Source organism: Stenella coeruleoalba (genome assembly GCF_951394435.1).
Source record: "Stenella coeruleoalba genome assembly, chromosome: Y".
Lineage (NCBI taxonomy): Eukaryota > Metazoa > Chordata > Mammalia > Artiodactyla > Delphinidae > Stenella > Stenella coeruleoalba.
In genome coordinates this window covers 392,481-464,569 of record NC_137168.1, presented here as the reverse complement: position 1 = coordinate 464,569, position 72,089 = coordinate 392,481, and the positions used below count along the sequence as shown (strand labels likewise).

General features: G+C 37.4%; 1 pseudogene across 1 annotated transcript; it reads left to right on the top strand.

Annotated features, from left to right (window-relative positions):
* Nucleotides 1–14,268: 14,268 nt before the first annotated feature.
* On the top strand, nucleotides 14,269–38,976 carry LOC307181070 (protein SSXT-like; annotated as a pseudogene). The gene is made up of 7 exons: nucleotides 14,269–14,326; nucleotides 18,001–18,168; nucleotides 18,832–18,936; nucleotides 22,752–22,844; nucleotides 23,565–23,687; nucleotides 25,993–26,126; nucleotides 38,950–38,976. The product of its transcript is annotated as a protein SSXT-like (transcript).
* The last annotated feature ends 33,113 nt before the right edge of the window (nucleotides 38,977–72,089 follow it).

Here is a 72,089-nt window from a genome sequence, read left to right as displayed (position 1 = left end):
AAACATCTGGAATGAACAAACTACCCTGGCACCTAAAGCAATTAGAGAAAGAAGGACAAAAATACTCCAAAGTTAGCAGAAGAAAAGAAATCATAAAAACAGATTAGAAATAAATGAAAAAGAAATGAAGGAAATGATAGCAAAGATCAACAAATCTAAAACCTGGTTCTTTGAGAAGATAAACAACATAGATAACCCATTAGCCAGAATCATCAAGAAAAAAAGGGAGGAGACTCAAATCAATAGAATTAGAAATGAAAAAGGAGAGGTAACAACTGACACTGCAGAAATAAAGAAGATCATGAGAGATTACTACAAGCAACTCTATGCCAATAACATGGACAACATGGAAGAAATGGACAAATTCTTAGAAACGCAAAAGGTGCCAAGACTGAATCAGGAAGAAACAGAAAATATGAAAAGACCAATCACAAGCACGATAATTGAAACTGTGATTAAAAATCTTCCAACAAACAAAAACCCAGGACCAGATGGCTTCACAGGCGAATCCTATCAAACATTTAGAGAAGAGCTAACACCTATCCTTCTCAAACTTTTCCAAAATATAGCAGAGGGAGGAACACTCTCAAACTCATTCTACGAGGCCACCATCACCTTGATACCAAAACAAGACAAGGATGTCACAAAGAAAGAAAACTACAGGCCAATATCACTGATGAACATAGATGCAAAAATCCTCAACAAAATTCTGGCAAAGAGAATCCAACAGCACATTAAAAGTATCATACACCCTGAACAAGTGGGGTTTATCCAGGAATGTAAGGATTCTTCAATATATGCAAATCAATCAACGTGATACACCATATTAACAACTTGAAGGAGAAAAACCATATGATCATCTCAATAGATGCAGAGAAAGCTTTTGACAAAATTCAACACCAATTTATGATAAAAACCCTGCAGAAAGAAGGCATAGAGGGAACTTTCCTCAACATAATAAATGCCATATATGACAAACCCACAGCTAACATCATCCTCAATGGTGAAAAACTGAAAGCATTTCCACTAAGATCAGGAACAAGACAAGGTTGCCCACTGTCACCACTCTTATTCAACATAGTTTTGGAAGTTTTAACCACAGCAATCAGAGAAGAAAAGGAAATAAAAGGAATCTAAATCAGAAAAGAAGAAGTAAAGCTGTCACTGTTTGCAGATGACATGATCCTATACATAGAGAATCCTAAAGATGCTACCGGAAAACTACTAGAGCTAATCAGTGAATTTGATAAAGTGGCAGGATACAAAATTAATGCACAGAACTCTGGCATTCCTATACACTAATGATGAAAAATCTGAAAGTGAAATCAAGAAAACACTCCCATTTACCATTGCAACAAAAAGATTAAAATATCTAGGATAAACATACCTAAGGAGACAAAAGACCTGTATGCAGAAAATTATACGACACTGATTAAAGAAATTAAAGATGATACAAATAGATGGAGAGATATACCGTGTTCTTGGATTGGAAGAATCAACATTGTGAAAATGACTCTAATACCCCAAAATCTACAGATTCAATGCAATCCCTATCAAACTACCACTGACATTTTTCACAGAACTAGAACAAAAAATTTCACAATTTGTATGGAAACACAAAAGACCCCAAATAGCCAAAGCAATCTTGAGAACAAAAAACGTAGCTGGAGGAATCAGGCTCCCTGACTTCAGACTATACTACAAAGCTACAGTAATAATGACAGTATAGTACTGGCACAAAAACAGAAAGACAGATCAAGGGAACAGGATAGAAAGCCCAGAGATAAACTCACACACATATGGTCACCTTATCTTTGATAAAGGAGGCAGGAATGTACAGTGGATAAAGGACAGCCTCTTCAACAAGTGATGCTGGGGAAACTGGACAGGTACATGTAAAATTATGAGATTAGTTCTCTCCCTAACACCATACACAAAAATAAGCTCAAAATGGATTAAACACCTAAATGTAAGGCCAGAAACTATCAAACTCTTAGAGGAAAACATAGGCAGCACACTCTATGACATAAATCACAGCAAGATCCTTTTTGACCCATCTCCTAGAGAAATGGAAATAAAAACAAAAATAAACAAATGAGACCTAATGAAACTTCAAAGCTTTTATACAGCAAAGGAAACCATGAAGCAGACGAAAAGACAACCTCAGAATGGGAGAAAATATTTGCCAGTGAAGCAGCTGACAAAGGATTAATTTCCAAAACTTACAAGCAGCTCATGCAGCTCAATAACAAAATAACAAAAATCCCAATCCAAAAATGGGCAGAAGACCTAAATAGACATTTCTCCAAAGAAGATATACAGACTACCAACAAACACATGAAAGAATGCTCAACATCACTAATCATTAGAGAAATGCAAATCAAAACTTCAATGGTATCACCTCACACCAGTCAGAATGGCCATCATAAAAAATCTAGAAACAATAAGTGCTGGAAAAGATGTGGAGTAAAGGGAACACTCTTGCACTGCTGGTGGGAATGTGAATTGGTATAGCCACTATGGAGAACAGTATGGAGGTCCCTTAGAAAACTACAAATAGAAGTACCATATGACCCAGCAATCCCACTACTGGGCATATACCCTGATATAATTCAAAAAGAGTCATGTACCAAAATGTTCGTTGCAGCTCTATTTACAATAGCTCAGAGATGGAAACAACCTAAGTGCCCATCATCAGATGAATGGATAAAGAAGATGTGGCACATATATACAATGGAATATTACTCAGCCATAAAAAGAAACGAAATTGAGCTATCTGTAATGAGGTGGATAGACCTAGAGTCTGTCATACAGAGTGAAGTAAGTCAGAAAGAAAAAGACAAATACCGTATGCTAACACATATATATGGAATTTAAGGGAAAAAATGTCATGAAGAACCTAGGGGTAAAGCAGGAATAAAGACGCAGACCTCCTAGAGAACGGACCTGAGGTTATGGGGAGGGAGAAGGGTGAGCTGTGACAGGTCGAGAGAGAGTCATGGGCATATACAAACTAACAAACGTAGTAAGGTAGATAGCTAGTGGGAAGCAGCCGCATGGCACAGGGATATTGGCTTGGTGCTTTGTGACAGCCTGGAGGGGTGGGATGGGGAGGGTGGGAGGGAGGGAGACGCAAGAGGGAAGACATATGGGAACATATGTTTATGTATGACTGATTCACTTTGTTATAAAGCAGAAACTAACACACCATTGTAAAGCAATTATACCCCAATAAAGATGTTAAAAAAAAAAAAAAGAAATGAAATTGTGCTATTTGTAATGAGGTGGATAGACCTAGAGTCTGTCATACAGAGTGAAGTAAGTCAGAAAGAGAAAGACAAATACCATATGCTAACACATATATGTGGAATTTAAGAAAAAAAATGTCATGAAGAACGTAGGGATAAGACAGGAATAAAGACACAGACCTATTAGAGAACAGACTTGAGGATATGGCAAGGGAGAAGTGTGAGCTGTGACAAAGCGAGAGAGAGGCATGGACATATATACACTACCAAACGTAAGGTAGATAGCTAGTGGGAAGCAGCCTCATAGCACAGGGACCACCTGGAGGGTTGGGTTAGGGAGGGTGGGAGGGAGGGAGACGCAAGAGGGAAGAGATATGGGAACATATGTATATGTATAACTGATTCACTTTGTTATAAAGCAGATATACTCCAATAAAGATGTTAATAAAAAATCTGGCCAGAAATGAATGAAATACAGACTAGAAATAATAGCAAGATCAATGAAACTAAAAGCCAGTTGTTTCAGAAAATTAACAAAATCAATAAATATTTTGTCATCCTCATCAAGAAGTAAAGGAAGGGGATTCAAACCAATATAATTAGAAATAAAAAAATGAGATTTGGAACTGAAAACAAAGAATTACAACGTATCATAAGAGACTTCCTAAAATAGGTAAATGCCAATACAATGGACAACATGGAAAGATGGACTGAACCAGAGACAAATAGAAAATGTGACATGACCAGTCACAAGTAATGAACTAGAAAATATGACTTAACATCTTCCAAGATAAAAAAGTCCAGGTGGATGGCTTCACAGGAAAATTCATTCCAACATTTAGGGAAGAGCTAACATCCATTCTTCTCAAACTCTTCCCAAAAATTTCAGAAGGAGAAACACTCCCAAATTCACTCTAACAGGTGACCATCATGCTGATACCAAAAACGGACAAAGATATCACAAAAAAGAAAATTACAGTCCGGTATCACTGATGAACACAGATGCAAGAATCCTCAACCAAAAAATAGCAGACAAAAATGAACAAAACTTAAAAGGATCATACACCAAGATCAAGTGAGGGATGCAAGGGTTCTTTAATAAACATACATCAATCCATCTGATACACCCTATAAACCAATTGAAGGATAAAAACAATATGATAATCTGATTAGATGCATAAAATATTTTGACACAATTCTACACCACTTTATGATGAAAAAAAAAACCCCAACACTCCAGAAAGTAGACATAGAGGGAACCTACTCAACAGAATAAAGGTCATGTATGACAAACCCATAGCCAACATCATTCTCAAGGGTGAAAAACTGAAACCATTTCCTCTAAGATCAGGAACAAGACAAGGTTTCACACTCTCACCAATATTAATCAACATACATTTGGAAATTTTAGCCTCGTCAATCAGAGAAGAAAAAGAAATGAAAAGAAGCCACATTAGAAAGGAAGAATTAAAATTCTCACAGTTTAAAGATGACATGATACTATACATAAAGAATCCAAAAGAGGCTACCAAAAATCTACAACAGCTAATCAATGAATTTTCTAAAATAGCATGATACAAAATGAATGCACAAAAATATCTTGCATTTCTATATCTGAAAGATGAAAAATATGACAGAGAAACTAAGGAAACACTCCATTTACCATTGCAAAAAAAAAAGAATAAAATACCTAAGGAGAAACTAATCTACAGAGACAAAAACCTGTATGCAGAAAACAATAAGACACTGATGAGAGAAATTACAGACCATACAATCAGAGAGCGAGATATACAATGTTCTTGGATGGGAAGAATCAACATTGTGAAAAGGAATATAAAACCCATAGCAATGTATACATTCAGTGCAATCCCTAACAAACTACCAATGGAAATTTTCAAAGATCTAGAACAAAAATATTCACAATTTGTATTCAAACACAAAAGACCCTGAACAGTAAGAGCAAACTTGAGAAAGAAAAATTCAGCTGGAAGAATCAGGCTCCCTGCCTCCAGAATATACTCCAAAGTTACAGTAATCAAGATAGTATGGTACTTACACAAACACAGATATATACATGAAGGGAACAGGAGGGATAACCGTGAGATTGGCTCAGACACATATTGTGACCTTGTCTTGGAAAAAGGAGGCAAGAATATACAATGGAGAAAAGACAGCCTCTTGAATAAGTGGTGCTGGGGAAACTGGATGGCTACATGTAAAAGAGTCAAATTGTAACACTTCCTAACACCGTAAAAAAAAAAATAGACTCAAAATGGATTACAGACATAAATGGAGGGCCAGACAATTTAAAACTCTTAGAGGAAACCCTAGGCAGAACACTCTATGACATAAATCATAGCACGTTCCGTTTGAACAATACCCTAGACAAAGGGAAATGAAAACAAAAATAAACAAATGGGACCAAATGAAACTTAAAAGCTTTGGCCAGCAAAGGAAACCATTAAAAAGACAAAAAGAAAACCCTCAGTAGGGAGAAAATATTTTCCAAAGCAACTGACAAAGGATTACTCTCCTTTGTAAGAGTAATATATAAAAATATATAAGGAGCTCATGAAACTCAGTATCTAAAAAGGCAAAAAACTGAATCCAAAAACTGGCAGAACAGCTAAATAAATGTTTCCCTGAAGAAGATATACAGATTGAAAAGAAACAAAGGAAATGTTGCTCAACATCACGAATCATAAGAGAAATGGAAATCAAAACTAAAAGAGGTATCCCTGAACACTGCTCGGATTAGCCATCCTCAAAAAAATGTATAAACCATAAATGCTGGAGAGGGTGTGGAGAAAAGAGAACACTCTTGCACTCTGTGTGGAAATGTAAATCGATACAGCCACTATGGAGTACATTATGGAGTTTCCTGCAAAACTCACTACAAACGTATGACTCAGACTGTCCCAATAGAGGGCATATACCCTGAGAAATCCATAATTCAAAAAGAGTGAAGTACAAGCCTGAACTTTACAGCAGTGTATACAATAGCTAGGATATGGAAGCCACGTAACTGTTCATTGATGCATGAATGGATAAAGAGGTTATGGCACATATATACACTAGAATATTACTCAGCCATATTAGAAAACAAAATTGAGTTATCTATAGTGATGTGGATGAATCTAGAGTCTGTAGCACACACTGAATAAGTCAAAGGAAGAAAAACAAAAACTGTATGCTAGCACATATATAGTAATCTAAAAAAAGAAAACAGAAATATGGTTTGAATGAACCTAAGTTCAAAACAGAAATAAAGATATAGACGTAGAGAATGGGGTTGAGAACATGAAGTGAAAGTGTAACACTGACATATGTACACTATACAATGTAAAATAGACAGCTAATGGGAAGCAGCTGCATAGCACAGGGATATCCACTCAGTGATTTGTGACAACCAGAGGGCTGGGGTAGGGAGTTTGGGAGGAAGAATAAAATGTGGTGGCATTTTGGGGATATAGGTATATCTGATTCCCTTTGTTATAGAGCAGAAATTTACACAGCATTGTAAAGCAAGTATACTCCAATAAAGATGTTAATTTTAAAAATGCCAGAGTTTCTCTTGGAAGATGGCGGAAGAGTAAGACGTGGAGATCACCTTCCTCCCCACAGATACACCAGAAATACATCCACACGTGGAACAACTCCTACAGAACTCCTACTGAGCGCTGGCAGAAGACCTCAGACCTCCCAAAAGGCAAGAAACTCCCCACGTACCTAGGTAGGGCAAAAGAAAAAAGAATAAACAGAGACAAACGGATAGGGATGGGACCTGCACCAGTGGGAGGGAGCTGTGAAGGAGGAAAGGTTCCCACACACTAAGAAGCCCCTTCGCGGGCGGAGACTGCAGGTGGCGGAGGGGGAAAACTTTGGAGCCACGGAGGAGAGCGCAGCCACAGGCGTGCGGAGGGTAAAGCGGAGAGATTCCCACACAGAGGATTGGTGCCGACCGGCACTCACCAGCCCGAGAGGCTTGTCTGCTCACCCGCTGGGGCGGGCGGGGCTGGGAGCTGAGGCTCCGGCTTCGGTCGGAGCGCAGGGAGAGGACTGGGGTTGGCTGCGTGAACACAGCCTGCAGGGGTTAGTGCACCACGGCTAGCCAGGAGGGAGTCCGGGGAAAAGTCTGGAGCTGCCGAAGAGGCAAGAGACTTTTTCTTCCCTCTTTGTTTCCTGGCGCGCGAGGAGAGGGGATTAAAGAGCTCTGCTAAAAGGAGTTCCAGAGACGGGTGCGAGCCGCGGCTAAAACCACGGACCCCAGAAACGTGCATGAGACGCTAAGGCTGCTGCTGCTGCCATCAAGAAGCCTGTGTGTGAGCACAGGTCACTCTCCACAACCCCCTTCCGGGGAGCCTGTGCAGCCCGCCACTGCCAGGGTCCCAGGATTCAGGGGCAACTTCCCCGGGAGAACGTACGGCGCACCTCAGGCTGGTGTAATGTTACACCAGCCTCTGCGGCCGCAGGCCCGCCCCGCAGTCCGTGCTCCTCCCTCCCCCCAGCCAGAGTGAGCCAGAGCCCCCGAATCAGCGGCTCCTTTAACCCCGTCGTGTCTGAGCGAAAAACAGACGCCCTACGGCGACCTACACGCAGGGGCAGGGCCAAATCCAAAGCTGAGCCCCGGGACCTGTGACAACAAAGAAGAGAAAGGGAAATCTCTCCCAGCAGCCTCAGAAGCAGGGGATTAAATCTCCACAATCAACTTGATGTACGCTGCATCTGTGGAATACCTGAATAGACAACGAATCATCCCAAATTGAGGAGGTGGACTTTGAGAGCAAGATTTATGATTTTTCCCCTTTTCCTCTTTTTGTGAGTGTGTATGTGTATGCTTCTGTATGAGATTTTGTCTGTATAGCTTTGCTTCCACCATATGTCCTAGGGTTCTAACCGTCTACTTTTTAAAAAAAAATTTTTTTCTTAATAATTACTTTTTATTTTAATAACTTTATTTTATTTTACTTTATCTTCTTTCTTTTTTCTTCCTTCACTCCTTCCTTCCTTCCTCCCTTCCTCACTCACTCATTTCTTCCATCTCTCCCTCCTTTCTTTCTTTCTTCCTTCCTTTCTTTCTTTCTTTCTTTCTTCCTGTCTTTCTTCTTCTACTAATTCTTTCTATTTTTCTCCCTTTTATCCTGAGCCATGTGAATGAAAGGCTCTTGTTGCTGCAGCCAGGAGTCACTGTTGTGCCTCTGAGCTGGGAGAACCAACTTCAGGACACTAGTCCACAAGAGACCTCCAAGCTCCACATAATAACAAACGATGATAATCTCCCAGAGATCTCCATCTCAACACAAGCACCCAGCTTCACTCAACGACCAGCAAGCTACAGTGCTGGACACCCTATGCCAAACAAGTAGCAAGGCAGGAACACAACCTCACCCATTAGCAGAGAGACTGCCTAAAATCATAATAAGCCCACAAACACCCCAAAACACACAACCAGACGTGGACTTGCCCACCAGAAAGACAAGATCCAGCCTCATCCACCGGAACACAGGCAATAGTCCCCTCCACCAGGAAGCCTACACAACCCACTGAACCAACCTTAGCCACTGGGGACAGACACCAAAAACAACGGGAACTACGAACCTGCAGCCTGCAAAAAGGAGACCCCAAACACAGTAAGATAAGCAAAATGAGAAGACAGAAAAACACACAGCAGATGAAGTAGCAAGATAAACATCCACCAGACCTAACAATGAAGAGGAAATAGGCAGTCTACCTGAAAAAGAATTCAGAATAATGATAGTAAAGATGATCCAAAATCTTGGAAATAGAATAGACAAAATGAAAGAAACATTTAACAAGGACCTAGAAGAGCTAAAGATGAAACAAACAACAATGAACAACACAATAAATGAAATGAAAAATACTCTAGATGGGATCAATAGCAGAATAACTGAGGCAGAAGAACGGATAAGTGACCTGGAAGATAAAAGAGTGGAAATAGCTACTGCAGAGCAGAATAAGGAAAAAAGAATGAAAAGAATGAGGACAGTCTCAGAGACCTCTGGGACAACATTAAATGTACCAACGTTTGAATTACAGGGGTTCCAGAAGAAGAAGAGAAAAAGAAAGAGACTGAGAAAGTATTTGAAGAGATTATAGTTGAAAACTTCCCTAATATGGGAAAGGAAATAGTTAATCAAGTCCAGGAAGCACAGAGAGTCCCATGCAGGATAAGTCAAAGGAGAAATATGCCAAGACACATATTAATCAAACTGTCAAAAATTAAATACAAAGAAAGCATATTAAAAGCAGCAAGGGAAAAACAACAAATAACACACAAGGGAATCTCCATAATGTTAACAGCTGATCTTTCAGCAGAAACTCTGCAAGCCAGAAGGGACTGGCAGGACATATTTAAAGTGATGAAGGAGAAAAACCTGCAACCAAGATTACTCTACACAACAAGGATCTCATTCAGATTTGTTGGAGAAATCAAAAGCTTTACAGACTAGCAAAAGCTGAGAGAGTTCAGCACCATGAAACCACCTTTACAACAAATGCTAAAGAAAATTCTCTAGGCAAGAAACACAAGAGAAGGAAAAGACCTACAATAACTAACCTAAAACAATTAAGAAAACGGGAATAGGGACATACATATCAATAATTACCTTAAATGTAAATGGACTAAATATTCCCACCAAAAGACACAGATTGACTGAATGGATACAAAAACAAGATCCATATATATGCTGTCTACAAGAGACCCACTTCAGACCTAGAGACACATGTAGACTGAAAGTAAGGGGATGGAAAAAGATATTCTATGCAAATGGAAACCAAAAGAAAGCGGAAGTAGCAATTCTTATATCAGATAAAATAGACTTTAAAATAAAGACTATTAGAAGAGACAAAGAAGGACACTACATAATGATCAAGGGATCAATCCAAGAAGAAGATATAACAATTGTAAATATGCTCTCAACATAGGAGCACCTCAATACATAAGGCAAATACTAACAGCCATAAAAGGGGAAATCGACAGTAACACATTCATAGTAGGGGACTTAAACACCCCACTTTCACCCATGGACAGATCATCCAGAATGAAAATAAATAAGGAAACACAAACTTTAAATGATACATTAAACAAAATGGACTTAATTGATATTTATAGGACACTCCATCCAAAACAACAGAATACACATTTTTCTCAAGTGTTAATGGAACATTCTCCAGGATAGATCATAACTTGGGTCACAAATCAATCCTTGGTAATTTTAAGAAATTTGAAATTGTATCAAGTGTCTTTTCCGACCACAATGCTATGAGACTAGATTTCAATTACAGGAAAAAAATCTGTAAAAAATACAAACACATGGAGGCTAAACAATACACTACTTAATAACGAAGTGATCATTGAAGAAATCAAAGAGGAAACAAAATAATTACCTAGGAACAAATGACAATGGAGACAAAACGACCCAAAACCTATGGGATGCAGCAAAAACAGTTCTAAGAGGGAAGTTTATAGCAATACAATACTACCTTAAGAAACAGGAAACATCTTGAATAAACAACCTAACCTTACACCTAACGCAATTAGAGAAAGAAGAACAAAAATCCCCCAAAGCTAGCAGAAGGAAAGAAATCATAAAAAACAGATCAGAAATAAATGAAAAAGAAATGAAGGAAACGATAGTGAAGATCAATATAACTAGAAGCTTGTTCTTGGAGAAGATAAACAAAATTGATAAACCATTAGCCAGACTCATCAAGAAAAAAGGAGAGGATTCAACTCAATAGAATTAGAAATGAAAAAGGAGAAGTAACAACTGACACTGCACAAATACAAAAGATCATGAGAGATTACTACCAACAACTCTATGCCAATAAAATGGACAACCTAGAAGAAATGGACAAATTCTTAAAAATGCACAACCTGCCAAGACTGAATCAGGAAGAAACAGAAAATATGAACAGACCAATCACAAGCACTGAAATTGAAACTGTGATTAAAAATCTTCCAACATACAAAAGCTCAGGACCAGATGGCTTCACAGGCGAATCCTATCGAACATTTAGAGAAGAGCTAACACCTATCCTTCTCAAACTCTTCCAAAATATAGCAGAGGGAGGAACACTCCCAAACTCATTCTACGAGGCCATCATCACCTTGATACCAAAACCAGACAAGGATGTCACAAAGAAAGAAAACTACAGGCCAATATCACTGATGAACATAGATGCAAAAATCCTCAACAAAATACAAGCAAAGAGAATCAAACAACACATTAAAAGGATCATACACCCTGATCAAGTGGTGTTTATCCCAGGAATGCATGGATTCTTCAATATACACAAATTAATCAATGTGATACACCATATTAACAAATTGAAGGAGAAAAACCATATGATCATCTCAACAGATGCAGAGAAAGTTTTGACACAATTCAACACCCATTTACGATAAAAACCCTACAGAAAGTAGGCATAGAGGGAACTTTCCTCAACGTAATAAAGCCCATATATGACAAACCCACAGCCAACATCGTCCTCAATGGTGAAAAACTGAAAGCATTTCCACTAAGATCAGGAACAAGACAAGGTTGCCCATCTCGGGCTTCTCTGGTGGCGCAGTGGTTGACAGTCCGCCTGCCGATGCAGGGGACACGGGTTCGTGCCCCAGTCGGGAAAGATCCCACATGCCTCGAAAGATCCCACATGCCGTGGAGCGGCTCGGTCCGTGAGCTATGGCCTCTGAATCTGTGCGTCCGGAGCCTGTGCTCCTCAACTGGAGAGGCCACAACAGTGAGAGGCCCGTGTATGGGGAAAGAAAATAATAAATTGATAAATCAACATTGGTAATATTGCAAGTTTCTTTTTGTTACAGTTTAGGTATACACAGCCATTACATTGTAGTTCAGACTAGATTCTTTGTTTAAACATTTGATCATTATTCCTATATTAGATGGGTTTTTCAAGATTGTAATCTTTCCCCCACTGATGACGTTTTTCTGGTTATAAAATATTCAATATGAAAAATTTGGAAAAGAAGGAAAATCATAGAGCATAAAATAAAATCACCTATATAATCTTGCATATAAGTTTTAAATTACTCCACAGACAGGGTACATTCCACTTATAGATAGTAAGTAACCTGTACTTAGGCTCTTTGTAGCAACAGTTTGAGTACCTGTAATTACATAATTATTTGTAAATATCTGTTTAATTATTTTTCACTAGACTCTTTAAGTTCTATGAATTCAGGAACTGTGTCATCTTTTGTTTACTATTTTATCCTATTTGTTAACTGATAGATTGGCTAGATTTCCTGCTACTGTAACAAATTAGAAAACTAGCATCCTTGTCTGTTGTATTATCATCCATTGGCTGTCATTCCATGAATGAACCAAAGAAGGAACCTGTCAGGTACTGTCAGAGAAAACAGATAATTGTCAGTTATACCCAAACATTTCAGGTTTGGGAGACAGAATCTAGATGAATTTCTATTGAACAGATTATAAACTTAGTTTCATTACGACTCATTTTTAAATATTTTTTTATTTTGAAATAATTATAGGTTTACAGGAAGTTGCAGAGGTAATATAGAGAGATCCTGTGTATCCTCCTTGCAATCATCTTTAAGCCCTGGCAACCACTGTTGCTCTTCTCTCCATTTCTATTATTTTGTCATTTTCAGAATGCAACTAAATGGTATCATGCAGTGTGCAGCCTTTTGAGATTGGCTTTTTTTACTCAGCATGATTAATATTTATTCAACTTGTTACATGTACAGATTGTCACTTGTGTCCCATAAATCTAGAGCTTTTGGAATCCCTTTCATTCTACAATAGATGTTTAACAGTGACTTTGTTTTTGAATTAATTTTGTATAGTACAGTTGAAACTATTAAGAGAAGTTGTCTAAGAGATTGCCTAGATTTTTACTTTGCTGGATTTATTAAGCCACAACACATCCCTTTTCCAATTTTCAATCACCAGAAAACTGAATACATAATCTAATTCTCAGACTAGTTTGTAGAGATGCCTGTGATTTAGAATCATGCCCTTGAGAATCCAGGACTTCTTAACTCAGCACTATTGACATTTTGAGCTGCATAATTCCTTGTTGTTGGAGCCTGTCCTGTGCATTGTGAGATATTTAGCAGTATTTATGTCCTGTACCCACTAGGTGACAGTAGCAACCCCCCACACCAGTTGTGATGACGAAAAATGGCTCCAAACTTTACTGAATGTCCCCTGGGGACAAAATCACCCACAGTTGAAAATCACAGCCTTAAGAAGTAATTACTGTAAGGAAGTACCTGTAAGGATTGTCTGTGCTACTGAAGAAACTAACAATAACAGAAGTAATTGATTGATACTATTATCTTTCAGTACTTTTTAATACTTTCATGAGATTTCTCTAAAAACTTCATGTTATGAAAAGTTTGTATCGCTTAATGAACTGTTCTTTTTACTAGATAAAATCTATCATGGTTCTATTTCTTCATTGGTTTCTAGGAAATTCAGCTAAGTTTGTACTAGTTAACAGTGACTTTACTAAGCTGCTGGGATTTTCTTAGTTAGTTGACTCATGTTCCTTTATCCTTGGTGTTATATCTGAATGCCTTATTATGAACTGCTTAAAACTCTTGATGAGGACAGATGTACATTTTTGGTAAGTAAAGAATCCTATTTGCTTTAAGTGGCTATTTAATAGGTGGGTGAGCTAAGTGAATTTACTGGAATACAGAGATTTTATTTCTTGCAAATAAACCATTAATAATACATTCAAATGAGAGCTGTAAGTGGTCTAGTTTGAGACTGAATGGTTAAGGAACAAGTAGTAAAATGTGAGCAGTAGATGATGAAATATGAACAAGAAAATAGGCTTATCTATGTGGTTTTGTGGTCACTATAACAGAGATGATAGATGAAGTGAAGAAACTTCTTGAATTCTAGGATTTTATTATTAGAGTGATGATGTTACATAGAACTGTTTTCCTGGGAGATATTACAAGGGAGAAGTATGATTTGACTTCAAAGAAGAGGTACACATAATGGTTAACAGCATGTCTTTAGAGTTCTCACCGCCATTTCCTAGCTATACAACTTTAGGTAAGGTTCTTAATGCTTGTACACCTTAAGTTTTCTTACTTGTAAAGTTAAGTTGATAACAATACTTCGTTTCATAGGGTTCGAGGAGGATAAATAATAGACATAAAGCTCTTAGCTTGGGCTTCCCTGGTGGCACAGTGGTTAAGAATTCACCTGCCAATGCAGGGGACATGGGTTCGAGCCCTGGTCCGGGAAGATCCCACATGCGCAGAGCAACTAAGTTTGTGCACCACAACTACTGAGCCCATGTGCCATAACTACTGAAGCCCGCGCACCTAGAGACCGTGCTCTGCAACAAGAAAAAAAAAAGGCTCTTAGCTTAATGCCTGGCCCATAATAAGTGCTCATTAACTGTTAGCTGTCATTTTTAACCTTCACTTAAAATAATTCATAGATTAATGTTATGATTTACAGAGTTTTAGTGTATTGGTTTGCATCTCAAGATATGAATACATATGCATGTATATAGAATTTTAAAAATTATATAGTTCTAAATTCTTCACAGATTATTTGAAGCTTATTTTTTTAATTAATTTTTTTTTCTTTTTTGGCTGTGTTGGGTCTCCGTTGCTGTGCAAAGCTTATTTTTATCTTTATAGTTGAGACAAAACTAAGTATTAACTGTCTCATTGGAGCAAAGAATTCCAGTAATGTAAAATACGGTGATTTGGGAATATTTTACATGTGTTTAAGATATAGGACATGGTTTCCATAGAATATCTGTTAGGGTGTGAAGCTCAAAATGGAAAGAAATAATGTGGTGATGTACATTTGTTACATGTCCTTTTAAAACACTTTTACAAAAACGTATTATAATTAAGACATTAGTAGGATGTTTGTACCATACTTTTTAGTTCATCTTAGCATCAGAATGATTTATGTAAAAGATAAAGAGTAACCTTTAAGCATACAGTAATGTGTGAGGTCACTATTTGTAGAAAATGATTTTAATAGACTTATTTTATAATCTTCACTCTGTAGCACAAATTTTTAGAACTTATTTTGGGGGTAACCTTTTGAGATTTAGCTATCTTATTTCCACTAGTATCTCAAGAGATAACATACATTTATTTGCCAGTGTAGCATATTTCATTATCATAAGAAAAATAATATGCTTCCTAAACAATCAGAATTGAAGTCAAAAAAATTTTTTAATGGTTAAGGCTTCAAGGGAAAAGATGAAAAGTACCATGTTTTAGCAGTGCTCTCCTCCTCCATTCTCTGCCATTTTAGGATTGGTCTTGAATGATGTCAGGGATCCTTAGAGGGAGAGAAGTGACAGAGGATAAAAGAAGGGTGGTAATTGAGCTCTTTGGGATTGGAAGTGCTGACAGTCCCCAAGATAAAGCACAAGTGGCATGGTCTTTTCTATCTAGGGCTTAAACTAGAATTACTTTTCTCCTTTACAGCAGAGCTTGGAATTTTGTTGTTATTGTATCTTTTGGGATTTTCCCCCAGCTATTGTGTTTTTGCTTTCTTTCTCCTTTATTTTTACTTCCAGTGTATATTATATGCTTTAATTTTACAGTTATCTTCTGTTAAGACAAGAGGTCTTTAATCAGTGATGGAGAAGAAAGACAAGGCAAAACCTTCATTTACTAAAAATGAATTCTATAAATGGCCAATCATGCTGCCTAGTATATTATGAATGGTATTCAGTACTTTATTATATATAAAATACATTTTAAAAATTGTAACCTTGGGCTTCCCTGGTGGCGCAGTGGTTGAGAGTCTGCCTGCCAATGCAGGGGACACGGGTTCGTGTCCCGGTTCGGGAAGATACCATGTGCCGCGGAACGGCTAGGCCCGTGAGCCATGGCCGCTGAGCCTGCACGTCCGGATCCTGTGCTCCACAACAGGAGAGGCCACAACAGTGAGAGGCCCGCGTACCAAAAAAAATAATAATAAATAAAATAAAATAAATAAAATAAAATAAAAATTGTAATCTCAGTTAAAGTAGTTAGTACTTTGGAACTTTTTAAATTGCATAATTTATTTCTGAACTACTAAATTTGCTATAGCTTCAGTAGAGGCAGTGAAGAACAGTAGAATAAATGTGCTTTTGAAATCAAACTTGAGTTATGCCTGATTCCCACTTGATATCTATTAGCTTATATGATCTTGATCTTTGGATTCTTTGGCTAAAAACTTGAAAATTAGTATCCTTACTTTTGGTAGTTGTTAGTGATTTACATTAAATAAATGTGAAAGCATGTCTGGTAGTGTTAAGTGCATTCTGTGTCAAGTTCTCTTCCCCTCCACTCTCCACTGAGCCACATTATCCCTACTATTAGGAGTTTATTGTTGAAAAAAGAAGTCCCAGAGTAACCTTTGAAAGGTTTACATTTATGACAAAATTAGAAGGAAAAAGGAATTTGAAAAGAAGTAGAAGAACAGAAGAAGGCAAGTAGGAGAAAAAGAGTTAGCTCTGATAAAATACTTCTTTAGTTAACCAGTTCTTCAAACTGGAAAAGAGTGAGTTCTTTCTGCTTACATTGTTGCTGCTATTGTTGCTATTGCAACATATTTAAAGAGGTGGGTATGTTTTGTTTTGAATTTTTATATAAATAATGAGTTTTTGGCTCATCTGGGCAGTTTTACCTATAAAATTTTCTAGTTCTTTGCCTTTTGTACTTTCTTCTTAAATTTTCCCCAAATCAGTAAAACGGGGGAGTATGTAGCTCTTTAGGCAGTAAACTGGGAGATGACTCATACATACTTCTCAGACAGTAGTGGTTATAATGGTAGAATGATGATCTCCCCATACCATAACTTAGCCTGGTGAACCTCTGAAGAGCTGCTTACATGTTTACATGACAACACAGAACTTTATGGCCATTGTTCATTATATCATGTGATATATTTTTACTGTTGCCAATGTGATACTATAGCAGTGGTAGTTGGGCTACCTCGACATTACTCACCTTGGAAACCGCATAGTTCTGATTTCTAAGTCTATGGCTTATTGTAGTTCTCTGCCTAGGTGTTTTTGATTGTGTGTGTGTGTGTTAGAGCTTATTAAGAAGGATTGTATAGTCTTTTGATTTCAGGAAGACCTTTTTAGTTTATAAATCTTAAAGTTGGAAAAAGGAAAGAAGACCCTTAAATTTTTGTTTTAAAATTGTTTATGAAATTCCACCAATATAAGGAATATATTCATAAATGTTTCCCTGTCTACAATTATATAATGACTGGGCATTGAAAAGGGGAAAAAAAATTGGATACACTGAAATTAGATTTCTTTCCATTAGTTCGACTACTGATTTGCTGTGTGATTTTGTGGTTTACTTTGTTTTGGCATATGTTCTTATGTAGCATAAGGATTCTATCTTTCCTAGAAAGATTGCATAGATAAATACTACATAGTACATAATAAAAAATATACACATTCAGGATGTTCATATATTGTATTCACTCTGTTTTTTTAGAAATTGTTACAGTATTCCTCCAGTGGAATTCAAATCAGCTACCATGGATTACTTGTTTTCCCTTGTTTGCAGATTATTTTAGGCATGTGAACTGTAGTTCAAAGATTTGTTTTTATTACTTGAAGTCAGTTTATCTTGCAATATTATATAGTTTAGGGATTATATGATAAAAGATTTTTGTATTTCTCTTAAGATGTTAAAATTATATGCAAAAAATTACATGCATAATGTTTTGTCTGTTTTCAGGTCCAGTGATGCACCAGCAGCCTCCTTCTCAACAGTACAATATGCCACAGGGAGGTAGGTAGCATTACCAAGGCCAGCAGCCACCTATAGGAATGATGGGTCAAGTTAACCAGGGCAATCATATGATGGCACAGAGACAGATTCCTCCCTATAGACCACCACAACAGGGTACGATTCCATTTGGAAATCCATTTTAACAGTAGTCGAAAGGCTTTAAATTTTAATGAACATTTCATACAGGCAAAGTCAGAGCTTTTTGTTTCTTGATTTTTAAAAATCATATTTTATTATTTTTCTTAAAAGTAGTGGGTATAGTAGGTACAAAGTGTCACAGAAAGTGGATATGAACTTCCTGGTTTATAGTTTTCTTTTATTTATTCTTTTCTGGGAAAAGTTTACATCAAAATTTTATATCGAAAGCTTACTAATTTACAGCAGAAAATACTGTTTTATTTTTGAGAAGTTACTAAAAATATATGATCAGAAACAAACCCTAATTTATTTCAAACTGCTGTAATATCAAAATAAAAAGGAAATTAATTTTCTTCCAGTTTGAATCTCTTTTTAGGAAGTTAATGTTTGCTTTTTTGAGTTGGTATTGTTTGATATTGCATGTATGGTCTTAACATTAATTTTTGTGAAATGTGGTGTGTGGTGTTGCTGTGTGTTTATGTATGTGTGTGTATACGAATAGTCAAAAGTATCTGAAATACCTCAAAGCATGGGAGGGGAATCTACAGAAATCATCTCTCATAACACCAGATAGACGGAAAGCCTTTGAATGACCTGAAGAACAAATTATTTACATCGTGACTGGTTGTGGTTTTTCAGGCCCACCACAGCAGTACTTAGGCCAGGAAGACTATTATGAGGACGAGTACAGTCATGGTGGACAAGGTCCTCCAGAAGGCATGAACCAGCAATATTACCCTGATGGTAATCTCTCCTAATGTTAACTTTCCCATTTTCTATCCCTGCCCAGTATTAATGTGGGTAGCTACTCAAAATATTCTAATCAGAAGAAACTAAAAATGTGTTTCTTCCAAATTTAGAAACACTTCAGTAATCTAAAGCAGCAATGGTAGCACTTGTTTATAATCTATTTTAAAGTATATTTTGTTTGGTTATTCCATATTAGTACTAGCAGGAATCATGTTCTGTCATTGGAATCCTTTCTTTTTTTTTTTAACATATTTATTGGAGTATAATTGCTTTACAATGGTGTGTTAGTTTCTGCTTTACAACAAAATGAATCAGTTATATGTGTACATATGTTCCCATATCTCTTCCCTCTTGCATCTCCCTCCCTCCCACCCTCCCTGTCCCACCCCTCTAGGTGGTCACAAACCACTGAGCTGATCTCCCTGTGCTATGCGGCTGCTTCCCACTAGCTATCTACCTTACGTTTGGTAGTGTATATATGTCCATGCCTCTCTCTTGCTTTGTCACAGCTTACACTTCCCCCTCCCCATATCCTCAAGTCCATTCTCTAGTAGGTCTGTGTCTTTATTCCTGTCTTACCCCTAGGCCCTTCATGACATTTTTTCCCTTAAATTCCATATATATGTGTTAGCATATGGTATTTGTCTCTCTCTTTCTGACTTACTTCACTCTGTATGACAGACTCTAGGTCTATCCACCTCATTACAAATAGTTCAATTTCATTTCTTTTTATGGCTGAGTAATATTCCATTGTATATATGTGCCACATCTACTTTATCCATTCATCCGATGATGGACACTTAGGTTGTTTCCATCTCTGGGCTATTGTAAATAGAACTGCAATGAACATTTTGGTACATGACTCTTTTTGAATTATAGTTTTCTCAGGGTATATGCCCAGTAGTGGGATTGCTGGGTCATATGGTAGTTCTATTTGTAGTTTTTTAAGGAACCTCCATAGTGGCTGTACCAATTCACATTCCCACCAGCAGTGCAAGAGTGTTCCCTTTTCTCCACATCCTCTCCAGCATTTATTCTTTCTAGATTTTTTGATGATGGCCATTCTGACTGGTGTGAGATGATATCTCATTGTAGTTTTGATTTGCATTTCTCTAATGATTAATGATGTTGAGCATTCTTTCATGTGTTTGTTGGCAGTCTGTATATCTTCTTTGGAGAAATGTCTATTTAAGTCTTCTGCCCATTTTTGGATTTGGTTGTTTGGTTTTTTTTATATATAAAAGAGGATCCTTTTATATTTGTAGTTGATCATTTGAACCAAAGCAAGTGTTACTGATTTACTTTTTTAAATAAAATCTTTATTGAGGTATTTCATATACCGTAAAGTTCACCCACTGGTTTACTTTTATGCATTGTATAAATATGAAGAGAATATAGTTTTGAGTATTCTTCCAAATTTCATCATGTTCATTAATGTTGCATATGTCTATGCACAGAACTATGTTTATATACATTAGCATTTGCACTTGAGAAAGATTTTAGAGACTGAATCGTATCCATAATATAGCTGTTTATAATAGAGTTAGTAGAATAGAAAGGCATTTGGAAACCAGATTTTAACTTTACTTATTTATGTTTATTTTTTAGTGGGAAGGTGGCTTGTGAAAAAGTGTTCAGTAAAAGATGTACTGTGCTTAGTAGTAATACAAGCATACAAGCAGACTTTCATCATACAGTTCCTTGTTTTCCTGTATGTTTGAAAACTTTATGATACAATGTTGAAGAAAAAATAATACAAACAAATAAAATTGATCATATAGAGGTGGTTAGATTTTTCTTGTTTGGAAGGAGTTGCCAAAATCTTCATTTATATTGAGCTCCCTTGATGTATTTAAGGTAAACTGCTTAACAGAAAACTTGGGCAAACTAAGAACTTCAAGCTAAAATGTTGAGACCATTTGACTAGAAGGTAATGTAAGCTAGCAAGAAGATATAATTTGGTGTATTTAAAAAATAATTTTGTCCACCACTTTTTATCAGTGTATAAAGCATAAGTGGTATAGGGACATTGTTTTTTTCCTGCAAAGATTCTGGTTATACAAGCAGAAAAAACACCTGTAGAATTTTGCACACAAAATCTATGTTTGTTAGTGGCAGTGATATGTATGGATAATTCTGGTTAGAAAACAACATTTTTTTAATGTTTTACTTGCCTTGAATTATTTAGAATGTTGGGTTATTTTTTTCTTTTTCCTTTCACATGTAAACATATTTTTTTAAATGAAAAACTTTAGTTACATTTATAGACTATAGATATTTTAAAGAAATGAACTCTATGTTGTTAAATATTATACACTAGGAAGTCTGCTGAAAATAAATGATTGTTTTGTTTAATTTTAAAAGTACATTTTAAGTAATTGAGTTGAATTTAACACTTATTTTGGTCCTGAGTATTTCCTGAAATGTGAAATTTGTATTGTTATAAATATGAACTTTCTATTCAAAATAGAGATGTTATTTTTGTAAATAGAAGAACTTTAAGATTGCTATAAATAATTCATTTTATTACATAATGGAATTTTAAAATTTCAGTGGTATCATTTTTGCATAGCTGTGTATTAATATATCTGACATTTACATAGAGTATTCCATTTATAATAACAAATAATTTTCTTAAACAGCATTGGATATTTTGTTATTATATTTAGATATTATGTCGATAAATATGTAGATTAGGGGTTGGCAAACTTTTTTCTGTAAAGGGCCAGGAAATAAATATTTTCATCTTTGCAAATCATGTGGTTGCAGTCTGAACTACTGAACTCTTGTGGTAACATGAAAACAGCTATAGAAAATATGAATGGATATGACTGTTCCAGTGAAACTTTCTTTACAAAAACAGGCCACTGGCTGTGTTTAGACTGCAGACCATAGTTTGCCAATCCATAATACAGATATTTATGAGGTGGTTTGGGAACATTGGAATACTAGAGCAATGAGTATTACATTTATTCATAATTATATTCCTCCTTACTTAATTAGGTATTTTTCTAAAATCTAGTTCAGATTTTACCTAACTGAAAAGTTATTTCCTGAGATTTTTTTGAGCAGCTTAGTTAAAAGGACTAGAGTATTGATTTCATTAAAAGTTTAGTCAACTTGCGGGTGTAAATTTATCGTGCCTTAAAATTAAAGGTGTACTCTAGCACTTAACACAGTATTAATTTTATGAAGGTGTATGTTTATGATACTCTAGAAATATTTTCTAAAGGCTCCTAGAATGGCAGGATTAAGCAATATATTTTTGCATCTGAAAATACTTTGAGATACATATACTTTAAACAAGTTAATAGAAAATGTGAAAAATTTGTTTCAGTTTCTTTTAGGGGAAAAAAACTTATGGAGCTCTTTTATATTTTGCATTGTTTTAGCATATGCTGTGGAATTGGCGACCAGAAGAACAGGTGTTTGACAAAATATAATTGCCTCCTTTGTTCGTTTTAATCTAATTCAAGTAATTTACATGTGAAAGTCCTAAATGCTTTCATTCTCTTTTTTTTTTTTAAATTGAAGATAAAGGTTTTTTTTCTTTTCCCTCCTTGATGAGGATTGTCAGAGTTAAGACTAAGTGTAATGTTTCTAAAACTGATTTTTGCTTTTAAAAAAATTTGCACGTTATCTCAATATGAAAACAATCACATTTGGTAAATATTTGGCTAATGCAATTGAAATTATTTTTTATGTATTTCCATTTCTTTTTTCAATTTTATCTGAAAGTTTAAACATATTTAGGGCTTTCACTCAGTGGCCAATAACGTTTCTTCCTGTCTCTTGTCCAATTGATGTAGGTCATAATAATTACGGTTATCAGCAACCGTTGTATCCTGAACAAGGCTACGATAGGCCTTATGAGGATTCCTCACAACATTACTATGAAGGAGGTATCTATATACCTTCACACACATACACATATATATCCGCTTCTACAGGAATGAAAATTCTTGCATAAGGCAACTTCTACCCACGCGAAAACTAGTATTCTCATAGAATACTAGTTGCTGGTTGTCTTGAAAGTTGCAGGGAGCCTAGAACAATCAAAATAATTTCCTTACAAATATTTAAAATGTATAACCATGACTTGCCATTTCTAACAACAATAAAAAGACTAAAACATTTTAAAATAATTTTTTCCTCAGTGGAAATTTTCTATTTGAACATAAATCCATCAATCCAACTTTTTTTTCTTGTTTGTGTTTACATATGTATAATTTTATGTATAAGTTTAGTGCTTTTAGGAAACAGCTTGCTGATCTTGTGTAGCTAGTGTGTGCTCTTGTAGCGCTCTTTAATTTTGTCTTTTTTATTTTATTCAACATAGTCATGATCTTATGACTGTGATGTTCCAGTGAATGTAATGCTCTAATGGAGAGACGCTGAAAATGCTGCAGTTCAACCTTGTACAATTGGCTTTAACTGCAGTTTGTTTGGCTGAAATCCTTCCGTTTGGTTTGAGTTTTTTTCTTTGTTTTGTTAACTTTTAAAAATCAATATGGCATTTTATTTTGTTCTTGTGTTGTTGGCTATGCATCTTAGAGGAAAAAAGTTAATTAAGCAAACTTCTCAGTTTTTTTTTTTTTTCCTCTTCTCCAGTTATCCTGTAGGGAATTCACAGTACGGCCAACAGCAAGATGCTTACCAAGGGCCACTTCCCCAACAGGGATATCCAGCCCAGCAGCAGCAGTACCCAAGGCAGCAGGGCTACCCAGGACAGCAGCAGGGCTATGGTAATGGCTTACTGCAGTTTATTCTTGTCACCAAAAAATGCGATGATTATTCTTTCATAATACAGAAGTGGATATTTAATGTTTATTTTTCTAAGAACTATTTTTGAAAATTCACAGTTTTAGTTTAGCTTGTTACTGGAGTGTTTATATTTAAAGTGTTGTTCTTAAACTAGTAATCCATTTAAAAAGAAACATAAACTAGAGATGATTCATTGACCAAAGGTAAGGTATGTAGTCACTCAAAATGAAATCCTTAATGAATTCTTAAACCTATTTGGCATCCACAACCAGCCAATAGCTTTGTATGTGCTTGGAAAACTGATGAGTTGAGTGATTATTAACAACATCTACATAATCTGCTTGGCAAATTTTTTTCTAAAACTAATGACTGTTACCATGAAAAGTAACATTGATCTTTTAGTGTACAAGTGAGATCTATTTGGAACGCATAAAGAAAACGTCTTTGTCATTCTCTGTTAAAATAGCAGTTTACACATTCATAGGAATATATTTATTGCAGGTATGTATCTTACACTTTGGGAGAAGTATAGCCATCTTTTCTTATTATATACTCACTATGATGTCTACTAGTTGGCTATCTGACTGTTAGATAAGGAGAGGGGGGGAATAATAAAGACCTGATATCTCAGTCTTAAATTTTTGGCTTCTATAATAACTATTTTAGATATAGCAAAATATGATTCTTATGATAGGAGAAGTAGCTGCTTAATCTGACATCATCTCTTGCTAACATGGCCTCTTTTTTAACATTAGTAATGTCTTATTATTTTTATTCATTGGTTTAAACTCTGCTGTTATTATGGGCACATCTTTCCACCTGTGATAGCAAATCTAAGAACCAGGATCAGGCTGAAATTCTCTTGCACCTTCGACAGAAGCACTGGAATTCAGCCAGGTATTGGGTGTCAGGAATTTTCCCCAAAATGATCAGTTCTGGTTCCCAAATTCCAGCTATGACTTTAGAAATACTCCATGTATTTCTTCTCTTTACAAAGGGAATTTCTTTCTCCTCTCAAATGGCATTTCCATTTCATGACCATTAAATATTTGTACATTGAATAAATAGAGTATTCTGGTTTTATTGTGTTTGTATGAAAACAAATATTATGTGGATCAGTAAGGTAAGTTTATTGATTTAAGAGAAATATTATTTTCAGTGGAAAGAGAGAGTAAAAGAAATTTAATGATTTTGGCTTAAGTAGTTAATGCTGTTTTTTCAGACATCATTGGGCACCCTAAAGGAGACGTTCCCATTTTGCTTATCTATAGGTTTCAGCTGTCAGACTTGCTTCTAATAAAAAATACAGAGTTTTAATAACTGGATGCATAATAACTAAATAAACAAAATAATAGACTGGTGGAATTTAAGCTTGAAAATTTCTTGTTCTCTTTGACATTTTTCTCTGCAGTGTTTTTTATGGCAGAATTTGAATGGCTGTGATAGAAAACATTTAAGTAACAAAGCTTTTCAGCTTATGCTTTATAAAGCATTCTTTACAATAGACAGGAGTAGAGTTTATGAAATAGACGTATTTGTTTGGCAAGCCAAATTAGTCCCTTGTCATCTCTGGAAGTTGAAATCATTCATTTATATGGGTTAAGTATTAAAGGTGATTGGTACACAGAGTGTAACTTTTGAATCATGTTTTTTCCACTTACAGCGTGTGGCTTTTCAAGTTTTCTTTAGTTTCTGTTTGAAAATATTGTGATAATGAGTTTTTCAGTGCAGAACATAAAGCTTTCTTTTGGTGATTGCAAAGGCAAATCTAGAAATTACATGTAAAATCACTCTTTGTGATTCTTTTAGTGATTGCAAGTATAAATCTTAGTGTTATACAGCTGTAACTATCACTGATTTCCAAACTTTATTCAGAAATTACTTCACTATTTCAATTTGAGTCTGCTCCTTGCCTTTTCTTTTCACCGCTTGCTTATTATACTGGTTAACTTCCTACTAGAGGTATAGATGATTTCCTTAACATCATGGACTTAATTTGTTTTACAACTCTTGAGTCTCTTTTACTCATTTTGACATATAAAATCTTAATGGCTAACACATAGCACAATAGTTATACTGAATCAGAGCATCTTGGTACATTGTAGTGTCCTTAACAGTATTTTTACTTCTTATAACTTTCAGAATGTATTTCAAAACGCATTTGAGAAAAATCGAGATACCAGACTGCAAGGGAATATGGTAACATCTAATCTTAAACCGCTTCTGGAATTCTAGGGACCTACTGTATTTTCTTCTGGGCTCTTGTGTGTGCTGATTATCTTACAGGTCCTTCACAGGGTGGTCCAGGTCCTCAGTACCCTAACTACCCACAGGGGCAAGGGCAACAGTATGGATGTTACAGACCAGCCCAGCCTGGGCCACCCCAGCCCCCGAAGCAGAGGCCTTACAGGTATGACCAGGTGAGTTACCCAGGTGGCCGGGACTGCCCTGTTGTTTGCTCACTCTCGATTAGGTTGCACGTTTCTCAGCTGAAGATTCATTTTTCCCACCTCTTGTTTATAGTGTTAACTGAAAAAAAGTGGTTACTTACTCTTGAGTCTTCTTCATAGAACTCTAACACAGTTAATCATCGTTGCTGTAGCCTACAAAACATGGCGTATCTCTAAACGCCAGCATTCGTTCATGTTCGTTCATTCATAGTCTCTGCCTGGGCTTTACCCCCTAGACATACTTCCCTTCGCTATCCCAAACATTATTCCATGTTCTGAAGCCCTTAATTTCTCTGATGTCCCTCATGTTTATGTTCAAGACTCTGCTTTGACCTATTGAAATGTGGAGTCCATCTGAGGCAGTGCTCTTCCAGGCTCTCATCTTCACTCCAGCATATTCAACCCACTCCCCTCACATGCACGATATCTCTTCTCTTTAAACTCATACTTACCTGTCTCTGTTGCCTCCTTCCATACACATATCCATTATCTCAGATATTAATCATCTTTCTTTCTCCCCTGTTATCTTTCCTTCTACTACCTTCAGATATCTATAAGTGCATCTCGTCCTAAGATGACTGTATTCTCTTGAACCTCGTGTTAACTTCTTTTCATCAGTAAATTTCTCAAACTTAATAATCTGTACCAAAATCATTGTTCTGTGAATCTTCTCATACATACTCTAAATTATTATTAAAATGATTTATTATGTTGGCAGTTTTTTTTTAATTGACTTCAGGTTTGTCTGATGACTTTCTAATGAGGAGAATCTGATCTCTTCACTGCTTAAGCTACCTAAAATAGGTTACTTTTTAATGTTAGGGTTCTAGGACCAGTGGGGATGATCTGGTTTGAGAAACAACGTGTATGCAGTGCTGATTAGACTCTAAGAAATAAGCAGCTCTCTCATCGATGCTCTCTCAAGTCTACAATCCCCTGTACTGACACGTTCTAGTTAAGTGGAAAAAATAAAAGAGGCTTAAAAGTATGTACAGGACTTCCCTGGTGGTGCAGTGGTTAAGAATCTGCCTGCCAGTGCAGGGGACAGGGGTTTGAGCCCTGGTCCGGGAAGATCCCACATGCCGCAGAGCAGCTAAGCCCGTGCACCACAGTTGCTGAGCCCGTGTGCTGCAACTACTGAAGACCACACGCCTAGAGCCTGTGCTCCGCAACAAGAGAAGCCACTGCAATGAGAAGCCCGCCCACCATAATGAAGAGTAGCCCCCACTCGCCGTAACTAGAGAAAGCCCGTGCACAGCAATGGAGACCCAATGCAGCCAAACATAAATTAATTAATTAATTAAAATTTAAAAAGTATGGACAGATAATTAATACTAAAAAAAATACACTAGAACTAAATCAAAGGAGTAGGCAGAAGTTTTATCTAAATTTTAAAAGTAAAATAAGTGTTGACTAGTGAGTATCTAAGGAAAAGATCCCTGAGCAGATAAAATGTAGGCTCCTTCACATTCACAGGTTAACTGCTGAAAAGTGGTCCTATACTCCCTAATTCAACAAAGATTTATTAATTTTCTGTGTGTGCTGGATACTATATTATGTCCTAGATGAGTAAAATAGACCTGGTCCTTATGGCTTATGGAGAGACTATCTGGATCTTCCTTGACTTCACTTTAGCATTTGACACCTGCTTCTGTCTTCATTCTTAAGTGGTCTTCTTTAGCTTCTATATTACTGTACTGTTTTGTTCCTCTTACATTTTCAGTGATTTCTTCTTTATTTTTTACTTGTTTCTCATCTTTCTTTTCCCCAGATATCAATCCTTGGCTTAGTGTTTTTCCCAGTCTCTATATTCACCCTGTCTTACATTTTCAGTATCCTTAGCCTACTCTTCTCAACCCAACTTCAGCTTCATTTTTCCAGCTGTGAGCAGAACATCTCTCTTTGGATGTCTTGTCATTTTCCTCAGCTTCATCATTTTATCTCTAAATTAGCATATTTCAAATTCTCCTAAACTTAACATCATTCCTTAAGCAAATGTTTCTCAAGCAACATTTGTATGCCAAGTACCTAAGATGGGGCTATATTGAGAAATAAGATCGACATGGACTCTGCCTTTGTGAACTTAAGTCTAGGTGGGAACAGACAAGTAAGCAGATGATACGATATAGTGTGAGAAGTACTTGGATGAGGAAAGGCAAGATTTTTGTGGAAGGGAGCTCCTAACCCAGACATGTGTTCCTTGGGAAGTATTATATAAGTGCGAGAGCCCAAGGATGAGTAGGTATTAGCCAGCTGGTTGTGGAGGAGAGAAGGATATTCTGGTCAGAAAGAAGTACACTCACAAAGGACTCATGTTAAGATGTGTGGCTCAGTAAAGCAGGAGTGCGGGGAAGAAGAGACAAGAGTGGAGAGATGAATTGAGGCCAGATTAGGAGGGCTTTTATAAACCATGTTGGGGAACTTGGGCTTTATCCTGATAACAGTGTGGAGCCTTTAAAGTGTTTTAAATGATGTATCTAAAGTATATAGCAGTGGCTGGTATATATAATAGATATATAATATGTTTCTTCTTTTATCATGATAATTATTCCACCCTTTAAAGTTCTCAGGAATTTGGGGACTATACAGTAGAAAAAGACCCGTGATGTTGGGGTAGTTGCCAGCCACATCTTCTTCCCCATTAGAAAAGGCTATGAGGAGGGGACCATTCTAGATACTCTAGTGTTAGTAGCCTTCCCACATCTATCTCATGGATTCCCCCAACCCAAACACCTGTTGGTTTCTTCGTTTTAGGGAAAGTTGTTCAACTCCTCAAGATAGTTAAGGCAATGGAAAAGAAATCTAATTATAGTGGTGTTTAGGCAGGTGACTCTTGTGGCAGTATGCAGGATGAATTAAAAGAGGAGCATTGAGAGAGAGTCCTGTTAGGGACTGCGCTCCCTGACCCCGGGTCAGTCTTTCCATCTCCATGAACAGCAGCTCAGTTTTCCACTTCCTCAGGCGGAAAACCTGGAGTCATCCGTGACTCCCTTCTTTTTGCAAATCAAACATCTAGTCAGCCAGCAAATCTCATCACCTCTTCCTTCAAAATACATGCTGTATCTATAGTCATTTTTTCACAACTTCCTGCCCTTACCCAAGTCACAATCATAACTCTCACTCATCTGGACTGTTGCACTGGTCTTCCTGCTTTCCTCTTGACTCCTCTACAGAATGTGCTCCTCACAGGACCTAGAGTGATCTTTTAAAAACGTCAGTCCAATTAGGCCACCCCTCCGGACATAACCGTGTGGTGACTTCATTCCCGCCCAGAGTAATATAATGGCCTAGAAGGCCATGCTCAGCTCATGTCCCCAGCCCCTACCCCACCACCTCACCTCTGTATTTATAGCCGCCTTGATTCATTCTGCTTCAGTCACACTGGCCTGTTTCCAGCATGTTTCTCCCTCAGAATCTTTGTATTTACCGCTCCCTCTTCTGTTGTGTCTTTATTTGCAGTCAGTTCAAAATATTTTCTGATTTCACTTTTGATTTCATCTTTGACCCAAGAGTTATTTAGAAGTGTATATAGTTTTTGAATATTTGGGGATTTTCCAGGTAGTTTTCAGTTACTGATTTCCCATTTAATTTCATCATCTTGATAGAACATACTTGGTATGACTTGAATTCTTCTGCATTTATTGAGACTTCTTTTATGGCTCAGAATATGGTCTGTGGGGATGTTCTGTAAATGTCAATTAGATCAAGCTGCTTGATAGTTGTGTTCAAGTCTCCTATGACTTAGCTGATTTTCTGTTCTATTAGTTATTGAGAAAGGGATATTAAATATTAAATCTCTGGCTATATCTGTGTGTTTGTCTATATTTTCTTGCCGTTCTATTCATTTTTACTTCATGTATTTTAATGTGACTTTTTAAAATTTTTTATTTATTTTATTTATTTATTTGGTTGTATTGGGTCTTCATTGCTGTGCACAGGCTCTCTCCAGTTGCAGTGAGCAGGGGCTACTCTTCACTGCAGTACACGGGCTTCTCATTGCGGTGACCTCTCTTGCTGCAGAGCATGGGCTCTAGGTGTGAGGGCTTCAGCAGTTGTGGCGCATGGGCTCAATAGGTATGGCTCGCAGGCTGTAGAGCGCAGGCTCAGTAGTTGTGGTGCATGGGCTTAGTTGCTCTGCGGCATGTGGGATCTTCCCGGACCAGGGATCCAACCCATGTCTCCTGCAGTGGCAGGCGGATTCTTAACCACTGCACCACCAGGGAAGTCCCAATGCTACATTTTTAAGGTGCATATGTTTTAGGGATTTTTATGTCTTGATTAATTTTCTCCTGTATCATTATGTAATTACTTTCTTTATCTCTGGTGATATTCTTTTCTCTGAAATATGTTTGTCTAATAGTAATATCATTTTCTTTGGATTAGTACTAGAATGATAATATATTTTTAATCTTTCTTATTTTTAACACATTTGTATTTTTAAGTTGTTTAATGAAGGCAGCGTATACTTAGGACTTGCGGGTTTTTTTTTTTTTAACCCAATCTATCTCTGGCTTTTAATGGAGGGAGTTTGAACATTATGTTTAATGTGAATATGGATAATGGTCAAGTCTGTCATCTTGATATTTTTCCTTTTTGTCCCTTCTGTTCTTTGTCCTTTTTCCTCATTTTCTGTCTTATTTTGAATTTTTTTCTGTTTTTAAAAAATGGTTTTCATTAAGATATAATTCACATACCACTCATCATTTTAAGATGTACCATTCTTTTTTTTTTTAAGTATATTTATTTCCCTCCAAACACCCAGCCCTAGGAAATAGCTGATTTACTTTTTGTCTGTATGGATTTTCCTATTCTGAGCATTTAGGCTAAGTGGAGGCATGCATATGTGGTGTTTGTGATTGGCTGCTCTCACTTAGTATAATGTTTTCAGGGTTCATCCATATTGTATCATGTATCAGTACCTTTAAGTGATATTATACCACTTCATATAAAGTATAATAGTTTACTTTCATTTCTTCTCAACCTTTGTGTTATTGTTATAATTTCCACTTCTACATATGTTACAAACCCCATAGTATGTGGAATTAGTTTTGTTTAAAATATCAATTATCCTTTAAAGATACTTAAATGATAAGAAAAGAGTCACATATTTACTAATGTACTTACTGTTTCTTGTACTTTTCATTCTATGATAAATCCATATTTCCATCTGGTATCATTTTCTTTTGCCAGAAGGATTTCCTTTTAACAGTTCTTGTAATGCAGGTCTTCTGGTGATAAACTGTTAGTGTAATTTTTTTTTCTGACTGTTCTTAAGATTTTTCCCCTTATCAAATTATTTGAGTGTTTTCTTATGCTTGGGGTTTGTATAGTTTCTTGAATTTGTGACTTTATGGTTTTCATCAAATTTGGAAAAATTCTGACCAAATATTTTTCCTTTCTCTACACCTGTACCCCTATCTCTCTTCCCCAGACTCCAGTTACTGTGTATTTGACCGCTTAGAGTTGTGCCATAATTCAGTGATCCTCTGTTTATTTAATTTTTAAGTCTTTTTTTTCTCTCTGTTTCATTTTGGGTAGTTTCTGTAGCTGTGTTTTGAAGTTCAATAGTCTTTTCTTGTTCATTGTCTTACCAGCTTTTAATCCATTCCCAGATGTGTCTCATTGCAGACACTGTATTTTTCATCTCCAGGTGTTTGATATGGTTCTTTTTCATATCTTCCATGTCTCTGCCTAAAGTTTTGAACATGAGGAATACAAGTACGTTAACTGCTTTAATATCCTTTTCTGGTAATTCTAACATCTGGGCCAGTTTTGATCTACTGTTTTTTTCCCTCCTCGCTTTGGGTCATATTTTCCTCATCCTTTCCGTGTGCAATGATCTTTGATTAAATGCCAGAAATTGCAAATATTACTTTTATGTTGTTGAGTGATGGATATATTTGTATTCCTACAAACATTCTTAAGTTTTGTTTTGGGATGCAGTTTAGTAATTGAAAACAGCTTGATATTTTGGGGATTGCTTTGAAGATTTGTTAGGCAGGACCAGACAGTGTTTAGTCCTGGGCTAAATATCCCCACTAGTAAGATAAGACCCTTTTGGATACTCAACCCAGTGTCCTGGAATTATGAGGTTTTCCACTCTGGCTGGTGGGAATAAACACTATTTCCATTCCTCTGTGAGTGCAGGAATTGTTTCCTCTAATCTGTTGGGGTGTTTCTTTCCTTGGACTTGGGTATTTTAGTTGCATGCACTTGCATGTCAGTGCTATGCTGGATACTCAAGAGGTTTCCTCTGCAGATCTCCACAGTGCATTTCTTTTCTTTGTGCATTTTTTTCCTCTTTGGTACTATGGCCTGTGAACTCTAGCTCCTTTTCTTCTCTTCAGACTCTAAGCTTATCTTCTTACCTCAGACTCAGCCTTACTTCCTCTCCATATGCTGCAGTGTGGAAACTCTCAGTGCAGTAAGATGTAGTAATAAGAGTGCTCGCCTCATTTGTTTCCCATTTCTCACAGATTGCTGTTCTTTGTTACCTTCTGTCCTGTGTCCTGAATACAAGTATTTCATATATTTTTTGTAGTTTTGGGGGTTTTTTTGGCCGCGTTGGGTCTTCATTGCTGTGCATGGGCTTTCTTCTAGTTGCGGCGAGCAGGGGCTACTCTTCGTTGCGGTGCGCGGGTTTCTCATTGTGGTGGCTTCTCTTGTTGCAGAGCATGAGTTCTAGGCACATGGGCTTCTATAGTTGTAGCACGTGGGTTCAGTAGTTTTGGCTCGCGGACTCTAGAGCGCAGGCTCAGTAGTTGTGGCGCACAGGCACAAGGTGGCTTCTGGGATCTTCCCGGACCAGGGCTCGAACCCGTGTCCCCTTCATTGGCAGGAGGATTCTTAACCACTGTGCCACCAGGGAAGCCCTGGGTGTTTTTTCAGGCTGGAGTATAAATCTGTCTTGACCAGAAACCTACTTAATTTTTAAAAAAACAGACTTTTTCCCAGCAGTTTTACGTTCACAGCAAAATTGAGAATAAAGTACAGAGAGTTTCCATTTACTCCCTACCCCAACACATACATAGCCTACTCCATTATCAACATCCCACACCCTAGTGGTACATCTGTTATAATCAATAAAGCTACCACCCCAGGTCCATAACTTACATTAGATTCACTCTTGGTGTTTTACAGTCTGTGCGCTTTGACAAATATATAATGACCTGTATCCACCATTATAATATCATACAGAAGAGTTTCATTTCCTTAAAAATCCTCTGTGCTCCCCTTATTCATCCCTCTATCCTTCCTGCTGATCTACATAGTTTGCCTTTTCCAGAATGTCATGCACTTGGAATCATGTAGTATGTAGCCTTTTCAGATTGGCTTTTCACTTAATAATATGCATTTAAAGCCTTCTCATGACTTGATAAAGTGTTTCTTTTTAGCCCTGGATAGTAGCCCGTTGTCTGGGTATACCATTCATTTATTGAAAGACATCTTGGTTGCTTTCAAGTTTTGGCAATTATGAATGAAACTTCTATAAACTTCCATGAGCAGGTTTTTGTGTGAACATAAAATTTCAACTCATTTGGATAAATGCCAAGGAGTGAGCATGATTTTTGGATTATATGGTAATAATATATTTAGTTTTGTAAGAAACTGCCATACTATCTTGCGTAGTAGCTGTACCATATTGTATTCTCACCGGCAATGAATGAAAGTTCCTGTTAACTCCACATCCTCATCAGCATTTGCTGTTATCAGTGTCCAGAATTTTGGCCATTCCAGTAAATTTATGGGATATCTCATTGTTGTTTTACTTTGCATTTCCCCAGTGACATGTGATATAGACACCTTTTCAGTATGCTTACTTGCCATCTTTATATCTTCTTCAGTGAGGCATCTGCTCTGATAGGGTTGTTTTTTGATAGGGTTGTTCATTTTCTTATTGTTGAGTTGTAAGTGTTCTTTGCATAGCTTAGATAACAGTCCTTATCACTCGTGTCTTTTGCAAATACTACCTTGTCTTCTTGGCTTGTCTTCTCATTTTTTTGACATTGTCTTTCTCACAGTAGAAGATTTTAATTTTAATGAAGTCCAGTTTATCAGTTATTTCTTTCATGGATCATGCCTTTGGTTTTGTATCTATAAAGTCACTCCAAAACTAAAGGTCATCTACATTTTTTTTTCATGTTATCTTCTAGGAGTTTTATAGTTTTCTATTTTACATTTAGGTAAAGGTCCTATTTGAGTTTATATTCTGAATGAAGAAAATCTTAATTGTTAAGATTTGTGTCTAAATTTCATTTTTTTGTATGCGGATGTTCAGTTGTTCTAGCACCATTTGTTGACAAGACTATCTCTGCACTATTGTATTACCTTTGCTCCTTTGCCAAAGATCAATTGACTATATTTATGTGGGTCTATTTCTGGGCTCTCTATTTTGTTCCATTGTTCTATTTTTCTGTTCTTTCACCAATATCACATTGTCTTGATTGCTGTAGCTTTATAGTAAGTCTTGCAGTTGAATATTGTCATTCCTCTGACTTTGTTCTTCTCCTCCAATATTGTATGGGTATTCTGGGTCTTCTGCCTCTCCATATAACTTTAGAATTATTTTTTCAATATCCAGAAATAACTTGTTTGCTGGGATTTTGATTGGGATTGTGTTGAATCTTTACATCAAGTTGGGAAGAACTGACGTCACGACAATATTGATTTTCCTATCCATGAACATGGAACATCTCTGCATTTATTTAGTTCTTTTATTTCTTTCATTAATTTTTTAGTTTTTCTCATACAGTTCTCTCTATATATTTTGTTAGATTTATACCTAAGTATTCAATTTTGGAGGTGCTTATATAGATGGTATTGTTTTTAATTTCAAATTGGACTTATTCATTGCTAGTGTATAGGGGAATTTTCTGTGTTAACCTCGTATCCTGCAAACTTGCTCATTAGTTTTAGGAGTTTCTTTGGTTCTTTGGTATTTTCTACCTAAACAATCATGTCATCTGTGAAAAAAGACAGTTTTATTTCTTCTTTTCTAATCTGTTTACCTTTGTTTCTTTTCCTTATTGCATAAACTAGGAATTTCAGTACAGTGTAGAAAAAGAGTGGTGAGAGGGGACATCCCTGCTTTGTTCCTGATCTTAGAAGGAAAATTCATGAAATATGGTGTTAGATGCTTTTATTTTTTCAGGATAGCATTTATTTTCATGTGACAGATTATGTAGTTATTGTTTATTATCATACCCTCTTCCCCTAGGATGTCAGTTCTTTAAAAACATCACCACATCTGTTTTTTTTTTATCACTGTTGAGTCTCCATCACCTAGTAGAACACATTGAGTAGTCAGTAAATACTGGTGAGTGAATATGTAGGGCCTTCACTTACTAAATTTGAATGGTGATTGTAAGAATAGAGAAAGAAACCCCTAAAAAGTACTGGGACAGAATACTTTTAAGAAAGAAAGAAATTTATTGCTCAGTCTAGGGACTCTTCTCCCCATACACTCCCTAGAAAATCTCATTTATGCACATGGTTTTAATTTACCATGCTGTTGACTCTCAAATCTCTATTTCTAGTCTGACTTTCTCTTCTGAAAGTCAGGTGCCTAGTAGTCATCTGCACTTGGAAATATCATGTCAATTTCACATAACCAAAACGAATTCATAGTTTTTGTACACACACATTCCTCCTTTCTATGCTTTCTCTTAGAGAGAGGGGCACTACCGCCAAGCTAGAATGCCATGTGCCACATTTGATGCTTAAGTCTTCCTCCCTCTCCCCATCTAATAAATGACAAAATCTTGTTAGCCTGACTTCCTTCAACATTCTTGAATCCATTCACTTCTCTCTGAGCACTGCCTTATCTTTGTTTAGACCATTAACATCTCCTAAGTTCATGATGGGATGAAGGATCCTCCCATGCTGTCTTGCCTCCTTTTCCATTTATTCTTTATTCTAGTCAGGGGAATTTTGTAATTTACAAACAAAGAAACTGAAGAAAAGAGAGAGAGAGAAGCCGAGGCTTAGAGAGTTGGAGTGATCCACTCAAGATGATGGGTAAGCAGGGCCGAGCTGAGTGGCTAAGACCCAGGGACTGGGCCCTTCACGATGCCCCTGCCTCCAGCCACACCATCACTTTGCAGAGTGCTGTCGTGCTTTTCTCCTTGAGCAACTGTTTGAAGCAGAAATCATGATTATCCTCACTTGTTGGATGAGACAGTCAAGAAATGGAAGGTAGATAGCTTGCCTCAAGGACAAGAAACTGGTAAGTGGGAGAATTAAAACTAGGCATTGATTTCTGCTTCCCAAACCCATACTTTTACCCTGGAATTTGCTAACGGTCGCAGATATACAGTAACTTTTTAGGCTTGCTTGTGATTTGATTTTGTTCTAGCAAAGGGATCCGGTGTGGGTCAAGTTACTTATATTCTCAGTGCTTCAATTTCTTCATCCATAAAATGAATATCATATTTACTGCACAGGTAACAGATGGACACAAAACACTTGTTACAGTGTTTGACACATGGTACGAGTTACTGAGATATATTAAGAGTTATTGAGATATATTGTTATTGAGAATATATTATTGAGATATATTGTTATTGAGATATATTAAGAGTCGGCTATTGTTGATATTAGCCAGACTTCTCATATCCATTACTTCAAACTCTGTGTTAACAAATAATCAATATCTTCTAGTCCTGATTTTTGTATATTCTTTTTTACTCTCCAATTCCCTAAGTATTTTTTTACCTATTTTTCTCCATTCTTTTGCTTTCGCTGTTTCTTCTATTTGAAGTGCCCCTTTTTCTTTTCTCTGCCATTCAAATTTTACTGTTTTCTTAAGGCTCTCACGGTGTCTGACATATTTTTCAAATTACTTTAGCCGCAATAGCCATTTCCTTTCTGAACTCTTGTAGACCTTGTTCTGCAATTATACTTTATTTGTAAGTCTTACTTTCCCTGTTTTTCAAATTTATTATGGTGATGAGCATATAGTATTTGCTCAATAAATGTTTGTAATTGCTTGAATATCGTATTTGGTGTACATTATTGAAGAAGTCTTATGTGTCAGACACTCTTCAATACTTGAGGCATAAGAATGGATAAGACTTAATCCCTATCATCAAGTAATTCATGCTATAGTAGATATATTATAACTTTTATTTATATAGCACACCAGTTCTTAACCTCTCTTCTGCTTTCACATCATTCATAATATGTGCAACTCGCTTTCATCATTAATATCTCATCACACATACTCACTGTGGGAGCGTTTCCTTCCAGCCTTGAGGCTTGTTTATTTATACTTTTTTATAATTTTTGAAAGCTCTTTCTCACATCCTCTCTTAAGTGTCCTAACAAATAAATGAGGCAGAACTAGTGTAACCTTAAACAGAAAGAAAATTAAGAGCCAGGGATGGGTATGTTACAGTCCCACCTTATAGGTGAAGAAAATCTCAAAGAGCTTTCCTTGGGCTCAAATGAAAAGGCAACAGTAGAGTTGGGACTTAAACTCAGTATTTAGATAATGTGACAATTGAACAGTAAGTTCCTGTATGCTAATCATTTCTTATTTTAAACTTGGTACTATAGGAATTTTTCAACAAAGACAGCAAAAAGAGAAGTGTCATGAATCCCTGTGTACCCCACCAACCAAATTCAACAGTTATCGGCATTTTACCAATGTTGTTTTATATACCCGCACCCTTTGAGTATTTTAAAGCAAATCTTACCTACAGATATTTCAGGATGAGCATTGACTTTAAATTTTTCAGAATATAAATATGTAATATACATCAATATTTTTTAAATACTTTAATTCTATTTATAGTGCATTATTCCATTATATACAGTGGTATTCAACAGATTTTGAAGTATAGCTTACTTCTGTGGAATTGTAAACTTTTAAGGTACTATTTCTTATTGCACAGAAGGCTTTCAACTATAGAATACTTTCTTGATATAAAATAGTTAATTTGACTTAGAGGGGGATATTTAGTCAAAGGAAACCGTTAACTGATTATGTGCCCAAGTGCTTTTATGAGCATCTATTTTAAACACATTTAAGACATTTTTGTTATTAAAATAAATTTTTTCTTGTACATTCCTCTTTTCTTCTGCCTTTCTTCTCTTTTGAAGGAAAAGACTTTCCTTCTTTTCTCCAAAAGCTAGCCTTAATGGCTGTATACTGGACATTGTTTACCTCCCTTGTAGAATTTTACTTCATTCATTACCTCTTTTATACCTGTGCTTCATTTTCTTTCCCTTCCTGTCAGCCTACAGGCCCTTCAAGTCTACCTTACTAAAAGCGACAAAATCAAAAACAGTCTTTCTTTGATTTTATGTACCAGCTGCCTGTCTGAATACCTCTGAGAATACCTCATTGGCCTCGGGAAAAGGCCCAAATTCCATAGTGTGGCTAGAAGGTTCTTTTTCCTTTATCTCCCAGATATCTTTCCATCCTTGCTACTTATCCTAGATAACCTTGGTGTTAATTTATGTCACTATAATAATCTAAACAGTCACAGACTTGTCGTACTAGAATATAATTGACACACTAGTATATGCTATGCCAGTATTTAGAACCAGAACTTCTCACTCATTCTTGATTCAGTCCATCCATCTAAGTTCTCACTCTGATAGGTGCTGTTCTAGGCTCATAGACTTTGAAATCCATTTGCAGTTGACTGTAATATCAGAAGAAATTACAGAGATACTCTGTACCTAAATATTATATGTAACGGGTTTTGTTTGTTGTGATTGTAGTTGCTTTTGTAGTATGACAGTGTTAAGATTGATTTGTAATTATATTTTTAAATTTATGTTTTAGGGACAGTATGGAAATTACCAGCAGTGAAAAGTACTTACATTCCAATAGCCAGAATCTGTTAGCAGCCATATTGTCGCCTCAGCACTGTGGACACCTCCCTGTGAAGAGACCCTTCCATTCCATCTAGTTTTTGGAAAAACCTTGTGGATAAGTGGCTGTTTCATCAGTAAACAGTCTTTGTGGCTTAGTTATAAAAGGTTTTAGTAGCGCAAAAATACTCTTGATTTCACATGTCTACTCTAGATGGCAACATTGGACAGAAAATAGAATGACATAATCAATTTGCAATGATTTCAGAACAGTATTTCAAATGGACTGTTACAGACTGAAAGGTGTGAACAGCTTTGTGTTTATGAAGGTTAAAGGAATTTAATACTTTTCCACAGATTCTTTTGTAAGGAGAAGAGGGAAATGTACACTTTTTACAGCAGCAATATTTTGTATATTATGTTTATTTCATGTGGTGAATATGCAAGGAGGTACACTACACACTGGACAGAATCAGAAGTCCTCTGTTAATGGGGATTGGATCATGGTGGATGCTTGATTGTTTTGGTCTCAAAGTGGTGTTCTGTGAAGCTGAAGGTGAAGGAGAAGACAAAGCACACCATATGTCCACTGTTATGTTCTTTAGAGAAAATTCAGATCCCTTTTATGTGTTAGATAATCAAGGGCACTCTGATACAGTTTTAAGTAAAAAGACATTTTTTTAAAGCTTTCCAGTTTTGTGGGTTAAAACCTTTTTATAAAAGATCATTTATAATACAGTTTTAAAATGTGAGGCAATAAGAATTACTTCATATTGGATCTGAAGAATCTTGCTAACAGTTTCACGTAAATGAAGTGGTAATCCTCTCCTAAAAGAGCAATAACTGAAAATTAAAGTGTTAATTTTACCTTTTTTGAGTAATCAGGGAACTTAGTAAGTAATATCAAAACAGTTTATAAATGATGGCAAAGAAGAGTCAATGTTGATTCAGTAATTTTATTTTTTAACATTAGAGGGATAATTGGTTTATATAATAAGAATAGTTCAGGAGACTTTACAAACCTTTATTGACTGGAAATAATGCCATTTATAAAGGAAGGAACATTTCTAAGTTTTTCCCTTTTTTATGTTGGTTAATATAACAGAGATGTTTAGGAAAACGCTTATTGATGATGTTTATTCTGATCTGTATTAAAAGCATAGAGGTTGCATTTCAGATCACTTTGTTTATTAGCATGGTATACTTAATCATATTTGAGACTGTCTTGTGCCTGACTGTTTTAGGTGATTTCAGGGATATTGCATTGGGCAGGAAATCATGCATTGAGAAGTTTATAACCACAGTTACTTAAGCATAATCTGAAAAGATCTAGACCAAAGGTAAGTTGCTATTTTCATCACAGTTGCCTGTGCCCAGGGAATAAGGTATATTCTTTATAATTGAATTGTTTTTTTCCCCACTTCTAACTGGAAACAAAACAGAAGTGTGATAAATCTGAATAAGCAAAATGTACTGTTCTCAACATACTGTAATCAAAAGGAGAAATTTTAATGTGTCTATGTGTGTGTATGAAAGAGAGTGTGTGTCTTTTAAGGTCAGAATAGGGTTTTTATCAACATGGTCAGTAGAAAATGGGCATCAAGTTTGAACACATAAAGCATGGACAGCCTTAATGTGATGGAAACACTTTTAGGTTCTGTGCCAATTTTCCACCACTGTGTACTTTGTTGCTATTTAAAACTGTATCAACTCTAACGGAAGAATAAATTATTTGTGATTTTAATTTTCTCATTTGTTTTTTTAAATTAGATCTCTTTTACTCTCTTGTTTTGTCTGGAGACTATGCTGTGGGTTCTTTATTTGTTAGCCTAGTATAAGCGGACTATATTTATATTCTAGGACTTTATCAAAATTCTCCTGTCATGCCCAAGTTAATTAGAATTAACTCTTCAGTAATCAGCATGTGTGTGGGCTGTTTGTTACAGAATTCTTTCTCTGAAAATGAAGTCCATGAGACCATAATCACGATGACTGAATTAGATAAATGAGTTGAAGAGACAAAACTGTACTGAACCCAACCTGGTGTATGCTATCTCATTTGAAATAAGCTCAACTGACATTAAGAAATAATTTGTCTTGCCAGCCCATCTTCTGTTGTCTTATTCTCTTTTAATGGAAACTAAAATTGCAATTTCAATAAGCAGAATTTCCACCAGGACTTTCTTCCTGGAGACCACTGCATTTGCAAAGTTTAATTGTTCTATAACAGTCCTGTTTCTTAAAAGTGTTTAATTCGTGGTGACAAAAATTACCGTACTCCTTTGACACTTCATAAGAAGAATAACTTTACCAATAGCTTTCTACCAAGTGTGACATTGCCATATAGACTAGATATATTCCAAAGCTGGAAGTTTCATTTTAGCAAAATGTATTACTATGAAGAAATATACCATCCCATGAAATTTCAGAAGCAAAATATTACTAAGAAGAGAGCAGGGTGATTACTGATCAACATTTAAAAATATTTAACTGTGCTAGTTTAGTTGTTTGAGAAGAGGCTAGTATTATTCTGTAGAGTTGTGGTGACAGTTTTCGGGTTTGTTTTTAATTTTTTAATGGAATTTTCAGACATACATCAAAGTGGAGAGAATGGTATAAAGATCCACATGTAGCAGAAACCTAATTTATACACTTAGCAACTCATGGCCAATCTTGTGTTGCCTGTACATTCACCCACAAATTGAAGCAAACGTTATGTCCTTTCATTGCTTCAGTAAGTATCTCTAAAAGATAAGTATTTTTTAAAGTGACACCTTGGTACCAGGCTGCTTCTTACTCCTGAAATTTTGTATCTTCAGTGTTAACAATGAATGAGGAACCATCTCAGAATTTGTACGACTAAATCACTGCCTTTCCTTTCATTTTAAAAAGTCATTTATGTTAATAATTAAGATATTAGCAAAAGTATATAGCAAGTGAACATTTTCCATATTTTCATCTCTTAAAGGTAACACTTATTAAAAAGGTTTGATACATTTCTTCCAGCTTAATTTTATACACATAAGCCAACATATTATTCTTCTGTCTTTTTAAACAAAAATGGAATTATACTAGCCACACTTTTGTAACTTTTTTATAAGGTTAAAAATATCTTGGATGCTCCTTATTCCTGTATTGTTCCAGGTTTTTTTTTTTTTTTTTACAGCTGCAAAAACAAAGTTGTCATAAACTATCTGGCTAGGTTTTTGGTTTTGTTTTTGTATGATTGTTGGGGTATTTCTACACAGTAAATTTCTAATATGTTAGGAGTAAGGCTATGTACATTTTTGTCTTCCTAAAAGACATATCCTTGCTAACACCAGATTATTAGTCTTGCTAATTTTTGCAATTCTAGCATGCTTTAAAAAAGTGCTACCTCAGAATTTATTTGTAAGTTTGAGCATCTTTTCAAATACTTAAAGACACTTTATTATTTTTTGCTGTGAAATGCCTTTTAATGTTCTTTGTCTGTTTTTCTTTTGGGATGTAAGAGCGACAGGAAATAATGTAAGGACATATGTGTAAATATATGAAATTATATATGGTTCTCTCTAAATGCAAATGTTAATTCTCTGCCTTTATATGTTGCACATCTCTTCAGCCCCTCTATTTTTTAACTTTAGTTATACTGCCTTTCACCGTATTAAAGTTTTAAGACTTTACATATTCAATTTCATAGCTTTACAATCATCCATAAAAATATTCCCCATACTTTTTTAATTTTTCTAAAATTTATTTTACATGGTAGGATTTAGAGCATTAACTTTTTTCCTATATGGATAACGAGTTGTTTCAACATCATTTATTGAATAAACCGACTTATCTGTCACCTTATTTTGTTTATTTAAAACATTAATTATAGTTAAGGCATGTTTGATTTATGTCATTTCAAAGACTAGATTTAAGTATACGTCACTTAATTTTCATAAAGCTATGAGTTTTTTCCCCCTCACGAGGGTTTTTTTTATTGACTAAAAGTTAACTGCAAGGGTATAAACAATGAGTGGCTTCTTTTTTTTTTTTTTTTTTTTTTTTTTTTGGTACGCCGGCCTCTCACTGTTGTGGCCTCCCGTTGCGGAGCACAGGCTCCGGACGCGCAGGCTCAGCGGCCGTGGCTCACGGGCCCAGCCGCTCCGCGGCATGTGGTATCTTCCCAGATCGGGGCATCGGCAGGCGGACTCCCAACCACTGTGCCACCAGGGAAGCCCGAGTGGCTTCTTAATAAGAGAGTTACTGAATGTGTAAGAGAATTACTGAAAAGTGTATTTATAGAGAACTGGAACTTCTTGAAGATTTTTGCTTGCTGATGTTTTCAAGCTCTGTAATTTTTTGTACCCTACTAATTAATTTTCTCCATGACCACCCCAAAGCATCTCAATTTGATTACTATTACAAAAAAAAATTTTGTAATCAATGTAAACTCTTTTTTGTTTAAAACTTCATGTCTTGGAAGTAGACAATGCAATATAGTTTTCATTAATTCAGTAGACCTATAGATAGGGTAATCATTTAATTTATTGCTCAATCTGGGAAACTTCTGAGAACTAAAGGGGGATATTATATATACACACACACATACATATACATTCATATATATATATATATATATATGTGTGTGTGTGTTATATACTTGTATATATGTAGATAAATGTGTATATATCTTTTTTATCTTTTTCCTGATAGAGATGTTTAGTTTCAGAACTTAGATATGTGATCAGTGCATTTATGTTTAGACTATAATCTTTGACTGCGATAGCCTTCTGAGAGGTTTTTCATGAGACGGTACATTATAAATATTTAATGTTTAAATAGCTGAATGAAAAACCTTGAAATATTCTGAGAGATATCAAATATATTTGGTCTCTGTTAGGGAATACTGATTATCCTCCAATATTCTCCTCTCCTTTGAAAAATAATCCCCAGGTTTTGGGTGGGCACATGGCTGCCTACCCAGTGACTACATTTTACAGCCTCCTTTGCAGCTAGGTGTGGTCATATGACTTTAAGTCCAGCCAGTGGGATGTGAGCTGGAGTGATATGTGTAGCTTCTAGATTACAGTTTAAAAAGTGTGCTCCATATTCTTTTTTTCGTCTCCCAAGGGGGTGCATATGACATATTAGTGGGGAGGTTTGGCCTTCTAGATTAGAAAAATACTCCAGAGAATGGCAGTGCAGCTAGATAGAATGAAAAGTCTCCTGAATGGCCTGCGTCATGAATCTCCCTACTGCCTATCTGCTTGGATGTTGACATGAGGGAAGTAACACTTCTGTCACATTAGGCTCTTTGTTACAGCCGCAAACCCCATACTCTAACGTACAGTCACGTAGTGGAGGGCCAGTTCATACTACCCTACGACATAGTCTGTCTGGGGTCACAGTTTTTAGGAATGACAGATTAGTGTATTGTGTGTGGAGTGTACTTCATGGTCATTCAGTTCATATTCTTGACTAATGAAATAGGACAGAATCCATTATATTTCCTTTAAGATCATCCTCTGCTTTCCATCAAATGAATTAATTGAATCCTATATTTATTAACAATAAATTTAGTTAATTTTAAAATACTGGGAAAAATATATATATACTATTATTATTTTTTTGGCATCTTTATAGTTTCTAAGTACTTATTTTGAGAATTACATTAGGTAGGGCTTTATAAAATCTCTTGGGTTTTTAACTTTATTTTGGCTTCTTCTGCTTTAACTTGTTTGGACTTTTTTTTCTAATGTTTTCTTGATATTTCCTTCATTTTCTGGTTTTCACTATATGAAGTGTGTACATTGATTCTAATTAGTATAAAAAATAACTTGCATTCATTTGCATTTATACTATACAACTTGCATTCAGTGATGTCATCTCGGTAACTTTAAAACTGCCACAGTGAGAATATTTATGCCATGGAAATTGTGAAATACTTCAAATCAGGGCTTAAGTTATTGTTTTGTTGATTGTCTAGACTTAAGAAGGTGATTGAGAAAATGTTAATGCAGATTAAGCTTAATAGTGTGTCATGTCTATAGCTGTAACATCGTAACACCAAAAAATTGAGGAAATATTCAAAAATTATTATCCAGTTCAGCAAAGAAATTACTCCTATCATTGATGAACAAGAGAAATTCTGACCCACATCTTCATTGTTTCACTTTCTCTTAAAATAAACATAAATATAGGGCTTCCCTGGTGGCGCAGTTGTTAAGAGTCCACCTGCCAATGCCCGGCCCAGAAAGATCCCACATGCCGCGGAGCGGCTGGGCCCGTGAGACATGGCCGCTAAGCCTGCACGTCCGGAGCCTGTGCTCCACAACGGGAGAGGCCACAACAGTGAGAGGCCTGCGTACCGCAAAACAAAAACAAAACAAAAACAACAAAAAACATAAATATAGACCATAACTGCAGTCATTTGTCAATTGCACTTATAGGTTGTCTATGATACAACAAGCACTTGGTAAAAGTCAACAGAAAAATTTTGTGAGTATTGATTGGTGGTATGGAATTTACAATAGAGTGTTACATACTTTATTATTATTTGTAAATTAGGCACCACACCTTTCATCTCAGGAAAATGTATAAAAACTTATGTACGTATGTGTGCATGCATTCCCCCTTCCCCACCAAGAGCCAGTTATATGTTTACCAGCACATCACTTCTTGAAACTTTCAATATCATTTGCCTACTAAACATTTGAAGTTAAATATCATAGGCATTTCAGACTTAACATGTCAAAAACAGAACTCATTTTTCTCCTAAAATCTTTTCCTCTTCTGATACTACTCTGCATCTTCTCTATGGGGTAGGGAAGAAAGTCAAGCAAGAGTGTGATCTTGACTGGAAACTAATATCAGTCTGATCATGGATGGAGGGACTGCATCACAAGGTTACCCACCTTGAGGCTGGGGACTGGCCTTTCCCCCTGTGCCCGTTACTCATCCATTAAGGTCTGCCCACCAGGGGGAGTCGGTCATAGCCTTCCAGACTAAGTGTGTCTTGTTGGTCCGAGGGCAGTTCTCCAGGGAAGGCAATAGCTGTGAATTTTAAACAACCAGCTCTCAGAGCAGCTGGGGGACAAAAGCACCTGCCAGTAAGGGGATCTGGGCACCACAGCCTCCACTGTAGTGTGGATCCATGCATAGGTGTAAGGTGGGGAGATATGGTAGGGAGAAGAGGTTGAGACAGGTCCTGGTGAGTGGGCTCTCTCTCTAAGAGCAATCCAGATTAACTGCTGAGGGTAGGCAGGATCCTGGTGGGGGCAGAGAACTTGACTAGGGTGGGAAGCTTTGGAGCAGCTACTACATGTAGGCAGTATGAGAGAGGCTGCCCTGGGCAGTGCCAGCGTCCAGTTACTGTTAGAGACAGCACTGGACCCTGACAGCACTTTGCATTGCTATTTAACCATTCCTCAGCAGTCTCAGTGTAGGAGTGCAAAAGGCAGATGGTTGGCTTGACCCAGTGTTGAGATTTTGCTGCATAAGTGTAATGCAAGCAGAAGAGGGTGAGGCATGAGGATGATGGTGAGAGTTACTGAAGGCTCTTATACTTTTGTGAAGGCACAAATGTACACAATACATTACAGGACGAGATAGTGTGTTCTCACGCAATGATGGAAGTAGAAAGTATGGGCAAGATTGGAGAAGAGAGTGAAGCATTTTCTTAGAGTTAAGGATGTAAATTTTTACAACTTCACGTAAAGATTTTCACATGAACGAGACTGCATTTGAACTGCCTCTTGAAGGGCCAGTGGGGAGAAAAATCTCCCTGAGGGAAAATGAAAGGAGATAGTGTAGGAAAAGCATGGAGAAAAAAATGCATGAACACAATCTGGTTAGAGACCTGTGATTTAGAAGTATGGTAAAGCCTGCAACAAGGTACCCCCAGTAAGTAAAATCAGGTAGAGTGGTTGGCATTGGCTTTTGTCCTCACTCAGCCCCATTTTCAAAGAGGGGCAGGCCAAGTCTCTTGTACTGGGGCAAGAGGGTGGCAATGGTTTGGGATGGAGACCTGTCCAGGGGAGTGACAGGTAACCTCATCTTTGGAAGCAGGGAGGTAAAAAGAGTGTGTTGCCACATCCCAGTAGTGTCTTAGACTTATTTCCATGGCTGTGAAATGGATACCAATTAAGTAGGAGATAACTGGGGTTATTGGCATTGCCTTTGAAATCCTAACCAGACATGAACCCAAAATTGTAGCTATTGATATTTAAACCAAAAGTAGACACTGTCTAGACTAGTAGACAAACCAGACCTCAACAAAAGCACATTTGGATTCAGCACCTGACCCAGAACTACTGGTGGCTAGTTAGTTGTGCAGGCTCTACTGACCTTTCATTAACTTTACAGTAACACATTTTGCTCAACCGAATATTTTGGTTTCTGCAAATGGGGGATTTTGGTGGACTGTATATAGGTGGTATGGAGGCCAGAAAAAGTGAAAACCACTAGAAAAGGCATTTTTGAGGCCAGAGAAACTGAAAATAGTTGAAAAGGGGGACCTCCCTGGTGGCGCAGTCATTAGGAATCTACCTGCCAATGCAGGGGACACGGGTTCCAGCCCTGGTCCAGGAAGATCCCACATGCCACGGAGCAACTAAGACTGTGCACCACAACTACTGAGCCTGCGTGCCACAACTACTGAAGTCTGTGCGCCTAGAGCCCATGCTCCACAAGAGAAGCCACCGCAACGAGAAGCCCGTGCACCTCAACGAAGAGGAGCCCCCGCTCGCAGCAACTAGAAAAAACCCGCGCACACTGCACAGCAACAAAGACCCAACACAGCCAAAAATAAATAATTTTAAAAAAAAAAGAAGTTGAAAAGGTTTTTCTGTTGTTGAATACGGCTATGAAAGTAATGCATATTCTTTATTCTAATTCAAATAATGTAGGAGTGTGTGAAGAAAAACAAAAGGTAACTATTTTCCTATTGCACCAAAGCAACTCTTTCCTCCTAGAGACGATCACTGGTAAATGTTTGGTATATAGGTTTTCATGCATATGTAAGCACATATGGAATTTACATGTATATATGAATATGCGCAAAATATTATATGTAATATTCTGGTCTTTAACCTACTACTTTTCAGTCAATACTACATCTTCGATATTTTAACATGATTAGTTTTACCCTAATAGCTACCTAATTAATATTCCATGATATTGAACAAATTCCCCATTGATAAGAATTTAAGTAGATTCTTTTTTATTACTATAAACAATATGATAAGGAAGATCCAATATATACTCCTTTTTCTACTTAGTTAATTACTTTAGATAAGTTCCTAGAAGTTATTAAAGTTATCTATAAGTTCCTAGAATTATTGTGTCAAAGGGTCTGATAATTTTACATACCAGTTAATTAACTAATACACACTGTCAGACTGCCTTCCAAAAATCTGCATAAGTTTATTTCCCAGTCAACTGTGTAGAAGAGTGCTTGTTTCTTTACCCACGCAGAACATTATCACTATTTCTATCTGATGGGTTAAAGTTATATTTTAAGATTAAAAAACCAATTCTGGTGATAAAAGATGAAAACTGACATTATGACAGTCGATATTGCAAGTGGAAAATATTCTCTCAGTAGTTGAGTTTAAAAATGTGTTTGGTAGTTAACTTTTTGAGAGCCTGTTGGACATTTTATTGAGTTGATGAAGATGGTTTAGAAATTCTGGGGCTGCTACCTCCACTCCTCATTAGTTTGAAACTCTCCCAAAATTCGTGGAGATGGAATTCACCTCTACGGTTGAAGACAGTATCTTGGTAGAACACTTTTTGAGAGTTTACTTGTGATATACAGAAATGACACTATCAAAGCCTTTCAGTACGTGGCGAATGCTTCTCAAAGAAGCTAAGCTCTCCATATTATAGAGCCATTATGAAGTTCTTTAAGTTTAAAAAGAAAAATGCCTTAGACTTTTTATCAGTAAGAAGAGAATTGATTAATGTCAGCCATTAGAATTATATGCCCAAGTGAACATATACACATAGATGGAAAAGAAACTGGACATGTCATCATTTCATAAATGTTTTGTTAAAAGTTGTACTTCTGTATCTCAGGTCCACCTTGATCTCTGTCTCTAGACTTCTTTTTTTTTTCCAGAGCTTTTTGATATATAACTTTGGAACAAAATTCTACTTGAATTCTTGGGCTCAGTTCTTCATCCTTCCTTGCATTCACATCCTGGATCCTCATAACACAAAGAGTGTGCTTCCCTGCTCCCCGACTTTGGGCTTGTCAATATTCCTCGCTTTGGCTGGCAGAATAGAGTGGAAGTTTCAGTTTTGAAGTCTGGAACCATGAGGAGAACATGCCCTGGCTAGCTCACTGGTTTAAGGAGAACGAGAGACATGTGGAACAGTCCAGCCTCATATGTGAAATAGAACCAGCCCAAGAACCATGAGATCAAGTGCTTGTTATATGCTACTAGTTTTTGTGGTTGTCTGTCATGCAGCATTATTTTGGCAATAGCTAACTGATACATAATGTCTTTTTAAGGTTTTTAGCGTTCCTCTAATGTCTCCTCTGATTTTTTAATTTGGCATACTTACCTCATTTTGTTTTTGATGCTTATAGTCTTCATTTCCTACAGGGCTTTCTTAGTCAAATCACAGGCCAAGAGAAAATTCACCCAACTTTGTTCCCTCATATACTGGTAAATATAAAAAAAAACAACCTGAATTTTATTTTCCTTAAATCCCTATTTAATTGTAAATAAACTTTGGCTCAGTTAAAAATCTTGGCTCAGATCATGACAGTGAGAAATGGATACAGAAGTTCTTAAAATGTTTCCTTTTTGCATTCAGTTTTCAGAATTCTCTTCATGTCATGCAGGTCTGAAAGGTTAAAAATAACTGTACCTCCAGAGACTACTTCTTGGGCTGTGTTCTTCCTTGGGAACCTCTAAGCTTTTCCCACCCAAACTGCGTCATCATCCTTACCTAATTTAAAAATCTCTCAGATCCAATGCTTTTACAAAAATCAATGAAATCTTTCCCACCAGATAATCCCAGCAGCCACACATGATATTCTCTGGTCTGATTCTGCATGAGTTTGATTTTATATACTCTATTGTAATAATTTATTAGCTTGATAAGATCTGCTGACTCCTCACGGAAAATATTCTGTTTACATTTTATATTTCCTGCAGCTTTCTTTCCATAGCCTTTATTATTGCGTATTTACATGAGAATAGGGCCTTTGTTTTTTAAATGTTCATCTGTGCCTGCTGACTGTCTCCCCTCCCCTGAAGTTACAGCCCTCTGTGACATACATCGTGCTTTTCATATTGAAAGCACTCAATGAACCCTGAATAATTAATCTTCCTTTCATGTCTGTGAGTTATCTAGGTGAGCTGAGTTAGCACCATTTTATAGGCAGGGCAACACAGAGAGATATGGAAGGCAGTCACTTGAGGATCTCAGAGTTCAAGAGTAAAGCCCTTGCATCTCTCGTACTAGATGAAGGCCCTCTCCTTGGTTATAGTTAGTTCTGCTGGGTTACGATCTTGTATATTATGTTATGCTTGCTTTTACTCTGCACATTACTGATGGAAAGATATATCAGTGGGAAAGGAAAGATGAACATCAGATGACAGAACTTCACAAATAGTCACTCCAAATATTTCTTAAGGGAGTGGTTGCTGCATCATCTGTTGGTGAAGCTGAGGCAGCGGCCTTATGTAACAGTACCTTTGCACGGCCTGAGAGCCAGGTTCTGACTTTGAGATCTCCTTACCTGTTGTCTATTCCTGGACCACAACTTTGGAGTCAACTGGCAAATAACAAAGTGAATCATAAATAGAAGATCCAGTATATTTACATTAGTCATTAAATTAGCTTGATTTATTCCGGTTCTTTTGATTGTTATGCCCAGAGCACATTAAGAATTTGTTTACTGATTGGTGATCAACAGCAGTGATGATTAAAACAGAGTAAAATTTTAAAAGTCTGTGGAGCAGTTTTAACACTCAGTTTGGTTTTTCAGAGAAGAATAAGTCATGCAGTTCTTATAGATCAATGTTCAGGACCATGGGCAATGGGACGGGAGTATCCATGCTTTCCTGCTCCCTGAGATATCTTCCACAACTCTGTATTCCTCTCCCTTCCCTCAATATATTCCTGATAAAATCCTTCAAGAACCTTCTCAAATGCAACAACCTCTAGCTCTCGACCCATATTTTTCTTTTGAATCTACATTATATTTTGTTTGAAGCTCTCTTATGTAAGCCCGCTGTCTTATTCTCCTGTTGGATTATAAACATCTTGAGGGCAGGGACTATAATTAATTCATCTTCATACTCTCTGAAGACCTAAATTCCAGTGATATTCTGCTATTCTTACGATCTGAATAGTGTTCAATTCAGTGCTAAACTAACAAAATGAAATACTTAAAAAAATATATATATATATCCCCTTCCCCTATTTGGGTTAGACTTGGATAGAGAATCTAGTCTCAGAGTAAACTCCATGAGGAAAACCAAACTTTAACAGAGCTAATAACTTTAGCTCTGTTATTGAGAGCTTATCTAAATCAAATCCAGGATCACAGTTTTGGTGAATTCCACAATTTTTATAGCAATCATATAATAGAAACTCCAAAACTTTTTAGTTCAAGTTTTCAAAAGGATCAGGTTTTCTTAATAAGAAATCAAGGACTGTGAAAGAAACTCTGCTGTGTGCCATCTATAAGAGAAAAACACGATGGGATTTAAGTAGGGGGAGAGCATGTTCTCATGTGTAATCAAGAATTAATTCCACTGCTGTTCACCAAATTTTAGGAATCTGGAAATAATATGCCTGTTGGCTATTTGTGTTAGAACAAATGTAAAATTAACCGGTCTAGCTAACAGTACCAGGTCTGCCTTGGCCAGTGAAAGATTTTAAAACAGTTTCCCCAAAACAGGAATCATATAAAAGTCCTGCAAGTCACATTATTTGTGGGCCCAAATATTGTTGTGTTGTATTTACTCATGTTTTCCCTCATTTTTACCTTCTCCCAGGAAACATAGGGTCATTTCTCTCTGTAATTCACCGTTTCTGGAAGGCAGTCTTCTTGCCCACTGCATCAGTGCCTTCTTGGAAAGCTTGGTAAGAATAATGCACCTGACGTTAGGAGCTAGCTCTTTGGCTGCTCTTCCAGAAATAGATTAGACAGCAATGGATGGCCCTGTTGAATTTCAGAAAACACAGGGTGCCCCCGTTAGCCATGGTATTTGAAGCCATATACCTCCTAATTCCCTTCTTCCTCCCTTTTGCTACTAGCATAAACATGGAGATGAATTACTCCAGTAAATATTCCTGATTCCTAATCATCTTTCCAGACTGAGCTACACAAGGAAGTTATTAATTAAGCTGTTAGATGAGAATGACATCTACAATCCATAAAATGGATTAAGGAAACCAAGAGTTTTATAACGTAAAAAAACAATGTTAAAAGCATTTGACTTTGAGGAAGAGGACCTCCACTTGAGTCCTTTCCTCAATATTTTCATACTAATCCCACAAAACAGCCAGTAAATATAAATCTTGGAGATAATATGAACAGCTCTGTTGTTTTGTGGCAATTACCCAGACCCCTCCTTGCTAGGCTTATGTCCATGTGCTTCCAAGTATCCTAATTTTCTATCTTTTTCCCCTCTTAACTCCCAGCATTCTTTAGAACGTAGATTCAAACTCACTTTAATCTTAGCCTTTTTGAACTAAGTTATCTAGCCCTAGCACCAACACTTGATGACTTAGTTCCCATTCTGGCTCACCCAAGACCCTGTGAGGATGCAAGTTACACATAACTTGTCAGAGCCTCAAGTTTCCTCCTATAGAATGGAGCTGATAACCTATCTCATTTGGTTTTGTGACATTTAAAGTACCCTGATAGCTCAATTTTATTCAACAAACTTAGCACTTCTCCAAGCACTGGATTCTACAGATGAATAAATTACAGATTTCTGGTGAAGACAAATAAGAAGTCAAGGCTTAAAGAGAATAGAGAGGGAATTATGGGAGGGGGAGGATTGCTCAGTGGAATTTCAGTTTATCAGCTTGGGTAGGAGAGAAGGTGCATCTCTAAAGGCTTCCAAAAGAGAGTCACACTTGAGCTGAGTTTCAAAGCACATCTTGGAGTTAGGCACGTGAAGAAATAGGGTAAGAACTTTCTAAACGAAGGGAGAAGAGCAATGTTAGGAAGCTTTGGTCATACTAGAGAGACCTGGCCGTTGTGATCCTGGCCAAGTGGCTTGACCTTTGTGAGCTTTATTGCCAAAACTGTGAAAAAAAAAAAGAAAAGAGGAAAGCATTATTTATGATCATGGGGTTGTATACTGGGTGTTAGTTATTTTTGTTATTTATTATTTACCTCCTTTTCTTGTTATAACTGTATGCTAATTTTGCTTTGGAGAAACCACCCGTCTCTCATCTTTGGGTGAGACTCATGAGGCAGGGTTCACTCCCAGCTTCAAGTGAAGACATGTGTGTCTTCAGCCTGGGCCACTCAATGTCTTGTGTCCTCCCAATGGTAATGGTTGGTCCAGGAATGGGCACTTGAGGGCCAGCAAGATTCAATTTTGAGTCTTTTTTTGATTCGCTACTTTTTCTGGGGAGGCTTGAACCTAGAATTATACTGGGCTAGACCTTCTACAGCCATCTGAATCCCACAGAAATGCCAATATAAGGAAAGCAGATCTCAGAAATGAGAACAGGGAAACTGAGTGCCAAGGTCCTCACTGTCACCCCAGTGAGGTCAGGCCTGACTCCCGTTTTGCTCCTGCACTCTACTATTATGAACCAAATCTCCCTATGCATAAGTCAATTTCTGTGAGGGTTTCTGTCCACTGCCATTAAAACAAAAGTTCTTAGATTAAGTCCTGAATGAGATAATATATTAAAAGCACCTGTTACCATGTTTGATTCATAACAGGCCTCAAGAAATGCTAGTTCCTGTTGTGAGCAAAGGCCCAGAGAGCTGAGAGCATGCAGTGCATTGGGTGGGAGAGGGGGGTTTGATAAGTTGCCACGATGGGGATGAATTGTGAGCACGTGGCAGAAGTAAGCAGTAAAAGCCACATATTATACTTTGTTTAACTTCATCCTTAAGCAGTTTTAAGAGTGGTAAGGACCATAATGAAGAAAGGCAGGACACCAGGAAGACATCTGACCTGGGCATCCAACCCAGTCTGTAGGATGAGGAAAATCTCTCCTGAGCACGTGGCATTTCAGCTCAGACCTGAAGGATGAGTAAAGAGTTGGGAATGTCCTTCTGATATCTTTGTGGAGAATGAATTAAAGTGAGATAAGACCCACCAGCATGTAACCTCCATGGAGGCCACTTAGTCTCCATGAGAGAGACACACACACAAAAGTGAAAACTCGTCCACTTGGATTTAGTGATTGAGTGAGAAGAATTTCAGGGTTGTTATGTGGCGCGGTGGGGACTGAATTCAGCACTCGGGAGTTGCAGAGGGAGTCTGTTGAAGAAATAAAGGCATAGAAGTCATTTAAGGAGCTCAACTAATTACTTCCAGTAAAGTGTAGAGTTTAGGAAATGCATTTTCTCTCACTTCAAACCTTTCTATAAATAGGAAAACAGGTTAAAAGGCATATCAAGTACAGACTCAGTCTTAATGAGACAAAGTCTAGGGGAAAAGTGAATATTATAGTGTGAACTTTACACAGATAATGTGGCTGAGATTGTGTTTATATGTATGTTGTTTATGGATTTGTATTCCTTTTTTATTCGACAAATATTTACAGAGCGTTTCTCCTGCACTAGGCACTATTCTAGGAACTGGGGATAGAGGAGTGACCAAAAAACCAAAAATCCCTTCCCTCATGGCGCCTGCATCCTAGTGGGGTGTGTGTGTGTGTGTGTGTGTGTGTCTGATGGTCTGTGTGTGTACACGGTGGCTCTGGAGAAAAAGCAGAGAGGGATGAGGGTTTGGGGGTGGAGGGGCTGCAATGTAAAATAGGCGGTCAGGGAGGTCCTAGCTGAGAAGGTGGCAATTGAGTGACCTGAAAGAGGTCACTAGCCATTGTGTCCTGTAATCTGCTTGAAGAGTATTTTAGGCAGAGGGAACATAATTATATGACTAGCTCAAAAAATTATTTTTACATTAGCCATTTCCTTTCTCCTTGAGTCACTCTATAGAACCAATGCACAGTGGTGAGTCTGAAGCATTTGAAAAAGAAATAGTTCTACTGAGAGGAACTTGTCTCCGGGACCACTTAGTCACTGCTTCCTCTAGTCACAGCCACGGGCCCTGTGGGGTTCTGGGCATAAGACTGACCAAAAGAGGGGGGCCTCATCACCCTAAAGCAGTTAGGAGAGCAACTGTAGAGACTGGTGAAATTCAAAATATCAATTTTCCCTTCAACTTTTATGTGTAAATTTACAATTATGTTCCACTAAGTATAAATGAGTTCATTTTGCCTTTGCTCAGAACCAGTTTATGAGAGAAATGTTACAAATCATCCTTTTGTATTTGCTAAATCTGGACCTAATTTCATTTCTCAAGAAATTGTGTTTGCAGAAATAAGGCCACACGGAAATGAATAATGAAAAATGGAATATAACAAACCCCCCAAGTCCTAAAGAATTAAAACTCTGCCAGAATTATTTATAAAATGTACACCAGTATTCAAGAGCACTGACAATTTTCTCTGTGGCTTATAAAGTCTGGTGCCATCTAAACATACTCAGTAGTTCCATGAGACCCAAGACATGTTTCTGCAATCCAGTGCCCAAGTCCAGTGCAAAGCCAAGAGCCCCACATGGTGGGATCATCATTTTGACATGCAAAATTCTTTGTAACTAGAGACCTTTAGGATCATTCAGAAAAGAAGTTTAATTCTATATGTGACTCTGGGTTACTCTCTAGCATAAATGTAGATGAATATCCAATTTCCTATGACTCAGTGAAGTTGGTGCAGAATGCAGAGAGTCAGGAATCCTAAATCTGGGGTTGGTGGCGGAGGTGGGGGTCAAGAGGTTTGGACTGCACAAAAATCAACACAGAGGGGACTTCGCTGATGGCGCAATGGTTAAGAATCCACCTGCCAATGCAGGGGACACGGGTTTGATACCTGGTCCAGGAAGATCCCACACACCACGGAGCAACTAAGCCCATGTGCCACAACTACTGAAGTCCGCATGCCTAGAGCCCATGCTCTGCAACAAAAGAAGGCACTGAAATGAGAAGCCCACACGCAGCAACAAAGACCCAACGCAGCCAAAAATAAATAAATAAAATAAAATAAATTTATAAAAAAAAATATGGAGAAAACATAAAGATCAGAAGGCCCTCTGAAATACAAACAGGTGTCTCAAGACTAAACAATCAAGTGATTTATTAATGTCTGAGCATTGTAGAATCAGATCAAGCTTTCAAAGTTCCCCAGAATATAGCCATGTTGGGAGGGACACTGCACAGAGGGATTTTGGTGTATGTCCTCCACCACACATCCCTCGCTCCCATGACCCATTCAGGTGGTGGAAACACAATGCCATCCATCTGTACCTCTTTGAAACAAGAATCTCACATTCAAGCATCCCTTTTAAATGGTGGATACAAGAGCCAACTCTTGCTGCTACCACAAGGTCTCACAAGGCTATTAATCATCAAGTACTGATAGCTACTGTTCCGCGTTGGATGAATACCAATTAGAGAGATGGGGCAACCTGAGGACTGTAGAGGAGAGAGCAGTGGGGGACTGGCTTTGTTGTTTTGGGGAGGGGTTGCCAAAAAAATATTACCTGGGGCGCCAGTGCTCTTCTCGCCAAACCTGAGGGGAGACTGATGAGAATGGCAGACTAATTTACAAAGTATAAAGTAGGGGATGTATCAGAAGCATCATATTATTATTAATAGGGTCTGTTTTTCTAGATAGTGATGGCTGAATCTTGTTTTTAGTTTTAGAATCAGGCAGCATTTATCTCAACTTTATAATTCTGTTTGCCTTTTCTCTTATGGTGTCTCCTAAAAGAGGCTGTGTGAAGCTCCAGGGAAGCTTAGAAGGAAAAACCTTGGAGACAAAAAACTTACCATATGCAAAAGAGAAGAATTTATCAGGGAATGTTTAGGAAAATAGAAGCAAGAGTTCTTCCAAGTTAAAGGACATCCCAATTGGAAAACAGCCCAAATTGGAGCAGGTAGCTGAAACAAATAGGGCTTTTCAACAAAATGAAATTTTATTTGCTCATGTACATCTCTCTGCTCAGCCAGTGATGTAGAGATTCAGCATCCAGCATGGAGACTTGCTCCCTGGTGCCCCCTCCTTGGTCTTGTGCAAGCCCCCGTCTGGTATCAGAAGTCTTTCAGCACCTTTTGATGCATCTTGGGGGTAGTGATTCTCAATATGATCACAAGGTTTTATGCATGGCTACTATATCAGAAGAAAACTTATTGAGAAACAACTGCATACTTGGGAACAGGGAAAGAAAAACATTTCCCCCAGTTTATTTCAGTTGTCTTGCATTGTCCCACAGTGTTGAGAGCACAGTATGGAGCTGCTTAGAAAACCTGATTAAGTCCCACAGTGCTAAGCACATAGTTTCAAGAGCCTGGGAAATTGCTACCATTGGAAATAGTGTGAAAAATGGTTCATGTGGGGGGAGGACAAAAATTAAACTGAGATGACTAAGAAACATATTAACTAAGATTATGTTTGATTTGCCATAAAGAGCTCTCTCTTGTAGATGCTTGCGAGAGTGCCTCCATGGGGAGTTGAAAAGTGTTCAAGGCCTCTTCTCAATTGACGGTGCTCCCAGGGCTGATGTGAGCTGTTTAGGAGTACGGAAAGCCATGGAGACCTTTCAATTAGCTAGGAGGCCCTTTTGATGGATTTGAGAAGAACAGGCTTGAAGAAATAAGAAAAAAAAAATTTAACTGTATGAGTTTTTCCTTTGTTCTTTTGTTCTTGCATCTGGTAGGCGCTGAATAGATATTGACTGCATAAAGAAATGTTTATTCTAACATATTAAAATAGTATGCAATTTTAAACGAAGTTGTGGATCTGGCCAGATGTTGTTTCTCAGATTATTATCCCATGACAAGAAACACTTCACTCTGTGTGAAAATAGAGTCAAAGACAGCTTTGTAGAAATTTCCCTTGGATTTGTGTTTATTGGCTCGTTATTTGCTCAAGTGATTCATAATGTTGAGTTTCTGCAAGTCAAAGCAAAACTAAAATTGCCAAGTAGAAATAAAAGCAAACCCTGTTGTAACAAAGTCTTGGATTAAATGTAAGCATGGAGGCAACTGACAAGCAAGTATATGTGGGGGAGGAGAAGAATCTACAGAGGCTACCTGGAGCACAAAGCCGACCTTGGCCTTTTGGTTGATATACTAGTTACCATAGTGATTGATTGGACTTTGCCATAGTTAAATCTTTTTGTATCTGTATGAACATGATGCAATGGACCTCATGTAGCTAGGTTTGTATTTTTGTTTTTCCTTTTTCTTAAAGTTCCTGTTTTTCCTTTTTCTTAAAGTTCATTAGAGGGTATATGTCCTCAGGTCATATGCAAGATCATTTGCAATCTTCCAACAAAATCACACACAATGGGAACACTGTTCCACCTCTGCTGATGGGTAGAGCGAAAAAGTGAGAGCCCAAGAAGGCCATGGAAGAAGGTCTTTGGAGTCATCGTAAGGAGGACACATTCCTGATAGGCCATATCTATAAAGGACAATGTCATTTTACAAAGAGTTTCCTTTTGCATCAATTCTATCAGAGCAAAACCAATTGAACCCAGACAAATGAAGAAGAAAAGCAGAGTAGTATCTATAGAAGAAAAACTGGAAGAAGAATAGAAAACTTGATAAACTTAGGCTGTCAAGTTGCAACAGATTGTTAGATCAGGGGAGGCATATGTCAGGTAGGGGCAGAAAAGCAATTCATCCTAACAACAGTTCAGGTGCAGAAAGATCAGTCTGAGGACTAAATTGAAAATGTATAGCATCAATATCTTGTTAATGTTTCTGTGAGGAGCTCAGTAAAAGCAGCTCTACTGAAAAGAGGGGGGATCCAATCCTCTAGACGGGTGGTATTTGTAAAGCATTCTTGGAAACTGCCAAAATGCAGTGTGACTTTAGGGAGATCAGCCACATCATTAAAGTCAAGGAAATGACTGACCAGTGGGGAAGTAGAAAAAGGTGGTACCTGTCCTGTGACTAAAAGGCTTTGTGAATTTGGGCGGACCTGGGTCCCTGAAAACAGGTAGGAAGCCAAGGATCTAGATCAGTGCTTCTCCTACTTAAATATGTGAATGAATCATCTGGAGATCTTGTTAAAATATAGATTCAGGGCGTTTCCCAGTGGTCCAGTGGTTAAGACTCCATGCTCCCAATGCAGGGGGCCCGGGTTCGATCCCTGGTCAGGGAACTAGATCCCACATGCCGCAACTAAAGATCCTGTGTGCCGCAACTAAGACCTGGCACAGCCAAATAAATAAATAGTGATTAAAAAATATATATAGAGAGAGATTCAGATTCAGTAGGTCTTGGGTGGGGCTAATATTCTGTATTTCCAACAAGCTCCCAAACTGTGCTTATAATATTACTTCAAAGACCGTACCTAGAGTAGCAAGGGGCAAGTTCCTAAGACCATACTTTGGGTAGCTAATAGCAATGGGCTGGACCTGTCTTAGTTTAGTCAGCTTAAATTGCTGTTGAAGAGGAGTGTAGCATGGTGCTATGTTCAAGATTATCTAGCTTAATTTTGTTAGGTAATTATTAACAAGTTTTTAATTGGTAATATTCTAAATTTATCGATTATAGGTTGTTCAAGCTGCTTTGGTGAACAACTATTGTATCAATGTTCTATTCAGATTGCTGACGATTTGTATTTTGGGTTGCTGGGATTTGATTGTCTCTTTCCAGATGGTATTATGTAGGGAAAAGTCTGAGATGTGACATTACCTTCATCTAATTCTAACTGCAATGGGAAATGCTAGGATTCCTTTCTTTCTCTTGATTTCTTTCTTTCCTTTTTTTTCAAACCACTGCTGAGTTCATGGATCTCAGCCAAATCCCTGGAAATAATCCAGACCTATGCATTTATCTTGCCCCTTACCACTGAAACAGGAGTAGCAAAATAGAAATAGCACTATTTACGAAAACATTTCCTCCCCTACAATTCAAGATTACAACTGGCATGCCAAATCAATATTAGGGACATATTTAATACACTTATGTATTCTGGAGGTAAGGAATAGAAATAACACCTCTTATTTCAGAATCAATTTGAAGGGAGCTGACTTCAGACACTGAATAGAGATCTCTAATCTTGGGTTCCTGAGCACACAGCAGCAGTTTTCTTTCTCATGTACTCTCGGGTGACTTAATGGCATTGCTTAATTATAACAGTTGCAAATTCCATCTTTCAAAATATATCACAGGCAGCCAAACATCTGCAGGGTTTTATAGTAGGGAGGATGCCAAAATGAAATGCACCTTTTTTGTCTTGTTTTGCTCTTATTAGTTTTTAATACATATATGTAATAAACAAGATGAGCAAGACAACATTTAAATATGCACCGACGGTAATCAAATATAAGATATTAAGTTGCGAAAATGCCCATTCCATGGAAAGGATTATGCTCCTCGGGAGAATCTAGGCTCTGACAGGGGACATTTTAAAATAATGTTAACGTTGCAGTGATAGAAAAAAGAAGTAGGAAGACTCCTCAACATGGGAAGTGCAGATGAGAACTAGGAAGACAGCCCTGCAGAATGTACTGAACACCAACAAGAAAATTTTCGTTTTCTGGGAGAAGGAGGGCTAACTGCTAACTAATTGAATGCAAAATGGTGTCAACAAAGTTAACAAAGAAAGTTAAAAATGAGATTAGCTCCAGTTTGTCTCAAGCTTGTGGCTGACAAGTAATTAAGATAATCTGGGGTGTTTCTTTTTAATAAAATAAGAGAAAGATGTGTTCAATAAGAGAAAAGATGTGTTCAAGATGAGGACAAAATACATAACTATCATTTCTAGAAATTAAAATTATACCTTATTTGGCAAAGGAATGAATGACGTAATTTTACATATAACATAGTTTGGGAAATTATTTTAGACCTAGTTTTTATTTTGTTATACAAAGATATTCCCCACCCTTAAAAAATATGGATATATTTCTAAATTGTATAGGTCTAAAAGAGAAAATATATTTACCATAATGCCTTAAAAAAATCCTGACAAAACTTCAAACTTCACCAATGACTCATCTCCCTTTTGCAATAGTATTTGCTTAAATTTTAAAAAATAAGAAGAAAGAAAAGTACAAAATATAGTTTAAAAAAATAGTCCAATTAAAAAAATTACTTCTGTGTATGCTCAGTAGGGATCTGGTAAAAATTAAGCTGGGGCTAAGGAAACTCCAAGCCCCTGCATAATGCCACAGAGGGAGGAAGACTTGATATTGCCTGCTACGAGGCAAACTACTTAAGGAGTTTTGTGAAAGTCTCACTGAAACCAAGTTAGCAAGTGCTCCTGTCCCCCAGCCTTTATGAAGATCATCTCCAATCCTGATATTGCTGCTGCGGCGGAGCTAGGTGAGACTCCAGTGCGTGCTTACAGCTTAGTCACCTCAGTAAGGTGTTAACTTGAAAGTCAAGGGAGTCTGGGAAGGGAGTCTTATTAAACAATCCAGGACTCCAGGCTCTTGTGGATGCCCAGGTGGGTGCTAAGCATAGAGATGGCTCATTATAAGACACCCATTTCCTTGGCTGAACCCAGCTTTGTACTTTCTTTTTCAAACTAGCCAGCTTCCATCAAAACAGTCTTTGGTTCCCTGCCTTTTCTGTACCTCGTGACCGCACTCAGGCCCTTCTTAGAAAATTTTTAGAATCTCCCACACTAGAAGGCCCAAGACCTGGCCTTTCTGAATCTGGAACTCATGCAGAAGCTCTGCCACCAGATTTATACCTGTGCTCTATTCCCCCTAGGTCTTTTTTGGACACTTGTTTGTATCAGGGGTGCTTAGGGAAATGAAATATGACCTCAGGATTGTTTTCCCTTCCAATGACTCAGGGTCAGTGGTAGGCATTCCCTAGGTGATCTAGGATTGCCAAAGGGTTTCCATTGGCTTCTGATTGATTTCCTTTATTTTGTTCCAATCGACAGTTTCTTTCCTGCTGCCTAGACTCCCTTTTAGGATCAAATTTTTGTAATGGGTTGGCCTCTGTCTTCTACTCCCTTCTCCATTGTCTCAGTGGTCCCAGTTGGGTTTGTTATCTGGGATCACTTGATGCCCTAGTCTGAAAATAGCATGAGGCTCTGGATGTATCTTCCCTCAACACCTTACTATGAATTTTCCAGTTATACAAAGCTGGATGAGCCTTCTCCTTCTCCACTGGGGACCTGCCTCAAAGGGAGTACTTTTCCTGGTGGGTTGTTGGACCCTGGTTGGTAATTAGTAGACCCATTGACGGACCACGTTTCCCCATCTTTCAGCTGGTATTGGGGCCAAGCTGTGTTATACAGGAAGATTAAATGTTTTGGGGTCAGGCAATGACCCCTGAAAAACTTCCAGTTCTGCAAGATGCATCCTCATGGGCTATCCTTCAGTATGTTGGACATTTGTTCCCTATACCTTAGATGTCCTGTTGTGGATTTGTTTCCAGGTACCGAACGGGTCACTGGAGTGATTTGTTGGCATACAAATACCACAAGATTTGACTCAAATGAGATTTCTGATTTGGGAAATTTGGCACCAGCACCAAACTGTTAATGGATTCCCCAAGAGACCCAATAGACATGGGCTCTGATACAGTTGGGGGTTTCCCTTGAATTTATAACAGCCTGGGCTTGACATAGTCCTTCCTCAGTCAGAATGTCCCACAGGAGGTTAGACAGGATGGCCTCTGGGCCAGAGCAGCTTAGCCACGTTAGTTCCCGACCAACTTGTTCCATTAGAGAGTGGCACAGCTGTCTGAGGCAGGCATCTTCTCTTTCCTCCTTTTGGCTGAAAAGGAGGAGTTTTTGGACTTCCTGCTGGCTGAGAGCTAGAAGCACGAGGGAGTCCCATGGGGTACTCACTAGATCACTGGGGCAGCTGGTATTCTGTGCTGATCTCAGGAGGAGAGCCTGCAGAACCTCGGTTGATAAAGAATCACCTAAGGTCCCCCTCACAAGCAGAGGGAGGAGGAGAGTAAGGGCGGTGGGTGTTTCCTGTTCTTGCCAGCAGCTCACAGGGCTTCCCGATAACGGGCTTCCTGGTCTTTCAAGGAGCTCAGAGGGCTCCCCAGCCCAACTCAGAGAAACTAGTGCTGACCAGCAGAGGTCAAGTCACCGGTTACGTACCTACGTTGGGATCTTTTCGTCCCCGGGTGTCCTCTGGTGCCTTTTCCTAAACTTGGATCTAGCGTCCTCGTTCCGTTTTGTCAGGTGGCCTCATGACCTGGGCCTTTTCCTGGTCTTGCCTCTTGGCTCATGGGGCTGGCCACTTTACCAAACCAAAAGTGACAATGGAGAATAATGATAATGATGCCTGAAGGTCGGCAAGGAGGGCAAAAGCCCTGGTGCCGCCGTTACTGCCTTTGTACAAGGGTCAAAAGAACAGCACTAATGGCAAGACAGCAGGCAGGACTGCCGTGGCTCCCTCTCATCCACAGATCTCCACGGTCCCCGGGCATTGGTACTGTGGGAAGGCCAGCCAGAGGCAGTGGGAAGACGTGTGAGTTTCACTCTCGGATCCCCAGCGATGCCACAGTGTAATCCCCTCAAGGGAATACAATCCAGATTACTCTGGGGGCTACACTCTGTGTGTTCCACACCTGACTATCGAGTTGCTGGGCAGAGCTGCTCTGAATTCAGCCGAAGGCTGCCCCTGATCTACCCTGTCAGAGTGTCCTCAAAGACCAGAGTCCATCATCCTTACACAAACTGCCCCAAACCTCCACTGTCCTCCTGCTAGAGCTGGAGTGAGCCCAGAACGTAGTGAATAGGCCTAGTGGATAGGTGTAGGTGAAAAAGCCACGGTCTGTCCCATCTGGGGCATCAAAATTTGTTACTGTCCCTTTTGGGCGCCATCAAGTGTTCCCTTGCCCAGTGTCATTTGAGCCAATAGAACGAGACCGGGTTCAGCTCAGAAACGAAAGCAAAGAATGGAGAGGTGCTGGCTCCAGAGCTAGAACACTTGCTCTCCCCAACAGGTGTGGGCTGCTTTATAGGGATCTCGTGGTGGGGATGGGGGGTGGGGTGGGGAATTGCAGTGCCAGGTGCAGCCTCTCTGCACACAGCCCACCACCACCATTTTGAATCGAGGTGTCTTGCACAGCCTTCTGAACTTGGCCAGCTGAGCTGAGATATCAGTGTGGCCATTTTGCAGTAGGAACTCTGATCTGAAGTGCTGGGTGCAAGGCCCTGCACTCGACTTCCTGTGAGCAAGTGAAACTAGACTAAGCCTTTTCTTTTTTTTTTTTTTTTTAGACTAAGCCTTTAAGGAATAAAGAAAGGTGAGACTTTATTTTATTACCAACATTCTATTTTTATTCCCCGGGACTTGTTAATGGACTTTGCTGGTGACGTTACGATTCCTGAAATATCATTGTTACCTCACAACCAACCAATCAGAAGAAAGTCATGTACCCCTCAGTCCTCATCACAAATGTTGCCTTTAAAAATCCTTCCCTGAAAGTTACTGGGGAGTTTGGGTTTTTTGTGCATGAGCTGCCGGTTCTCCTTTCTTGGTGCGTGCAACAAATCCTTCACCACAACCTGGTGTCAGTAGATTGGCTTTGTTTTGCCAATTGGGCAAAGCAGACCCAAGCTGAGTTCGGTAACACCACTATGGAATCACTGTGGCTCTGCTGGAGCCAGTTCCTCCCTTTTCTTCCTCTAAATACATCAGGCCATATGCTCTTTTAAGAATTGTGGGCACCAAGTGGAACTGTGAACACCTTAAAGGGAAAGAATAATACATTTGACCAAGAAACAATTTAAACCTTTTTATGTCAGAAAAAAAAGGAACACATTAAATAACATTAAAAAAAAAACTTGGGGGGAAAAACTTGCAATTTATATGATTAAGTGTTAATATACTTATTTAAGAAAGTTTGTAAATCAATAACAAAAAGATAAATTCCAGTAGAAAAACAGGCAGAAGAGAGTAGGCAATGTATCAGATAATAAACACAAATGGATAAAGATTAGTTAACTTCAAATTAAAATAGTAGTAAGATACAATTTACAATTTTTCAGATAAGTGAAGTTTAAGAAGAATGCCAATTCTTGATATCGGTAAGGGTGTTGGGAAACGGCACTCAAAATCACTGCTGGTTTTTATTCTTTCTGGAGGGCAACCTCAAAAACATGCACACTCTCTCACTGTATAATTCTGTTTCTAAAATTTGTCATTAGAAATCAATCAGAAATATATACAAAAATGCAAAGATGCAAAGGCATATTCATTGCAGTGCAGAGATATTCATTGGAAAAACAAACTAGAAACTATCCAAATTTTCAACAAGAATGATGATATATATATATTTATATATATCACCATTTTTTGCTAAACTGGTACTACAGAATACTACGTGGCAATTAAAAATGAGGTGAAAAAAATAATTGACATGGAAAGAAGTTTATGCAAAAACACTATATACATTATGGTGCCAGTTTTGAAAAACAAATACGTGTGTATGTGTATTTTGTAATTCTGCAAAAGTAAAAAAATATCATGGAACCATTGTAATGAAGGGGGCTGCATTCAGCTGGGTATCAGGACATTTATATTCTTATGTTGACTTTAACTCATTGCATGTTTTTTAGGGAACATCTGTTCTCTTGGTCTCAGTTTCCTCATTTCTAAAATGGTCAGTGTATTAGGCTGAATAATGGCCCACAAAGATAGCAAGTCCTCATCTGTGGAAACTGTAAATGTTACCTAAAATGGAAAAAGGTCTTGATAGATGTGATTACATTAATGATTTTGAGATGAGTTGATTATCCTGGATTTATCGTAAGTGTAATCCTTATAAATGTGTCCTTATAAGACGAAGGCAGAGGAGCATTTCACACAGAAGAAGAGGCATGGTAACCATGGAGACAGATATTAGAGTGATGTGGCCACAAGCTAAGGAATGCTGACATCCACCAGGAATAGTCAAGGAACAGATTCTCCTAGACCCTGGGAGGGAGCACAGATGTGCCAACACGGAGATTTTGGCCCAGTGATACTGATTTTGGATTGACAGCCTCCAGAACTGTGAGAGAAAAGAATTTCTTTTAAAGCTGTAGAGTTTGTGATAATTTGATACAGCAGCCACAGGAAACTTATACAGGTAGTTTAGAACAAATTATTCCTAAAGTCTATTTTGTTTTAAAAGTGTTAGAATCATACAATTTGCTTTGTAAAGTGGAGGGAAAGTAAGGGATAAATATTTCCATGCAATAGTTTGGCTGCCCCTATTGTATGTTTTTTCTTTCTTTTAAAATAGAAGTGAAGGAAATTAAATATTACAAATCCAAAGTTATCTATGGGAGGGAACAAATAGTATTATATTAACTTATTTTGCAGAGAACTAAATTGTGCTGTGTTATTATAAGTAATTTTATGGCCAACTTTTTTTGTAGGTACTTGTAGACCATATTTAGCTACATCTAAACAAATTGGAAAATGGTGAGTATAAACATAAAGAGAGTCATTTTCAGAGTAGTTTTTGGAGTTCTATGCTCATTCCCTGAATCTTTGGTGGCAAGGAAATTTTTCATTTCGTGCTATGTTGGGCCCCATGAGTCCTTATGAAGTGGTCTTGTGGAGTTATGTGGAGGAATGTGAATGCATTTGGTCCCAGAGATAATTGTAGATAGAAGTCATAAACCTGGATATGCCACTTTTAACAGTTTCACTAGAATTTTGTGTTATGATAGGAACTTGCAGGCACATTAATGTTGGTGTACAAATGTGATGTGTATTTTTCCTTCCTTTTAGATCTACTTGTATGTGTAATACTGGGTCTAAAATTATCGTATAAATTAAGTTAAATATAAATTCAGTATAAATTGAATGCTTACTGCTACATTCTCCAATCTTGGCGTTTTTACATTCCAGTGTGTTTTAATTATCTTGGCAGGTATTGCAAAAGTATTAAGAACAAGATGTTAAAAATTGTGATCCGTTCTGGCTCAGGTCCCATGACAATAGGTACCAACTGAGTTCCAGACTACCAAGGGAGGAATTGTAAAGAGGTTGTCCAAGAGCTGGTTTGGTAACCCTTAGCTGGTCACCCATCTCCAACCTGTAAGAGCTGTTGAAGAGACTAAGAGCAGAGTTGGAAATAAGAAACTTAGGGGAAAGTTAGGAAGTTACAAAGGGAGAGGAGGAAGGGGTGTTTACTCTCATCTCATGCCTATGGAATGATACTGCCTCAGGACTGACCCTGGTTGCTTGCTTTGGCAGAAGGGGGGATATTGGTACTGGGTAGGGGACAGGCTATACACTCAGAATTTGTGAAACAACAAATGCCATTGGTTTCTCTGGAGCCAGTGTGGGCCGCAAAATAGAGAGAACTTGTATAGGATTGTCCAAGATCTGCCCCAAAGGTCCAGCTGGAGGGGCGAGGAGACCTTGGCAGGAAGATTCTGGGGGAGCACAGACAGATGGCAGTTGATGGAGAAGGTGTAAGTTCTCAGCCTAAGATGATACCTTCTCCAGAATGTCGGTATTGCAGGTAAGAGGTCCTCTACTGCCCAAGAACCCACTGAAGAGCCCAGGAGAGGGAGTCAGCTATGCAAGTCTTCCAGAAAACAGTGTCACACCATATTGCTGCTCCTGCCTCTCTTCCTCTCACACTCCCCTCCAACCCTGAGAGGTCTGAGGGCCCAGCTAGAGCCGAGTTGGGAATGGTGGGGAGGAAAGGGATGGTGCTGGTAGGGTAATAAGGAAGTCATCATACTCATCTTTATCACTGTCAGTGTCCAGCCTGAATCAGGCCAAGCTGCAGAATGGAAGAACATGTAACTTTAAGCATTGTTGGAAAATTTAACAAGTATCAGAGAGTGAGCATTTTATTAATGAACTGAGATGGGGGGACCAGAGTCACCAGAGGAATGTTTCTTACCTAAGAGTATCAAGAAAAGCTCTTGAACCTGCCCTAATTTTCATCCAAGGAGGTGGGAGAAACTAGCTTCAGATAGGGCTAATTTGAAGGACAGTGGGAGACAACATAGTTGCTTTATGCCCATCAGTCCTATTTGTTCGAATGAACAGTTTAACTTAAAACATTAATTTATTAATCTATTAATAAATCACCTTTTTACATCTAGAAAAAGTATTGCAAAACCAAATAAAAAATAATTGTGTTAAGTTCTTAAACCTTGTGAGTTTAAGACTTTGCATATGTTACTACAGAACATGTAATCAAGGTAATATGAGAACATGTTTGGCTGCCCCCAAATATGCCATAATGGCATTGATTATTTTGAATTAAAGTTACTCAAGAAACAGTCAGTGCAAAAAGGACACTCTGACCCTCCTCTCTGTTTCCTTGAAAGCAGGAAATAAATCTCTCATGTGAAAAGTGCACTGCCTGAATCTGGTGGTAGAAAGATATCCTTTTCACCAGAGATAGGGTGTTTATAAACAAACCTTGTGATTTCTTTAATTTACTACTCCAAGTCCAGACTCTGTCTAGATTCTTCACTCATTAAGCACCCAAAACCTAAGTTTCTTTGTCCTGTCAATTTCTCACAAACTTACTGTTTCTTTATCTAAAAAGTATAAAAGCTGCCTGCTATGGCCACTTCTTAAGTCCTACATCTGTAAGACCTACATGTGCATGAATTAAAATTTGTTACTTTTTCCCCTGTTAATCTGTCATGTCAATTTTATTATTAGTCCAACCACAAGAACTCAACATGGGTAGAAGGGGAAATTTCCCCCTCCCTGACACATGCTACTGAAAAGTCTCATTTTAGGTTATGGATTACGTTCTCTTAGGTCAAAACTTTCCAAATCAACAGGTATGTGAGTCTTTTAAAAGCTTCTGCTGGGTCACTTTAGCCATATTTGAGTTATGTGAGTGTGAAAAAATGTACTTTCTTCTCTAAAAAAATGCTCTGACCTTTTGAGGCTTATATAACTTAAACAGCTGAAGCCATAAACTTCAAACTGAATGTGAGTAGCATTCTCATTGAGCAAAGAAAATGGAGTCAGATTAGAAGAAAAATGGTTCATATTTTTTTAGATGGGAATATTAAAAATTTAAGCCTGTGTCCAGACATTTAGACAATTCATGATAATTCATATGACTTTTTAGAGATACCCAGGGTAAGCTAAAACAAGGCACTATTCACATTAACTTTTAACTTTGCTTTATTTTCTGCTCAGGAGTTTTCATACTCATAAAATTAAATGCAAATATATATGTTAATAAAATGTTTAGATTGGAAAATGAATCACTTTGGTTTGAAATTTTACTGAATAGAAAAAAAATAGTAATGTAGCCATAATATTCATATTTTATGATGATTTCCTCTTATTTTAGCCTAGAGAACTTTTTCTAAGAGGGTGAGGAGAGCAACCCACTCTCCTAGATGTTAATCTAAAAACTAGGGACATTTGACCTCTCACCTTCTGAGATGGCTCACACTCTGTCTGTAGAGTGTTTTTCTCTCTAAATAAATCCACTTCTTACCTAAAAAACAAAAACAAAAGCCTAGGTACATTTGAAAAATTCATTGTTTCTGACCAAATTACTAATATTAAATACATTAAACATAACGCAGGAGGCATACGCTCTTCTTGGTTTTATCACTGGATTTTACAGATTGTCTAGGACCATTATTTGACTTCTTGTTCCAACTACATTTCATCTGCACTGATATTTTTCTCTATATCAGTTAAAATAAAAGGGAGAGTGAATCTCATCCTTCTGAAAGAGGGATCCATTGATTGGTGTAAAAGAAGGTGAAGAATTTGTACATGCTCCTGGTAAAGCATTTGTTAAACAATCATCCAGTGAACCCAAGCTTAGGACCCAGTTTAGAGCAATTTGCACAGGGACTTTTATCAATGGTGGGTATTGCTACTTCCATTCCCATCAATTTCCTCTCCCCAAGCTTCCTCTACATTTAGTATAGTAGGGAGTAGGGGGGGGTCTTCCTCTTTTAAAAGGTACTGATTTTTTTTGGGGGGGTGGATCATTCTTTCCTTTGACAATAATTTTTCCCTTTCCTGAAATAAGTAAGCCTCAGCTTTTAAAATATAGTTATTGCTAACCTGTGAGAAACTTGTCCACATTCTAAAGTCTCTTTCCAGATATCAGGCTTTGAATGTAATGATCCCAGCTTTTTGTTTTTTAACTTATTGCTAGATATTTCCTTCTTGAAACTGTGCTCCCTCATACATATTTTTAGGATAAAATACCCTAGTAGGAGTAGGAGTCTTCACCCTTTAATATGTTTCTCTTTTTAAATGCTTCTAAAGGTTGTATAAGAGTACATGTATTATAGTAAAAATTTTAATTTTATATATTTTTATTTAAAAATATTTTTTATTTGCTCTTCATTTTGACAGAGTTTCAGATTTCCAGAGAACTTAGAAGAATAGTACAAAGAATTCTTGTATGCCCTTTAGTCAGTCTCCATATTTTTATACTACTGCATTTGCTTTATTTATACTGCCCCTATTCTGTGTGTATGTGTGTATAGCGTATATATATGCACATATATACATTTTATTAGTTTTTTCTGAACTGTATTTTGAAGAGTAGTTTGCAGACATGATGCCCCTCTACTCTCCAATGCTTGTATGTTCCCTAAAGCAAGGACATTCTCTTACAAAATTAGCATTTATGTAATACTGTTATCTAATCTACCTTATTCAAATTGCTGGTTTTCCCAATAATTTTCTTTATAGCAAGAGAAAACCCCAGATGATGTATTGCACTCAATTGTCAAGTCTTTTTAGCCTTCTTCAATCTGGAACAGTCTCTAGTCTGTCTTTGTTATGACCTTGACATTTTGAAGAATACAATTCAGTTATTTTGTAAAATGTCTCTCAGTTTGGGTTTGCTTATATATTTTTAAAGGTATAAAATATTTACTCTGAAGGAGTTGGAAAATTCTTCTTGTTCTAGAAATCCATAACTTCAAAATTTATTGACTTACGTGAGCTCAAATATGTGAAACACTAAAGGGATTTAATCTCTGAATTTATACATATGGTTCCTGAGCCAAATGGAATGTACACACATGGAACGTACACGTGTGTACATTCCTCAGACTCTGTACACTTTGTTCTGAAATAAAAATAGTAAATGGCCAAAGTCATGACTTGAAAAATTTATAATGCATTTTTAAGGGAAAAGCTCTAAGTTCTTGATTTTAGTAAGCATTACTATAGATTTGTGTTGTTTTTTTTTTCCTGTTTGGGCTATTTGTCTCACTTTGTCTTAAGTAACAGAGAGGAGCGAAAAGTTGCGAGTGAAAGGTTCAGGAGAGGTTTAGTAGATAATTGAACTAGTTTATAGAAAAAGTCCAAAAAGATATGCCATGAACTGAAGGCCTTTTTTGAGGGACAGCTGGCCCATCGCTATCCAGGGATTCTTTGTCTCTTTATTGCAAGACTTCTCTTCTTCAATCTTGTCTTTGTTTTGGTGACTCTATAACATTCAGGCCTGTTAGGTAAACATGACTTTCCACACACAACATTGTAGGGTTTTTTTTTTCAATCATCAACTGAAGTTTTGGAAATTTGAGATCCCTCAGAAGTGCAGTGAGGACTTGAGGGATCAGCATTCTTTCTCCTTCAGTGCAGCAAACAAACTGAAGCATGACAACTATCTCAGAAATCATGTCTCTCCTTAAACAATAGATTTTTATTGTAGAGCTGAGGAGGAGGCTGTTTGGGTAACACAAATATTGTTATTGTTAGGAAAACATAAGAGCATAAAGCTCTTTTCCACTGAGGGTGAAATTTATCTCCCAGGATACAAAAAGTTGATTTTTTTCTTTCTGTTTCTTCTAGAAAGGCAGAAAGAAATGATGATAAATAACTTTTAGAAACACAAATAGCAAATGACATTCAAGCCCCAGACAGCTGTTGACTTTGACAGAACCATCAACTGGACGTTAGGAGCATTTTTGTGCTGGAACTTCTGCAGGTCTTGTCCCTCTACAACTATCAAT